We start from the raw sequence: 72089 nt of genomic DNA on the forward strand, positions 1-72089 counted from the left end.
GATGCTGTCTGCTTTTTAAGATGCTTTTAAAGATGTGTCAACATGTGTAATTTGGAGCCACACAAAGCAAGTCTGTTTGCAGGTAGGTAGCTGTGTTGGTCTGATGTAGTCAAAACAAAATAAAAAAATTCCTTCCAGTAGCACCTTAAGGTAAAGGGACCCCTGACCATTAGGTCCAGTCGTGACCAACTCTGGGGTTGCGACACTCATCTCACATTATTGGCCGAGGGAGCCGGCGTACAGCTTCCAGGTCATGTGGCCAGCATGACAAAGCCGCTTCTGGCGAACCAGAGCAGCACACGGGAATGCCGTTTACCTCCCCGCTGTAGCGGTTCCTATTTATCTACTTGCACTTTGACGTGCTTTCGAACTGCTAGGTCGGCAGGAGCTGGGACCAAGCAACGGGAGCTCACCCCATCGCAGGGATTCAAACCGCCGACCTTCTGATCAGCAAGCCCTAGGCTCTGTGGTTTAACCCACAGCACCACCTGCACCTTAGAGACCAGCTAAGTTTGTCATTGGTATGAGCTTTCGTGTGCATCTGAAGGAGTGTACATGCACAGAAATGTTCATACCAATGACAAACTATCTGATTACATCAGTGGGAAAAGAAAGAGTTGAAGAGCAGAGGCTGCCTCCAGAAAAGCAGCCAGTTCCCCCCCCCAACCAATATCCATTTCAGCATGATGTAATGCCAGGTTAAATATCAACTCAGCTATTCCCTGAGAAAATCTTTGACCCAAAACTAATAGGAATTTCTCTGAAACAGACAAAAGAAAAGGGGGAAATAAAATCTGCTATGAAGCTGTGTATCTGCTGCCTGTAGGACAAGACACAATTCTAACACCCACTGTTCATATTCCCCTTCATCTCCTGCCTCTAAGGATCTTCCAGAAATCACTTTATAACGGGCACCCAAAGCTCAGTTGGAGAAATGAAATGAAGGAATATACAATGCAGGAATTTGGACCTTCATTGGGGAGGCTGGAGAAGTGATCAAACGTGACCTGGCCAGCTTTTAAATTCAGAATCACGGCCGGCTCTACCATTAGACAGAGTGAGCCAACCCCCTCGGGCAGCAGGTGCATTAATGTCAGCCGCCATGACCACCAACTGGGATGGCTTTAAGAGTCCCCTCCAACAAATCCAACAAATTCATGGAGGATAAGGCTCTCTGTGGCTGCTAAACCTGATGGATATGTTCTACCTTCGCTGCCAGAGACATCATGCTTCTAGATACCAGTTGCAAGGAACTGCAAGAAGAGAAAGTGCTCTTGTGCTTAGCTCCTTCTTGGGTCCCCCCCCCCAAGGCATCTGGTTGGCTACTGTGAGAATGGGATGCTGGGCCAGATAGGCCACCGATTCAGGCAGCTCACCTTCTGTTCTTAGAAATGTTTCATGGTATCAGCAATTTCAAAGATAGTTATAAATGCTGTGAAAAGAGCAAAAGCACATATTTCTGCTAAGACTAAGCTGAGAGTGACAGTATGGTAATTGAAAACGCGTCCATCCATTTCTGTCCAGCTGCCACTTTATGATATCAGGGAGTGTTTTAGTGTCAGTCCTTTGTCCAAACTTACCTTCCTTATCTTGTCCTTTTGGGGACAATGTCTGTTTCTTCCTTCTTTGGAAAGGCTGCCCGTGAGATGCGTGAGTAAACGGGAGCTATCATGCTCTGCGGATCGTATTATCACATGCTCTGAGATATCCAATGCATCATCAAAGTTTTGCTAAACCGTAGATAGCTGACTGATTCCAGTGGGAATTTTCCACAAAGGTGAGATTCTGAATTATCGCAAGCCAGGGTGGGGCATCATTTTCAGCCGGGCGTGGGCATTCCCTTGTGGGAAATCTTCCAGAGGCTACATGCCAATGATGGGCAGGGCCACGGGCAAAGGTGGGCAAAACAATAGAGGTCATTCTTTCCTTTATTTCGTAGTCCGAATTCCTGCCATGCGGATCCAGAGGTTTCTGCACACACAAACACACCCACCCACCCCTGTCTCTCCACCCAGGTAAGCAAACCAAAAGGCAATGTCACGATTCAAGGACAAAATCCAGCCAGGCAAAAATTGTCAACAAGGTTGTGGAGGAGAGCCAGGGAAAGGCGTGGCTTATAGAAAGAGGCATGTCTTGGGAAGGAGTCCCAAGAGACTGATGTACAGGTCTGTTGGACTGCATTTGGGCCTGATGCACTCCCCATCCCACCCCTGAACTACAGGCTATACTACTCCTAGCTTTGGATGCTCTTCCCTCATACAATTACAGATTGTGTGGTGAAGAGAGTGAGGTCACACCAACCCTGTATGACTTTGAATTAGGTGTTCTAAATATTGCAGGGTATCTACATGTAGAGAGCAGGTTGCGATCCCAGCCACAACACCACCCTCCCTTGCGCAGTGGCTGTAGCCAATGCTTGTTGTTGTTGTTTAGTCATTTAGTCATGTCCGACTCTTCATGACCCCAGAGCATGGACCAGAGCATGGACCAGAGCATGCCAGGCACTCCTGTCTTCCACTGCCTCCCGCAGTTTGGTCAAACTCATGCTCGTAGCTTCGAGAACACTGTCCAACCATCTCGTCCTCTGTCGTCCCCTTCTCCTTGTGCCCTCCATCTTTCCCAACACCAGGGTCTTTACCAGGGAGTCTTCTCTTCTCATGAGGTGGCCAAAGTATTGGAGCCTCAGCTTCAGGATCTGTCCTTCCAGTGAGCACTCAGGGCTGATTTCCTTCAGAATGGATAGGTTTTTATCTTCTTGCAGTCCACGGGACTCTCAAGAGTCTCCTCCAGCACCATAATTCAAAAGCATCAATTCTTTGGCAATCAGCCTTCTTTATGGTCCAGCTCTCACTTCCATGCATCACTACTGGGGAAACCATGGCTTTAACTATACAGACCTTTGTCGGCAAGGTGATGTCTCTGCTTTTTAAGATGCTGCCTAGGTTTGTCATTACTTTTCTCCCAAGAGGCAGGATAGCCAATGCTATTCTTCTAGAAAAAAGAGGTGCCAGAACTCACTGGAAAACCTCCCTTATTCTCTTAGAATGGCAATGGCGCCCACCTGAGAGGTGCTGGAACTGAGTTCCACCTGGGGGGGGGGAGCCCTGGTTGTAGCAAAGGTGTGATCAAGCAACTGAAGCAGGCAAGAAATCCAGATTATAAATGGCCGCAACTTTATGAGTTACAGATGTAGGTGGAATTTTGGCTAAGCCACTGGGTATATATCTGTATCAGTCTCTTGTTTGGAGGGCTGAAACTTTGACAGGGTAGCGCCAAGGATTATGGCCTCCTGCAAACACTGATCTGCTGAGGTGGGCATCCTAAGGCTGCCGCTCAAAGCTCTGTGGCCCGTCTGCCCCCATGCTTGGCTTCTGGACAGAGACTTCCACAAAGACCCCCTTAACAGGGTACGCTGAATATGCCACTGGGTGACGCACCACTTCACCCAAAAGCTTGATGACTAGCATTGATTAGTCAGGAGCAGCTAGCTTTTATCACCACTGAACCAACGATTCGGCCACAGCCAATGTGCAGTCAACCGGCAAGGCTCTATTCATTAGCAGGCCCTGATTGGCCCATTTGAAATTAATAGTTTGGCTGGGCAATCCCGCCCCCTGCAACCCAGGGAGATTCCCAAGTGTCCTGGCTGCTGGGGATGGCTTCTGATTGTGAGGGGCCACAACCGCCGCCCACCCAGGAAAGGGATAAGTGGCCAATTTCTGCTTCAGACCTCTATCTCTCTCACACACAGCAGTATATGGATTGGGTGACTGGGAGTAGGAAGGGTACAGGCCTGGGCAGGAGGTCATTGTAGGCATAGGTCTTCCCTCATGTGATTATAAGCATGTGTTTTAATATATTTTGATTTGTGTTGTCAGATTTTACATTATTGTTTGTACATTGCTCCGTAATCTATATATATGAAGGGCAATTTAGAAATGAAATTAAGTAATGCAAACAAAAAGGGCTAGGGCAGTGGCTATCAACCAGTGTGCTGTGACACCCTGGGGTGCCGTGGATGATGGTCAGGGATGCTGCGGGCAACACTGACCTCTGTCCCTCTTTCCTTCCCTCCCTCCTCTGATACCCTCTTGTGTCTCTGCCTCCCAAAGGCTCGTGCGGCTGTTTGTTGCTGCAGTCCTGGCTACAAGCTCCCCAGGCGAATGGTACCTCTGGGGCTGGCCAGGGGGTGCTGGTTGCCAGGAGCTGAGGCAGCATCAGAGCAAGCAAGCAGGTGAGGGAGCCTAGTCAGCCAATCCACCAGTTCTTGCTGTTGGTAATGGATAGGCAAGTAGGAGGCCAGGCAGGCAGGCAGGCAGGCAGGCGCTGTGCTGGCCTTTCTTGTGCTTGCTGTGTGCAAGGCCTGCCTAGGAGCTGAGTGACTAGTGTTGAAGGCAAACCTTTACACCATGCAGGCCTGGCAGCACCCACTGCTGCCACCAGGGCCGTCTCTAGCCCCGGGCCAGATGGCGCAAGGCGCCAGGGTGCCTGGCCACCAGGGGCGCGGAAGGGGCGCTTAACGGCTGGTGTCTGGAAGCAGCTGCCGCCGGCGCCCCCCCCCCTCTTGAAGCAGAATCAGTGAGACTCCTGCCTAGAGTGGCACCAAGCGCCTGTTGCCACTCTAGGCAGGAGTCTCGCTGATTCTGCTTCAAGAGGAGGAGAGGAGAGGAAGCTCAAGGGCCGTGTGCCCTCGCCGGGTCACTCCAGGTGCTGATGCGGCAGCTGGGGCTGGGGCTGCTCCTCCTCCTGCTGGCCATGCTGTGGGGCGGGGAAGCTCTCCCAGCTCAGGGGGTCCCGAGGCCGCTGCCATCCTCTGCCTCAGCGGCACCCTTGGCCACGCCACCACGCCCGTCCTGGGCAGCAGTGGCAGCAGCGGTTCCCCCAGCGGCGAGGCGGCATGGAGCAGCAATGCCTGGAGGGTGCCTCCGCCATGCCGCGGCAGGCAAAGTGCCGCTCAGTAAAGGTCAGTAACTCTGGGAAACAGGGGGGGGGCGCCGGAGGGACCTTTGCACCATGGCGCCGGATGGGCTTAAGACAGCCCTGGCTGCCACTGCTGACTCATTTCTGGCCTCACTTGAACCTTTGGCCAATCTCCATTGTGCCGCTAAGGCTGGGGGTATTCTCTTCCCAGACCCCTGTGGAGCAGTGTGAGGAGGCACCTCTCTTTGGGGTGGGATGGGGAAGCTCAGAGACCAGGGGCGGCAGCAGCAGCTGCCCAGAAGACTCCCGAGGAGAGAGGAGAGGAGAGAAGGCTGAGGGAACACTCCACAAGGGAGGGTGTCTGAAAATTGGTAAGAGGCTGCCAGCTCTGTAGGCAAGGGGTGATGTAACTGGGCCCCACAGAGGTGCCACAGAAGGAATGTAGTTGGTCAAGGGAGCCATGGACTCAGAAAGGAGGTTCTGACCCTGGTTTTTTGCTTTTGTTTTAATTGCAAGCTGAGCAGCAACTTAAGAAGAGCAATATGCAAAGAGAAGCGCGTGTGTGTGTGTGTGTTTTGGGAGGGGGTGATATCTAGAGGAAAACAGGAAAGGAGCAAAAGGGGATCGGCAGGGAGTAGAAGTTTAATTCTTGCTTTTCTATATATACTGTATTCTTTAAAAATCAATACATATATAAAAGAGTGTGTGTGCATGCACACAGACAAGTTGATCTTACACTTTGGCTTCTATTTTTATTTTAAAAAAAGAAAAGGCAGAAAATTAGGATCAGGCTATGCACGCAACTGAGTGTCACATGTAGTTTGGCCCTAACCATTTACATGTGATATCACAGATTATTTTAACAATGGGCGTGTGCCTCAATTATGTAAAGAGATTAGCTGCCCTGTGATGTTTTGGATTACAGCATTTCATTCTCCACGGCAAAGGCAATATCATGTTCCATCTGTACACGGCGCAGAAGCCTCAAGAGGAAAAGAAAATCCCCGATCAGGTCAGTGGCTGTCCTTTTAAAGGGCAGCAGAAGACCGTGTGTGAGATAAAAGCAAATAAAAGCCAGGTAAAGCTGTTTAGCCTGTTCCCCCGAGTCTAGTAGTAATGTAGTAAGACCAAGGCATCTCTTGTTCCTCAGCCCGCAGTTTGGAGGCTGGGGGATAGACAGCAAGCAAATATGGCCTTAGCAAGCCCAGAATCCTGTTGCTATTCTGAAATAACGGCAACACTCTCTGTTAAAGATATTCAGTCGTGTAGCAATTCACTTGTCCTTCTTACGGGCCAGGATTCTTTCATTAACAGCAGTTCAGAAACTAAGAGTTTTGTGTGAGAAACTTCATAAAGATGCTACCTGTCAGTCATACCCAATTCTTGTGTTACAGTGGGAGCTGATTTGGTAACGTGTGCATAAAGTGGTATTTTCCGCATAGCCAATTACTGGAACAGTTCTCCCCCCAGATTAAAATTGGTGGCACTGAAAAAGTGGTATTTGTAGAGGGGGGGTGTATTCAGTTTGTTAGACACCTTTGGGCATTTTTACAAAAATAAAATAAAATAGGGTGCTACATATAAATAAATGGTGTGTGTGTGTGTGTGTGTGTGTGTGTGTGTGTGTACTGCATGCACAAATTTGCTCTGAACAGCTCTATAAAATCCTATTTATATTGCTGGGTATATGTCTATATGTATATATATATATATATATATATATATATATATATATATATATATATGGGGCTATCTGTGTACATGTCATAGAATAATAGAATCATAGAGTTGGAAGAGACCACAAGGACCATCCAGTCCAACCCCCTGCCAAGCAGGAAACATGTCGTTCCAGATGACCTGTTTATTGTGCATTCATCCTGATTTGCTCATGCAAAGTCTGCAGGGGGTGATACAATGCCCACTGTGTATTGAAAATTCATTGGGATTTTTCTGCAGGGAGGTTACATGACATCACATCAAGCAACTGCTCTCTCACACATTCCAGTGCCTTTCCCAATCACTTTCCTTCCTGCAAAGGGCACTTCCAGACTGTTGCTATTTTCCGGTGGGATTGAATCACATACTGGCAAATACAGTTTGAACACTTAAAATGGGAAGGGAAGCCTGTTCAACCAACCCACATACCCCAAAGATGTGGGTTTTTTTGTGGTTAAGGAAATGTGTTTTTTGTGGTTAAGGAAAGTGACAGGGAATGGCACTAGAGAGTGTGGGGTAACTCTTGTTTTGCTGTAACATCATCTAACCTCTCAGCAAATAAAGGTGAATGGATGCTCATTAAATAGTCAGCATTGTTTAATCTCCCTGCAAGCAAATCAGGATGAATGCTCAATAGGCCGGTCAACTAGAAGAACCCAAAATGCCAGATTATTTTTGGATTCATTGCCTAAATGTGCAAAATCTATTTTAATTGTGCAATGTGAAGTTGTCAATACACAATTGAACCCCTCCCACCAATTAGTCTGGAAGCACCCATACTGAATGCTTAGATCCCACATAGAATCATAGAATTGTAGAGCTGGAAGGGACCACCAGGATCATCTAGTCCAACCCCCTGCAATGCAGGATATTTTGGTCCAACATGGGGCTTTAACCCCCTGACCCTGAGATTAAGAGTCTCATTGTGTACCAACTGAGCTATCCTTATTAATAACAAACTTGTCTGCCTGTGAACCCTTATGAACCCAAAAGGGCACAAACCAAGCAGCAGAGGAGACCTCTTGGGGAATGCCAAGATTCCCAGAAGTGGGGAGGGAGGGGGACTAAACTACCCCAATGAGGACTGAACATGATCAGTGTCACCATTGATTTCTGAAACATAGCTGGAGGAATGAGAAGGAATTAAATGGTGAATCCTGTAAGAGTGCAGCTAGCTAGAACTAGAACCCTGAACAGGATTACTGCATCCTGCAATTTTTTTGTCATAAATTCCACTTGAATTACTTTATGACAAACCCCTGAACTAGAGAATGATAGAACAATCCTAACCAAGGCTATGCTGCCTTCAGACTGCAATGCTATTGGATCACGGCTAGATAGGAATAGTAAATTGTTGTTGTTATTGTTATTTATACCCTGCCCATCTGGCTGGCTTCCAACTCATAAAAAAATAAAATAAAACATCAAACATTAGAAACGTCCCTAAACAGGGCAGCCTTCAGATGTCTTCTAAAGGTCGGATAGTTGTTTATTTCCTTGACATCTGATGGGAGGGCGTTCCACAGGGTGGGCGCCACTACCGAGAAGGCCCTCTGCCTGGTTCCACTCCCTATGGGGGTGGAAACGCTTCTTCGGGTATAGAGGGCCATAAATTAACAAATGCTGGAAACGTTTAGGGAATATGAGGAGTCCCCTAAGTATTGCGTTAAAGGGCTGTCTTTCCTCTCGTACACCTGCCTTTCGGCAATACTCAAACGACTTGGATTGAACTGGCCGCACCGTATAGACGAGCCAGTAGGACCGGTTGCATCGGAGGAGGAAGCGGAGTCATTGCGTAATTGTTGCTGGGGGATATAGAGGGAGCTCTTGCAACACCCGCGCGCGCCGGGATCGCTCAGCAGCAGAGCTGAGCGTGCTTATTAATCCGGGAGGGCGCTCACTCCAGCTGATCACTCAAGTCTACCGGACTTGAGAAGGGATCGGAATCGGGTGGAGGAGGAGGGCAGCAACTCTCCAAGAAGTCCCTTCTCCCTCCTGATCTTCCAAGTAGCAGTAGCTGGCTTTTGCTTCCTTGCAACTTCATTGCGGGGGATCTGCACTCTGCAGCCGCCCGGCTCGCGGTTTTTTGTTTTGATTTTTCCGGCGCAGGCAGCTGGTGCAACAACCGCAAAGGCTGGAGTTTGCAAAATCCAAATAATGCAGCTGCCGAGAAGCGGCGACAGCGGCTTCTCCTGCTGCTGCTGCCTCCCGCGGCGGGTCGCCTGGCCGGCTTGTCGCTGCTCGGCTGCCGTGCGCCCCCGCCTCTGACTGCCGCGGGCTGCGCGCCTGGATTACCGAGCGCGGACTGGCATGGAGAGGTCGGCGAGCGCCGGGCGGCGCGGCTGAAAAGCTCGCCTCTCTGCGCCTTCCCTAGCCGCCGAGTACAGCTCGCTTAATCCGAAAAGCCTCCTTCTTCCGCTTGCCAAGCCATGGAAGATTGCTCCGTGCCAGATCTCCGAGACGTCGAGCTCAAGCTGGGGCGCAAAGTCCCCGAGAGCCTGGCGCGCTCCTTGCGCGGGGAGGAGCCCGCCGTCTCCCTCGCCAGGGAAAAAGAGCCCGAGCAGCCCGCCGGAGGGCCTGCCACCCCCGGCTTCTGCGCCTCCCTGGGCCCCAGAGCCGCCATACTCCGCAGCAGGAGCTCCAGCGCCTTGGAGAGACTGGAGACCAAACTGTACCTCCTCCGGCAAGAAATGGTGAGTAGAGTACGCAGCTCAAGCGCCCTGGCGCACCGCCGCGAAATAACAACAAAGGACAGGCAGGGCTCTAACCATTACTCCGCTCTCCTCCTTTGCGCGCCGCTTGCTGTCAGCAAGCCTTGGTTTTGCGCTTGCTGGGAGACATGCCGAACTGGTGCGATTCTCGTGCAATTCGAAGAGCCGCGCTCCTTCTTTTTGGAGCACTCTCCTCTCTTTTCTCCGCCAGAATAAATGATGTCAGAAACCCAAGAGTAAAGTTCTCAGCGACATCCGTTACAAAGTATTGGAGCGAGGGCTGCTTAAGATGCCGAACTCAAGCTAGGGCCAGTTTTTGAAGTTTTTTAAAAAAGCAGTAGAATAAAAAGGAGAGTGCCTCTGAGCAGGTGAAGAAAGCATTTCTCGCACTCCCTTTTTGGAGTCAGGAGCCTACAGATCTAGAGTTAAGCTTTGCTGCTCATAAGATAGGGGCTCCAATCAAGGCTGAGAGACTCACTCGGCATTTCTGTTTTTAGAACTGAATCCCGGAGGTGTTTTATTTTTGCCACTGTGCTGTGCTTGTGTGTGTGGTTGGCGTGGGCGGCGTGAGTGGGAGAGCGTGGCTGTGCTCCCAGTGTTCATTTGCAGCACTTAATCCTCATTATAAGGCACAGCTAGTCACCTGCCCACAAAACAGCTACAGGCAATTAATTGTCTGTAGGCCTGGCAACTGGATCTAAAATGTGAGAAGTGGGTGTGACAACTCCACAGGAAACTCCATGTTGCAGGGCTCCACCTGCGGTCTTGCTCTAAAAAGAATGGAATCAAGAGTAGAGGAGGAACAGATCTTGTGGCCAAGCCCTATAGGTTTATATGCAGAAAAAGAAAGGGGAGAGGGGGAATGCTCAAGTAGCATTTGTCAATAATTTGTGCCTGCTGTTGCTGGATCCCTCAATATCTATGTATTGACTCACAAAGGATTCAGTATTTTGTAATGAGTTTGGATGCTCTGAAATATAAGAAACAGTCCTTATGGGAAATAATATACCTTGAAAGTAAGGAATGGGGCCCAATTGTGGGTTTGGCACATTTCTTATCATGCTCAGAACGAAGTGGTAGGGACGGGATAAAAAACTATATAAAGAGGCAGCGCTTTCCATGAATCAGATTTTTCCCAGCGAACCAGCTTGCCAACAGACGTTTTTCCTCTTTGTTTGGCATTCACTTGATTCCATCCTTTTCCCCCTGGAAATGAACTCCACCCACCCACACCTCCCATTTTTTCCTTCTTTTTCTGCCCCTTGCCCTGCTCTCGAGGGCTTGGTCTTAATTCTGAATCTCTTCTCAGTACCATGGCTAGTTCCTGGAATATCATGATGTCATCATAAAGAAAATGTGTCACCGAGCACGTGCAGAGTATATTCCTCCCTCCAATGAATTCCTGCAGCCACATACTTAGCTCGGCACCTTGCTTTTGAAGAGGATAGATAACTGCGCTGCTGATAACTTGCAGAATCAGGGATTCGTATGTTACGTGTTGCGTGTTGCAGATATGTTACACACTTGTGCAGGGAAAAAATGACAGTGAAAATTTTGAAAGCCTAATGCAGGCATCCCCAAACTTCGGCCCTCCAGATGTTTTGGACTACAGTTCCCATCTTCCCCGACTACTGGTCCTGTTAGCTAGGGATCATGGGAGTTGTAGGCCAAAACATCTGGAGGGCTGCAGTTTGGGGATGCCTGGCCTAATGGGTTCTCAAAAATAAGGCCTCTCAAGGTGCTCACTAACACTGAATTTTACCCAACTCCCATTGATTTGAATTTGTCTGGGTTGGTTGTGTCCATTCAATTCACAGGGTCTGCTAATATTAATATTATTTATTTATTTATGCCACACATTAAAAAATTCCCTAAACAGGGCTGCCTTCAGATGTCTTCTAAAAATCTGGTAGTTGTTTTTCTCTTTGACATCTGATGGGAGGCCGTTCCGCAGGGCGGGTGCCACCACTGAGAAGGCCTTCTGCCTGGTTTCCTGCAACTTGGCTTCTCACAACGAGGGAACCGCCAGAAGGCCCTTGGCGCTGGACCTCAGTGTCCAGGCAGAACGATGGGGATGGAGATGTTCCTTCAGGTATACTGGGCCAACGTTGTTTAGGGCTTTAAAGGTCAGCACCAACACTTTGAATTGTGTTCAGAAATGTACTGGGAGCCAATGTAGGTCTTTCAAGACAGGTGTTATATGGTCTTGGCGGCCACTCCCAGTCACCAGTCTAGCTGCTGCATTCTGGATTAGTTGTAATTTCCGGGTCACCTTCAAAGGTAGCCCCATGTAGAACGCATTGCAGTAGTTTAAACGGGAAATAACTAGAGCATGCACCACTCTGACAAGACAGTCTGCAGGCAGGTAGGGTCTCAGCCTGCGTACCAGATGGAGCTGCGTACCAGATTGACCTGCGCCTCCATGGACAGCTGTTGAATCCAAAATGACTCCCAGGCTGCACACCTTGTCCTTCAGGGGCACAGTTGCCCCATTAAGGATCAGGGAGTCCCCCACACCAGCCCGCCCCCTGTCCCCCAAGAACAGAACTTGTCTTGTCAGGATTCAACCTCAATCCATTAGCCGCCATCCATCCTCCAGCCGCCTCCAGGCGCTCACACAGGGCCTTCACCGCCATCACTGGTTCCAATTTTAAAAAAGAGGTAGAGCTGGGTATCATCTGCATATTGATGGACACACAGCCAAAAAACCCTGATGATCTCTCCCAGAATGGGGGAGAGGATGGAATCCTGAGGCACCCCTCAAGTAAGGGCACAGGTCTGAACACTCATCCCCCACCATCACTTTCTGAACACGGCCCAGGAGGAAGGAGCGGAACCACTGTATGACAGTTCCCCCAGCTCCCAGCCCCTCAAGATGGTACAGAAGGATGTTATGATCGATTGTATCAAAAGCCACTGAGAGATCAAGCAGAACTAGGAAACAGCTTTCACCATTGTTCAACTAGCTCGACCAAGGCAGTTTCAGTCCCATGATGAGGCCTGAATCCTGACTGGAAGGGATCCAAATGGTCCGCATCCTCCAGGCATATTAAAAGTCACAATAATTTTAAAATAAACAACTTGTATCAAATGAGGCAATATTCAATAATCTATTGGAATCCAATAGTAAACAGTAAAATTACGCAAACATCATAATAAATAATAATTAAACAGTTTACACTTATCATTTACAATTACTAATCTATAATCAATAAAAAATAACAGCAAATCACAATGCATAAAATACTGCAAAACATACAAACCCATGTAAAAGGACCATATTGAGAAATAAGGATATACAACATATATTTTTTGGACTTTTCCCAGCTGCTTCTGCTGTTCTCAAAGCCATGGCCTGGGAAAGGCTCCCAGGGCTGGAGGGTGGGGCAAGCCATTGCCTAATGAGCAGAAAGTTGTTCCTCTGGAGCAGAGCAGCTCTCTTAGGAGCTCACTAAACTTTATTTACAACAGACCTATAGGTTTCACTCCTATTCAAGCAGCTGCAGAACTGTCTGAAAATGAACTCAGCAATGCACAGCCCATGAGCTCTCTCGACAGTAGAGGCGGGTCAAATGAAATGAAGTAGTTCTAGTCCAGCAGAAGCTGGATTCAAGAAGTTGGTTTGAGGGGGGACATCCCTCCCAAAAAACCTAGTGGCCCCATTTGTGCATGTAGTTCTGAACTTGAGGCATTGTTCTTAAATTGAAGTAGAAGGCTTCATTCAGGCAACAATGTTCCCGTCCCTCATACATTGGCATGTATGAATTCATTGTAGGAATCTCCTCCTTCCTCCTGTTCACTGACATAGCTGAGGAGAAGATTGTGGTCTGTAATATTATCCATTACAATCGTACCTCCGCTTACGTCAACTTCAGGATACGTAAGCGGCAAACCTGGAAGTATATTTCCTGGTTTTGCTGTGTGTGCATGCGCAGAAGTGCTCTACCGCTGCATGTGCACATGCAGAAGCAGTCCCTCCAGTTGCAGAAACCTCAGGATCCGATTGGAGCTCCAGAACGGATCCCGTCTGCAACCGGAGGTACCATTGTACAGCTAAAAAATTGAACTTCCACGTTCAATGAGAGTATATTCTTGAACAACAGATCCAGGTTGTGGCCATAGCATAGCCTCCAACATTTCTCTGATGAAAATTGGGGCGTCTATGTCTGTCCAGCTCATAGGCTTCTTAGGTATGTTTGGCTGGTTTCTGAAGAAGACAGAAAGCTGGTCTCTGTGGTCTGATCCAGCAAGGCATTTGCATATAGCCTCTGCTCTCAGATCTCAAGAACAGGCCATTGTTTTGCTTATCTACCTTGAGTTTGTTGATAGGACTCTAAAGTCATTGTGCTGAAACGGGGACTCCTCACCCGGAACAAGAGATCCAAGGTTGTTTCAGCTACACACCCTCGCCGACTATTTCAATCTTCCCTCTGAGATATCATTGTGTTTCTCTAAATATGAACATCTTTAGAGATAACAATCCTCCTACTGTTTATGTAATTACTTTCCTGGAACGAAAGGAGCCATTCCTTCTCTTCCAGCTCACGTCAGCTCAACACCTCTTTGAACTTAAGAAGACAGAGGTTGACGCGAGTTTACAGGTTGATATCCCAAACACAGCCATAGTCCTGAGCAGGCCTGGTCCCTCCAAGATTGCTTTAGGATCTTCCCTGAAATGCTCAGCTTTCACGTTTAGAAAAGTCTCTGGCTTTTTAACTAGGGAAGGTATGGGAAATGATTGGCAGCGGCACCCTTGGGCAGCAGCTGGGACCCAAGCACACGGACAGGGTTCACCAGACTGATTTTGGGCAGTCTCCTCCTCCTCCCAGCCCCCGGGTGCAGATGTATGGTGGCAGTGGCTGGGAATCCACCTGCCATTTTGATTTTCCCACAAAGCTATGGGACAGCAGATGTAGCCTTGCAGAAAAACTAAAATGGCAACTGACTTCCTTGGTTTCTGGGCATCTGGGAGAAGAAGCAAGTGGACAGGGGGCACTACTGACGGAGTCCGGGCACATTCCAGGGCACTTTGCTGGAGGACCCCTGCGGACCCTCCAGATGTCCCTATTTTCCAGGACAGTCCTGGATTTACAGAAGCCATCCTGGTTCCTGATTTGATACTGAAATGGCCCCCTTTTCCTTAGGAAATCCCAATTTTTATCAGAGAAATGCTGGAAGGTGTGGCATTATGCGACCCCTGAGCCAAGCCACCCAGAGTGACTGGGGCAAGCCTGTCAGATGGGTGGGGTATAAATAATAAATTTGCTGTTGTTGTTGTTGTTGTTGTTGCTCTTGTTGTTATTGAATAACAATATTTTCACCAGAGAGATGTTGGAGGGTATGTGGTGGAAGTGGTTGGTAGTCTGCCTGCCATTTTGATTTTCCCACAAAGCTGTGGGACAGCGGCTGTTGCCTTGCAAGAAAACTAAAATGACAGCTGATTTCCTAGGCTTGGCATCTGGGAGAAAAAACAAGTGGGCAGGGGGCTTCACTGATGGAGTCTGAGCCCACTCCAGGGCACTTTTGCTGAAGGACCTTTGTTGCCCCTGTGTCTTAGAACCAGCCCTGCTATAAGACAAAGCACACGGGCAGTAATCTGCCCAATTCCTCGGGACAAAGTACTGTGCCTTCTGCTGTCTGGCGAATGAGCGCAAACATACTGGAAATAATAAACACTATTATTATTATTATTATTATTAAAAAAGAAGTTATAGAATTAATTTGTATGTTATTAATATTCAATGTAATAATGTTTTTACGTTCTGGCTGTTCTGCAATGATCCCCCAACCCCTTAGGCTCATTCATAACAACATTTCCACCGACAGGTGTGTTCCCAGAAGACTTGGCAATGCAAATGGGCTGTGTTACTCAACTACTGTACCTTAATCCTTCCCAGTTTAATGTCAACAGTAGTAGTTTAGGGAAGCAAACAGGTTTGTGGCTGCTTCCCAATCCGTAATTGCTGCTGTGAGGAATTGCAAAACTTGTCCGAAGCCTTGCAGAACATTTCCTTTGCTACAGTGGTAATGCAAAGTCTTTATTAAAACCCTTAAGGATGTTTTAAGAATAAATGAATAAAGTAATTCCATGTCCAAACCATTCCCAAAACAGTAATAGCTCCTAAATATATTAGACCAAAATGTAAATATTAGTTTGCCTCAGTTGCATTCAGAATATGCGCCGTCTTATTCCAAGCCTGTTATCAGCCATCTCATGTTAGCATTTTAATATTGCATACCATGCTTGTAGTAATTAGTATTAGCTAATTTTTTTGCAAGGGCCTCTGGGTAGAACAATTTAATGCATGTAATGTCTAGCAAGAAAATGTACATTCACAAAGGACCTTAATAGAACAACCGAGTAAGCACAAATTTCAAGAGCAGAGGAGGGAGTAGGCTGCATTGTTCTTGGAGCTGTTTCTTACCATGATTTGAACATGTTTGTTTTCCATTGGCCCTTATGACAACAACAACAACAACAAAACCGTTTATTGTGAGGACCATGCCTGTACACAAATATCAAGACAACAATAATTAAAAATGTTAAAATTCATTACATACTATCCCAACAAAACCTTCATCCCGCAAAACAGAAAGAGAAGGAAAACAAGCAACGAGTTAAACAGATGATGAAGGGGTCTTTACTTTATCATCCATAAATCTTTCCCTGGCTTTCATGGCCTTCATCACAAAGACCGCTACCACATGGGTAATTTGTGGGTTAGCATCAACTAACAAAATTTTTACTCTATCTTCAGGATTGATTATAGAGTTGGGTATAGTTTGCAGCACCGCGTCTTTAAAGCCCGAGTAAATGGGGCAATAGAGGAGGTAATGTATAAGATCCTCTTTAATTTTCATGAAGCAAGGGCATAAAAGGTGTTCTGCTGGGATTTTTGTAAATCTACCGGTCAGGTATGCAGTTGGCAATGTTTGAAACCGGGCCATGGTGAAAGCTCTCCGAAGGGTGGGATCAGTGATATCCACCAGGTAGTTGGCACAGATTTTGACTGCCTTTACTCGGGGGAACCAGTAGGAAAACCCATAATTTTTTATCTTCGTGGTGTCTAAAAAGGCGTCTTTTTCAAAGATCCATTCCCGAACTTTATCAGGGCTCCACAGTTTAAGAGTATTAAACTCGGGTAGATTGTATCTGGATACAATATCTAATAGGTTTTGATGCCAAATAGTATTATGTTGTAAAGATACAAAGGCTTTTTTAGCCAATAAGGTGTTTGAGGCATCTGCGAGGTTGATGAAAAAACACAGAAATCTTAAATGGGCCCTGGCAGACACAGAAGGTAATCCTACTTCCACTCTTAAGAAGGCTGCCAGAGTACCCTGAGGGAGGCCTAGAATTCTTCTGAGATAAATTTTTTGGAAGATTTCAAGCCGTTCTAGCAGCTTCTGATTCCATCCCCAGAGTTCTACTCCATATAGCATCTGGGGAATCACTTTTCCAACAAAAGCTTTTAGTGCCGTTGGCCCTTATGAAAGATATAAGAGTGTTGGACTAGGAGACCAAGATTTGAATCTCCACTCACCCACGACGCTCACTCAGTAACCTTGAGCCAGTCACTGTCTCTCAGCCTAACCTACCTCACAGAATTGTTGTTAGGGTACAGTGAGGAGAAAGATAACCATGTACACCACCTTGGAGGAAAAAAATATGGCATATAAATATAATAAATAATAAATAATATAACGTAAGAAGGATGTGGTAAAGCTAGAAACAAGTGCACACAATAGATTTTTTTTTTGCTAGGAAGATTATGGTGCTTTATGTTACACATACAGTGGTATCTCGGTTTATGAACACAATTGGTTCTGGAAGTCTGTTCATAAACTGAAGCGTTCATAAACTGAAGTGAACTTTCCCATTGAAAGTAATGGAAAGTGAATTAATCCGTTCCAGATGGGTCCGCGGCGTTTGTAAACTGAAAATTCGTAAACCGAGGTGTTCATAAACCGAGGTTCCACTGTACGTGGTCTGTGGCCCACCAAGCCTCAGAGACTGTTACTAGCAGCAAAAGAACAGCAGTTGGGGCTTTAATATGCCTCCCCCAGTGCTCCCGGTGCAGCCAGGTTCACTGTCCCTTTGCTGCCAACAGCAATATGGGGACAATGAATCATAGAATCATAGAATTGTAGGGTTGGAAGGGACCACGAGGGTCATCTAGTTCATGGCAGGAATCTTTTGCCCAACATGGGGCTCGAACCCATGACCCTAAAGAGGCTTGTGCTCTATGGGCCGAGCTCCATTCAGGCTGCATCAGGTCTCAATGGAGAGCAGAGGCTTTGACCTTGCCCCCCCCCCCAACGAACTCCATTTTTGACCTCAGGCATGGTACTTCAGAATTGCTGAGAAAGGAGGTTAGAAATGGTTTGTGCGGGAGAGAAGAGGGCAGGGGAGAAAGAGGTTAGGGGAGGTTGTATCTGTGTGAAAGTTGTGTGTCTGTGTGATTGCGAGGGAGCACGACGTTTAGGATGTCTGTGTGAGGGAGGCTGGGTATTGGGGATGAGGGATGAGTAGGTTGCCTGAGTGAGATTCTGCAAGTGAATGTGTGTGTGTGTGTGAGAGAGTGCATTTGTGTAAGTGTGAGGGGAAGCAGACTTGGCCCTGTCCATTCCCAGATCCTGGCATATGGCCCCTGACTGACCACCCACTGCTTTATGCGGCCCACCTTGACTTTACATTGGATTAACTATTTCTACAGCCATTTCTAAAGGAAGTTAGATCAGCCTCCCTTAACCAGTAATGCTCCCATGGAGGAAAATCTTGCCAAGAAAATTATAGATCCAGTACCCTTAGGATTCAGAGAGTTGGAGGGCGGGGAGAACAACCCTGTTTCCTGGAGATCTTATTATTACTGACAAACAAAAGCTTTGTGTGAAATGGCCCCTGGTATCTCCAATTGGAGAGTGAAGTCAAATGGGCCTTAGAAAGCACTGCTAATAACAAGGCCAGTGGAAGTGATGATATTCCAGCTGAACTATTTAAAATTTTAAAAGATGATGCTGTTAAGGTGCTACACTCAATATGCCAGCAAGTTTGGAAAACTCAGCAATGGCCAGAGGATTGGAGAAGATCAGTCTACATCCCAATTCCAAAGAAGGGCAGTGCCAAAGAATGCTGCAACTACCGCACAATTGCGCTCATTTCACACGCTAGCAAGGTTATGCTTAAAATTCTACAAGGCAGGCTTAGGCAGTATGTGGACCGAGAACTCCCAGAAGTGCAAGCTGGATTTCGAAAGGGCAGAGGAACCAGAGACCAAATAGCAAACATGCGCTGGATTATGGAGAAAGCTAGAGAGTTCCAGAAAAACGTCTACTTCTGCTTCATTGACTATGCAAAAGCCTTTGACTGTGTCGACCACAGCAAACTATGGCAAGTTCTTAAAGAAATGGGAGTGCCTGATCACCTCATCTGTCTCCTGAGAAATCTCTATGTGGGACAAGAAGCTACAGTTAGAACTGGATATGGAACAACTGATTGGTTCAAAATTGGGAAAGGAGTACGACAAGGTTGTATATTGTCTCCCTGCTTATTTAACTTATATGCAGAATTCATCATGCGAAAGGCTGGACTAGATGAATCCCAAGCCGGAATTAAGATTGCCGGAAGAAATATCAACAACCTCAGATATGCAGATGACACAACCTTGATGGCAGAAAGCGAGGAGGAATTAAAGAACCTTTTAATGAGGGTGAAAGAGGAGAGCGCAAAATATGGTCTGAAGCTCAACATAAAAAAAAAACCAAGATCATGGCCACTGGTCCCATCACCTCCTGGCAAATAGAAGGGGAAGAAATGGAGGCAGTGAGAGATTTTACTTTCTTGGGCTCCTTGATCACTGCAGATGGTGACAGCAGTCACGAAATTAAAATACGCCTGCTTCTTGGGAGAAAAGCAATGACAAACCTAGACAGCATCTTAAAAAGCAGAGACATCACCTTGCCGACAAAGGTCCGTATAGTTAAAGCTATGGTTTTCCCAGTAGTGATGTATGGAAGTGAGAGCTGGACCATAAAGAAGGCTGATCGCCGAAGAATTGATGCTTTTGAATTATGGTGCTGAAGGAGACTCTTGAGAGTCCCATGGACTGCAAGAAGATCAAACCTATCCATTCTTAAGGAAATCAGCCCTGAGTGCTCCCTGGAAGGACAGATCCTGAAGCTGAGGCTCCAATACTTTGGCCACCTCATGAGAAGAGAAGAATCCTTGGAAAAGTCCCTGATGTTGGGAAAGATTGAGGGCACTAGGAGAAGGGGACGACAGAGGACGAGATGGTTGGACAGTGTTCTCGAAGCTACGAACATGAGTTTGACCAAATTGCGGGAGGCAGTGCAAGACAGGAGTGCCTGGCGTGCTATGGTCCATGGGGTCACGAAGAGTCGGACACAACTAAACGACTAAACAACAACAACAACATCTCCAATTAGAACAGTGTTGGTTTTTCCCCAACTTTGAGACCATGTTGCCATTTGGGCAAACATGCTGAGAATGGCTGGGGGAATTTAGTCAGGAGGGTGGGGTATAAATAATAAAATTCCTGTTGTGGTTGTTGAATAGGACATCCCTATTTTCATCAGAGAAATATTGGAGGGTATGAGCTTATTGGCCAGGTGTGTGTTCCTCGGGATATTCAGTTGGGAATATCCCTCCTACCACCACGCTGTGTTCTGTACGCTCCTGTTAACGTTTGTGCCTATAAGTACCTATTTTTACACCTCAATTTAGCAGTTTGTCATGACCCAAACCTCTCTGATCACAAGTCCACAGTGCAAGGCTCTAAACCAATTGGATTAAGAGGGATCAGCAGCTCAAAATCCTCATTCACCTGTCCAAATTCAGGCACACACAAAAGTTGTCCCACTCATACCACATATGGTATATATAGTATGTGCCGTGACTCCAAAGAATGAGCAATGTTACCGGGAGGGGGGGGGGAGAATTTCATGTCAAGGCAGGCATAGATAATGTGCAGATTTAAAGTCTATCCCCTGGATGTTTATATGACTCAGCCACAATTCAGCCTTCTTGCTTTGAGACAGATGTCTAGAGCACAGAATAACGAATTGATCGTGTGCCATCTGTTCCAAAATTTTCTGACACCACCAGCCGCTCCTTATCTCTGGGCACTGACCTAAATGTTTACACTTGTATTACTGTGTCTGACAACATCGGTAAGTTTGTACTAGGGATTTTCTAAGCACATTTCTTGCTCCCCTCGGAGGAGAAATGTGTGCCACATAAAATGTAGCCTTCCCCTGCCCTAGTCTTTTTTATTAAACAACTGCAATGTCAACGGCACTAATTCAGGATAGCTTTGAAGATCTCCAGTCCACCTGACTTCATTCATCCCTGTTTCCCAAGGACATGAAAGGGGGGGAAAGGAAACATTTGAGTTTCAATAGCTGTCTTTTCATGCTGCCGATCTTTCTGGTGCCATATGCTAGACATCTGTCTTTTATTACAATCAGTCCAGGCTCATTCAGGGATAGATGCGATGAATTAGCCCCCTGTTTATACTAGTTTTCATATGTAACTAACCTCTCCTACAGATCTAAATAACCTTCGGACACAACCTTGACGTTACACGTGGGCTCTTAAATCCGTGGATTTTGTTAGGCTATAAGGGCTGCTCAAGTCCACACTTCACACAGCTAGTGTTTCCAGTCCGATGCAAAGAATTGTGATTGCAAAGGCCTGGGATCTTTGCAACTGCAATAACGAAAAAGTGCAGGTTGTTTGTTTTTTAAGGGAGCAATTTTTCTGGGTCCAGAGTCCTTCCACCCTGCCCCCCCCCAGACATGAACAAACTAATAAAATTTCAAATGAGGGATACTACAGCTACAAGTTAACAGGACAAAGCTAATTATCCAACTAGTTAGCAGCTTCTCTGCTCCTTTAAGGGTCAGTGTCCTTGAAAGGTAGTCAGGCTACATCGGACAGGTTGGCACTGCGATTGTGTTTGAAGACAATTTTAAAATAGGGGATGGGCAAAACCAATGTAAAGATTACTCATGCTTTCGTGGGGTGTGTGGATGGGGGTACTGGTTCTAGATCTGGTTTTTAAGATTCAGGGCAGCAGTGTGACATGCAACAGCCTGTTTCTTAACTCTTGTGTTTGAAAGCATTCCTTTGCGTACTTTTCTAAGGTAAAGGTAAAGGACCGCTGGATGGTTAAGTCCAGTCAGAGACAACTATGGGGTTGTGGCGCTTGTCCACAGACAGCTTCCCAGGTCATGTGGCCAGCATAACTAAACCGCTTCTGGATTTTAGAGGTGTTTTATTTATATTTTTACTTAGCAGGTTTTATAATTAAGTGGTCTATGAATCTTTTCAAAGATAAATAAACATGTGGCAGCAAATGTAATTAATAGAAGAGGAAGGTGACAAGATGCACCCTTATAGCATCAGCCTGAAAAGCACTGTCATTGCTGCAAAACTGCTTCTTTCAGAGCTCTTATACAGTGGACCCTCCGGATACAAACTTAATTTGTTCCAGGGGTCCGTTTGCACCCCAAAAATTACATAAATAGAGGCACGCTTCTGCACACGCGCAATCGAGCGATTCTGCGCATGCGAAAGGTGCACAGAGTGCTTCTGTGCATGCACACATGGTGAAACCCGGAAGTATAAACTTCTGGATTTGCTGTGGCTGTAACCCGAAGATTCTGTATCCAGAGGGATACGTAAGTAGAGGTACAACTGTACTGGCAAAGTAGGGTTGCCAGCCATGCAGGGCAAATGCTGGCTCTCTTGGCCTGAAGTGACATGAGCTCTGCACCCCATAGTCAAATTTGACTGGACTGAACCATCAAGGCGTCCTAAGCTTTTTTTTCTTTTTTGAAAACTTCTTATAGTTGTACCTTGGTACTCAAATGTCTTGGTTCTCAAACACCGAAAACCCGGAAGTGAGTGCTCTAGTTTTCGAACATTTTTCAGAAGCCAAACGTCCAATGTGGCTGTCAGCTATTGTTTCTGGGGCACCTGCACCAATCAGAAGCTGCGCCTTCTGGAACGGATCAAGTATAGCGCTTTTGTTTTTGCTGTCCTCCTCCTCCTCCTCCTCCTAGTTTTAGTTACAGTCTTCTGGAACTGATTAATCCACTTTGAATTACTTTCTATGGGAAAGCACGCCTTGGTTTTGGAACAGACATCCGGAATGGATTAAGTTTGAGAACCATGTGTACATGATTGTGACTTAACGTTTGAGTAAGTTCCAGTTGGATAGCATTTTGCTGCACAGATCTTTAGGGTGGGGTGGAAAGGCTTGATTAATTGATAAAGATGATTGAAGCCAAACTTCATTAACCTTTTTTTATATATATAACCAAGGCTGACATGTATTTAATTAATATAATTTCATTGGCATCATGTATATGTATGCCACTGTGCCAGCAGAAATGCAAAACATTATTCATCTCTTTGCAAATGTAAATCATTAGCTAATCCAACAGTGAATTGCCTATAACTTTTAAGTTCTCCGTCCTTACCTTTAAAATAGGTGTTGAATATCTTGCAAGTGAATTTTCACCCTATGACAGCACTTATTCTGTATGCAAGACATAGGTTTGATTAGCCATCTATGCCATTATTATTATTATTATTATTATTATTATTATTATTATTATTATTTTATTATTAAAGTTGCCAGGTGTTTGGATGGGTGCCATCTTCAGGTGTTCCTTGCTGTAGGGAGTTAGGAATGGACAGATTACTTCTATTAGGAATCTGTTATCTGTTAGGAATGGACAGATAACTCTACTTCCATTTTATGTCACTTCTATCCTATAGGGGAAGCTATGACACCCATTAGCCCCTGCAGACACAGCCAATGACTAGGGATGGTGGGAGTTGGAGTTCAACAACATCTGGAGGGCCAAAGATTCCCAATATCTACACCAGGAAGGTCAAAGGCTGTGACAGAAACTGTAACAACTGCTCTTTTTAAAGAAGCAGTTGCTTCAACACTTAGTACTCTGAGGAAGATGGCAGGTTACTTGGTTTGGATTGGAAATCCATGAGTAGCATTGTCCCACCCATTCATTTTTGTGTGTGTGTAATTTGGAATTCCTTCAGCTGTAATTCCTCTTACTATATGGAAAAGGATTCAAAATGAGGCTCAGAAGCCATCATTACGAGTTTCTATGAAGTTTGCATCGTATAATTTAATTGGAATGTTTGGGCGACTAAATAAGATTGCAGTGATTCAGTTCCCAATCACACCTATCTGAGTTCAAGTCTATTAACGAAATGGCTCCAACACTGGTTCACAGCTGTGAAAACGTTGGGCTTATGTTTCAGCCCTCGCTGTGAATGGCGGCATTCAGTCTGTCCAGCTAGAAGCGAGTTCACGCTGCAATTAGATGTGCTGCTGACTGCACGACACCCTTGTATTTCAAAGGCCTTCAGGATGGGGTGGGCTGTAAATCTCGCTAATTAATATAAACAAAGACATAAAAAAAGGTTGTACTCAAACCTTCAAGCAGTGCTTAAATCAGGCCTCTCTCCTCTGAACTCTGGAGCTGGATTCCTTAATAAAGGAAGGGGGTTAAGTCCTTTCTCACCCAGTCTCTGTATGAAGCACTGCTGTCTTTCAGTCTTGTCCAGAGTGACCTTGTCTTGGTGTCCACACTGCAGCTTCCACCTTCTTCTGTCAGCGCGTTTCAGAATTCTAGTCTGATCGCTGCTCCATACTTTTCAAAGATGGGAAGTAGTGGTAGTAGTACAACAGCAATAACTCCAGGCATCTGCCTCATTCCTTTAAAAAGTTTGTACCCTTCCTCTCAATGGAAAGATCCTCATGGTAGCTTAGAACCAGGCAGTTGTTAGTCTCCTGGTTGATGGTTGGGGTCAGAATGGCCTTCCCCTTGTCCTGGTGTCCTTTCAGAGAGGCTGGGGGTGCTGATGGCGTGAGCCAAGGAGAACTGTATTCCAGGTGTGCAGTCCAAATGTAACTCATTACAGTGGTGCCTCGACTTACGAATTTAATCCATTCCGAAGGCACCTTCGTAAATCGAAAAATTCGTAAGTCGAAAAACGCCATTGGAAACACGATTTCCCATAGGAATGCATTGGAAATGGAAAACTTCATAAGTCTTCATAACCCTATCTAAAACCACCGCAGTTTTCTTTGTAAGTCGGAAAATTCGGTTGTCGAGTCATTCGTAAGTCGAGGTACCACTGTATATGGCAAACCAAGGAACATTGCAAGTAAAAGAAGATTAAGGCTGCATTGCTGCCACCCACTTACCTGGGGGTAAGTCCCATTGACACCAGTGGATCTTCTGAGAATATGTCTGTGGGATTGTGCTGTACATAGAGAAATACATGGTATCATAAAGGTAAAGGGACCCCTGACCATTAGGTCCAGTTGTGACCGACTGGGGTTGCGGGGCTCATCTTGCTCTATTGGTCGAGGGAGCCAGCGTACATCTTCCAGGTCATGTGGCCAGCATGACAAAGCCGCTTCTGGTGAACCAGAGCAGCGCATGGAAACGGCGTTTACCTTCCCGCTGTAGCGGTCCCTATTTATCTACTTGCACTTTGAGGTGCTTTCGAACTGCTAGGTTGGCAGGAGCAGGAACTGCGCAACGGGAGCTCACCCCGTCGTGGGGATTCGAACCGCCGACCTTCTGATCAGCAAGCCCTAAGCTCAGTGGTTTAACCCACAGCGCCACCCACAACCCATACATGGCATCATAGATGGAGGCAAATGTACAAGAGGCTTTGGGAATCATACTGTGACTTTCAAAGACAGAGAGCAGGAATTGGTGGGGGGAAATACTAGCCCTTCTTGAAGCTGAGATCATAGGAATGAGGAAGACCAAATGGAGTCTTAGACCCTAGCATGCCCATCTGGTGATGAAATCATCTGTGGCATGATGCAGGCATATAGTAGAGTCTTCAGCACACCTGCCTTCCTTAGTCATCTTTTGTACGAACTGCAGATACCCACATACATGACTGCATGTGGCTGCCCGTATTGAATAGGGTTAAAAAAAATGTAGTCTATCCATCGAGGCAGCTGATTATGCTTCTGTTTCACACATTGGTTTGAAAGTGAAGGGAAAGAAGCTATAATCAACTGGGCCTAAGTCTCAGTGTTGAGCTTTGACTTTCATTGGTTCCATAAGCTAGGATGCTCAGCCCCAATCCGTGATAAATTAGCACCATTGCAGATGCGAAGGAGCTCCACAGACCTCTTTCAATAAGCAAAAAGAAATGCTAGTGATGCAGCACATGAAACCATCCCTTAAAAAAACACAGTTTGCTCCTCAAATGGGTGTTTTGCATGTGCAGAACCTTCTCATTCATTTTTGAAGCGGCTGTACCAATAATTGCCATGCCGTGCCAAGATCTAAGTATACCAGAGGAATAGTCTTATGGTTCTGTGTATGATCTTCCACTCCACTTTTATGCAGCTCCACTGATTCGAATTGAAGCATCCTGATACAGATCTAATTCAGCGAAGCCATAACAGATATGTAGCAATTGGTAATAGTGGTATTTTAGGGTTGAGTTGCATGCCCTTGTTTCCACCACTGGTTAAACCTTTGCAGTCACCTATGTTGAAGCCAATATCCTGGTTGGTCTCAGCACTCATTTGGCTTCCCTTTCAATTAGCCGTCCTATGTCATTACAGGTTATAGTTGCATGGTAAGTTCCCAAACCCTCCCGGGATATTGTGCACCATCGCCATTGAACTCATCACATGCTCCGCAAGCCTTATTGGGAACGGAACAAGAGGAAATACATGTGTGATGAACCCTTTCATGGGACGGGGTTCTGTATGGCTTTCCTACAAATCTTAGATGCTGCACCCCAGAATGCACCATTCTCCAGAATACATAGAGCTGCCACTGAAAATGATACTCAGCATCTCAATGCACTTGTAGTTAATCCAGATTTCACAAGGTTGCTGCTTCATTGTTTAGATTGTCATAGTCAGTTCCTATAGTCCCTTGCAATATGAGAAGAAGAAAAGGGGATGGTCCACACTGCAGAAAATCAGCCAGTAATGAGAGAAGTGTTTATACAATGAAAAGCAAGTATTATTATTATTATTATTATTTTTAAAAAAAACACCAGTCACATGCTACATGTGTGTATGTGAGGGTGTTTTAAGGTGTGGAAAATTTAATCTATATTCCACACAAAACAGGTCCAACCTAGCTATAAAAATAAAATTGGAACTCTGAATGTGTGCTGTCAGAAATATTTTCCATATAGATAAGAGAAGAAATTAAAAACATAATGAAACATAATAATAGGAAAATAAAGCACTGATGGACAAACAGTATGAATGGAAAATAGTAATAAAACAGGGCATGAGCCAGCCAAAATTAAAAACATTTCAGCTTCTTTGAGTTTATTGAAGCATGTGCCTAAATCTCTCCAAGTGAAATCCTCGGGACTTAATAGTCCTGAATGGTTTGTGCCTATCGTTCAAATGCAGTCTTTGAACGGAACATCGCCTCTGTTTTGCGGGGTTCTGTAGACTTGGGAAGTGGAGAGGGAACTTGTAGGGTGACAAGGAAGTAGCCTCCTGATTGTGGATTGTAATTCAAGCTTGCCTTTTGGTTTCCACCACTGCTTGGATGTGCTGGTTTGAGGCATCCTATATTTCATGGCATTTTGTGAAATCGGCCCTGGCAGCTCCATATTAGGAAGCCAAGCCATCTTAGGCATGTTGGCACCAATAGGTAAAACCTGTGCTATTTTTCTAGAAAAAGAGATGACGGAGCTCACCAGGAACTTCTCCCTTGTTCTCTTAGAATGGCAACGGTGCCCACCTGAGAGTTACTGGAGCTGAGCTCCTGTGAGCTTCTGGTTGAAGGGGAGGAAAAACAACCTGGGAAAAATATTAAAATGATACCTCTGCTGCAGCAGAAATGGTGTGTGTGTGTGTGTGTGTGTGTGTGTGTCTGTGTGTGTGTCTGTGTGTGTGTCAGACTCAGGACTAAGGACAGCCTTCTTCAACCCTTCTACTTCCGCAGAAACATTTCCCTGCTGAAATCTTGAGCTCCAGTCTTTTCTCCACACCTGTAAACAAGACCGATTCACTGGTGCTTAGCCGCTCAGCAGAAGGCTGCTAGGAAATGCTCCCTGCCAGGGGTACCAACTTGAAGAAAATATTGAATATCTTGTTTTGTTAGTGTTAAAGATATAGAAAGGCATTTGACTATATATCAAATTTATAGAATCACAGTCAAGAATCACATAGTTCCATCCTTATTTCAGACATTGTTATATATTCATATATCACAATGTTTCGCTGGTGATATCACCCAGCCCTACTCCAGACCATGTATGAGGATTTCCCTCAGTGCTGCTAATTACACAAAGTTGGTGTGGGGAGGACTGAGAACAGGATGCTGAATGAGATGGGCCATTGGCTTGAAATGTAGCCTTATTAGCTGATAAGGGTCCTTAAGTTGCGCCCAGGCAGGGACAGAGACAGTCAACAACGACACCAAGGGTTGAATCCAGAGAAAGAATTTAATTCTTAAATTTAAGAGACTCTTGGTGATCAGCTCACGACAAGAGTAAAGAAACACAAATTTGCAAAGATTATTACAGTGGAACCTCGGTTTATGAACACCTCGGTTTATGAATTTTCGGTTTATGAACCCGTGGACCCATCTGGAATGGATTAATTCATTTTCCATTACTTTCAATGGGAAAGTTCGCTTCAGTTTATGAACAGACTTCCGGAACCAATTGTGTTCATAAACCGAGGTACCACTGTATACACTTCTTGGGCTCCTTTCTCCCTCCTCTGTAAATGTGCGCACGCAAGGGGGTTGCAGGTTACAAGTCCATATAAGGAAAATCCGTATCCTGTCCTTCTCATAAACACAAGGGGGGTCACAAGTACATATAAGGATCTTCCTGTGTCCGGTTCTTCTTGTAAACACATGCTGACTCATGCTACCCCGGTAGCATCCTCAAGCAGCCTTGAGTGGGGGGGCTTGAGTCCCTGACTATCTTGCCTCTTGTGCCTGATATATGCATCATCTCCTGGTGTAGACCTTGAGCATCTCCTGATGCTCCTTGTGCTTTCTGGCAAGCCCATCCTGTCTAGCTATTGAATGTTTTCATTACACTTTAACACAGAGACACAGAGGCACTAAAAGCATTTTAAGGAGAAAAGCATCCCAGGAATATGGGGGCTAAGCCACACAATCAGAATTATACAATACAGGCAATACAAACTATAGGATCAGATCTAGCTCAATAACACAATTGGCAAACCTCTCTCCACAGATCCAGTAAGGTCTTCTTGTGTTTTTATAATATTGAAAAGCTACATCAGTTCCTAACCATGGCTGCTGTTATTGTAGTAGTTACCCTTTAAGAAACTAGGCTCCATTCCCATGCCTGGTTACTTGGAAGTAAGCCCTGTTGACCTCAGTAGTATTGCCTTTTGAATAAGCAAGTATTGGAATGCACTGTACTCATGTTGCTCCCAAGCTATTATTACAAATGGGAGGAAATTTGCTAATGTGATAATGATCACCCTTTAGGCTTGGGTGCCTCTCTCTCTCTTTTTACATCTATTGCACATGGAAGACTGTTCAGGCAAGATGGGTAGAGATAGGCGAGTCTTTAATCACAATAGCATTGCATTTCTAACATAATGATAGGTTGGAAGTACAATTAGAACTACAGCTGACACACTCCGGAATCCACCATCCAGCTAAGTGCTTGTGATGCTGCCTTGCTGGCAGTTTAAAATTCATTTTCCATAGGGGAGGATTTGAAGGCAATTAAAAATGACACTTAAAGAAATTCAAATAACATCTGTGATATGCTTGAAAGATCTGTGTTCCTGCATTCCAAGATCTCCAGGAAACAGGTGAGAAGGCAGCTGGAAGCACAACTGTAGCTCCTCTTTCTGCCGCCGTCTCCCAAACAAGACTTCAGGATTCAGTCGCCCAGTTTAAGGAAAAAATGGTATCAAGTAAGGTAGAAGAAGGAAATTATGTAGGTTTCTCCTTCAAAAGCATTTCCACCAGTGTCCCACCTCCCAATTCCTTGCTTTCTCTCTCATCCTACTGCACCAGTCACCACTGCTGGTCTAAACCATTGAGCCTCTTTGGCTTGCGGATCAGAAGGTCGGCGGTTCGAATCCCTGCAATCGAGTTCCCATTGCTCTGTCCCAGCTCCTGCCAAGCTAGCAGTTTGAAAGCACACCAGTGCAAGTAGATAAATATGTACCGCTGTGGCAGGAAGGTAAACGGCGTTGCCATGCGCTCTGGTTTCCATCATGGTGTTCCATTGCGCCAGAAGTGGTTTAGTCATGCTGGCCACATGACCTGGAAAGCTGTCTGTGGACAAATTCTGGCTCCCTTGGCCTGAAAGCGGGATGACAGCCACAACCCCATAGTCACCTTTGACTGGACTTAACCGTCCAGGGGTCCTTTACCTTTACCTTGGCAGTCACAGTACCTACAGAGATGGGGAACGTTTTCCAGCCTGAGGGCTGCATTCCCATCTGTGCAATTTTTTTGTGGGCCACGTACCAACAGTGGCTAGGCCCAGAGGCAAACGTGGGCAAAACTGAATAGAAATGTCACCTTTCTGTAGGCTGGTTTCTGTACACCCCTCCCTGACTTCCCACTAGGTGAGCACATTCCATCCATGCAAGGCCATTTTGGGGTGTGGCCTGCGGAAGGTGTGGTTGCAGAAGGTGTTTGGCCAACCAAGTGTCCAGAGGTCAGATGGCGAGACCTGGAAGGGACCACAATGGGTCCCCAAGCATGAGGTTCAAACTTCACCCCTGCTTTTTTGACTGGCTAGATCCAGGAGGGACTTGCAGGGCAAATGAAGGAACTTGTATGGTGGAACTAGGTTCCTTAGAAAGGCGGGTGGGTGATACAGAGGACAAAGGAGGGGCATGGAAAATTAGGGAGGAACAGTCATGGAAGGTTCATGAAATGTGAGAGGAATAGAAGGGGAGGAAGGAGCGCAACAGATGTGGGAATTGTGGAGGAAGAGCAATAATGCACCAGTTCTTTGGCCAGTAGTCAGGAACCATTGATCCAAACCACCAGAGCAATAATTTTTAAAAGAAGGCAGTGTGTAATTCAGGATATTTTGACAGACTTGAGATTTTAAAAGAATCTATGGAAAGAATTATATGGGGGGAGAGGAGGCTTGCCAAAACAAGATAAAGAGCTCACTTCCTCAGAGTCTAGAATGTTTTTTTTTCTTCCTCCAGTTCATTGTGAGTGAACAATGCAGATGTTATATTCATATATAGAAAAACAGAAGGCTTAAGTGAATAGTATAAAAGACTACATTACACAATAATTTGTATTCATTTTTTTATATAAAAGAAACCTTGTTGACTATCAACATGTATTGTGTACCACAAAATACCGGTATTGTTTGTGTGTGTTTATGCATGTATCTGAATCACAGCATATCTAGTGCTTATCTTTATTCTTAAATACTCATTTTAAGATTAGTGTTCTTACTCAAAATGAGTCAGCAGTGTGATGCAGCAGCAGCAAAAAGTCTAATGCTGTTCTAGGCTGCATCAACAGAAGTCTCAAGTCCTGCTCACAGGAAGTTATATTTAGGCTTGCCATGCATCAGGAAAATTCCTGACATGTCCTGGTTTTCAGGTGTACAAATGGCATCAGGGGAGAATGTTGCCAAATTGGCCAAATGTCAGGGAAAACTTGGATGTATGGCAACGAGATGTGGGGTGGGGAAGCTCCAAAAGCTTAAAACCACTTTTTGGGGGGGGGGAGGTTTCCTCTAAAAAGCTCAACAACCCTAGTTATATTCCCACTATATTCTGACTTGGTCAGATCCCACTTGGAATACTGTGTCTAGTTCTGGGTGCCACAACTTAAGAAGGATATTGACAAGCTGGAATGTTCAAGGGTCTTGAAACTAAGTCTTATGAGGAATGGATGAGGGAGTTGGGGATGTTTAGCCTGGTAAAGAGGAGACTCAGAGGAGATAGCCATATCTCAAGGGCTGCCACATGTAAAATGGAGCAAGCCTGTTTTCTCCTGCTCTAGAAGGGAGGACTCAAACCAATGGGTTGAACGTTAATGCATTCCTAAGCAGGCCTGTGTTGGGTCACATAAAACAGGATGAAACTGAATTATTACAATTGTGTGTCAGTTTGAGTCCATGGATGAGTTGATCGATCTGAATCCAGTGTACTGATGAATTGTTGTTCTTCTGCACGCAGGTTGATCTCCGAGCCACAGATGTCAAACTAATGCGGCAGCTACTGATCATTAATGAAAGCATCGAATCGATCAAGTGGTTGATTGAAGAAAAAGGGACGATCACCAGCAGGGGCAGCAGTTTGAGCGGCAGCCTCTGCAGCTTGCTAGAGAGTCAGGAGACCTCGCTGAGAGGCAGCTACAACAGTTTGCAAGACGGCAGTGATGGGCTGGATGGAATCTCCGTGGGGAGCTACCTGGACACTTTGGCGGACGATGTCCCCGGCCAACGTACTCCTTCAGACATGGACCAGTTCAGTGACTCTTCTCTTATAGATGACTCACAGTCCCTCCATAAACATCCCAAGATTGAGTCCGACGAGTACTACTGTTTTGGTTGATGAAAGGAGAACTTTAGGAGGGACACATGTGCACTTGTATTTATGATTCTTCTATGCTGCTATTTGTTTTAAGCATTTTGAAAGCACCTTTTAAAACACAATCTATTTTAAACCTGCTTTAGTCTCTCTGCGGTTGCTCCTAGATTTTTTTCCCCCTCCTGGGTGGTTTTCCTCCTCCTCCTCCAATCTCTCTCTCTCTCTCTCTCTCTCTCTCTCTCTCTCTCTCTCTCTCTCTCTCTCTCATCTTAATTTATTGCTGTGATTTCTTTCTTCTCTTTTATAATATAACTTTTGACCATTTTTTACAAAAATATATCTATATATAAAGGTGAAGGAAATTAATTTTAACTTCAACGCAAAGTGTGGAGATGAACTTTTGCTGAATTCTACATCTGATTGACAATAAAACGCTTTCTATTATCCGTTGATTGGAGGTAAAGAATTTTTTTATCATCTAATGGTATAAGTACATACTTTTTCATAATTCAGCTGGGAGTTGTCAAGGAAAACAGCCAAGCAGTGTGGTGGCTGGTGGAGTTTGCTTATTATGGGCCAGAAGGAAACGCCACAAAACTCTCCTCATAAAGCCAACGCACACATTTGAGAGAGAAAATATGTGATAACGCCCTCCTGGGCCTTATCGACTTCAGAATGGAAATCACACATTTCAGGAGTGGGGAATCTGTTTCTTTAGAAAAGAAAAACCTATACATAAATATTTAGAATACGAACGAGAAGGCCAAGCCACAAACCCTTTCCCCTGGCTTACTAGCTTTCCACATACCAGGAAATTATGACATAGAAGATCATTCAAGAATTCAGCCTGTAGTCCTAAACACATTTACTAGGGAGTAAGCCTCATTAAATGCAGTGGGAAACGTCTGCTAACACGATGAAATTTCTCCTCTCCCCCACCCCCCCCAACTCCCATAACTGGCTCCAAATTCTCTGTGGCAAATTTGGGGGTTACGCAGGGAATCCCTTGAGCCAATGGTATCTATTTTGTGGGCAGATGAATGCCATTGGATTCCACCCTGTGGGAGTTCACATTTATTATACATGTGGCAATCTTTGCCACAGAAGTCATAGAATTGTAGAGTTGGGAGGGACCATGGAAATAATCTAGCCCAACCCCCTGCAATGCAGGAATCTCTTGCCCAAAGTGGGACTCGAACCCACAACTCTGAGATTAAGGGTTTCATGCTCTGCCATCTGAGCTATCCTCTACTTTAGCCAGCACAATACACTTCCTTTTCTCTTCTCAACTCATGCTTTATGGGTCAAGTTGTGATTCTAACTTACATGAACCATTGTACCTGAAAAACAGGAAGATTCTCCTCCACCACCTGGCAAGAATATTCAGGCCAACTGTGTGAGTACAATCAGAGGAAAATCACATTTATTCTGGGAGAAAACTGCAAACTATTAGTACTAGGAAATACTAATAGCCTGAGATGTAGGGTATGAAGCCTGGAACACACATACCTGCTTATTTGGAACCTTGTAAAAGACCTGTCGATATCTACTGTACTGGCTTTTGGGTCGCTGACTTTAACTGGAAAAAGTGGGAGGCTTTTAATAAAACCTTCAAGGGAAAGAATTTGTTCCTGATTTTGTGTGTGTGTGTGCGTTGCTTGACCAAAACACCTTTGAGATGAGCAGGTCTGAAGCTTACATTTTTATTTTATTTCAGTTTTTTTAAAGCACTATGTATTGAAAGTTTATCTCCTGCTAAAACATAATAGCCCTCAACTAAGCTAAAAGATTCTCAGGTTGTAAAGGATTATCAGAAACCTGTCTGGCTGCATGCAGGAGAATCATCTTAAAACAAGCAACTGCTGAGACTTCTGCTAATCCTAGTGATTGCGCATAGATAAGAACAGTTAAGGGACATCCTATCTTTATTTAAACATTTTAATGATGAGGCGCCTGAGGTTCTGGGTGGGGTTTGTTGGTTTTTCAATACGGCTAGTCTAAGTATGCCTCATGTCTAAGCATGGGGTCTGCCTTTGTCTACCTGGATTATATGATTTCAGATTAGATGTTCTCAGGCCACAGAGACCTTGGAATACACCTATCCAGCCCTATGAATGGAGTAATGTACACAATTTCTACTGGGAGCCGAACAAATTTTCCACTGCCTTGGGTAACCCTAGGCTCAGCTGTACAGCTGCAAATAAAACGTTGTGTGTTTTAGGCACAATATACAATGTGGCACTAGATGGCGATGGTGAGCCTTATGGAAAATTCAATGTTTTGGGTTTTTTTAAAAGCATTTTCAGAACATTTTTAATACGTGTGTGAATTCCACCCCTGTGTGTAAGGAATGGAAACTATCACAAACCATCAGCAGTTTCTTTGGTGGCCAGAAAACAGTTGGATTGTACCTGTAGTAACAGAAGGAAGAGGAAGAATATAGCATGAAAGATATACATTCAGCTCAGGAATGCTACCATATCTTATTTTTTATAGAGCCAGTTTTTTTTACCCACCCATTAGACAGCTCAAGGTTTCAGTACATGGGATTTATCCCACTTTGTTAGGTTGATAGAAAGTGATTTGGGGCCAATCATATTGCTTTAAACAATCATGGCTTCTCCCAAAGAATTCTGGGAAGTGTGGTTTGTTAAGGGTGCTGAGAGTTCTTGATACCTCCCCATTCCCCTCACAGACCTAGAATTCCCAGGGTTCCCTGGGAATTGCGGTTGACTTGGAACTGCAGTGCCGTAGATGGTGGGTTTCAACCAATTCTTGATGGAGTTGCACACCCCTTGAAGGTTTGCAGTTTGGGAAGGACATCAATCAATAGGAATCCTCGGTAACTTGAAATGTTGCTGTGTGTAACATTTTAGCTGGTTATACTGTTACTTGGGGCACAGGGAGTTCTGGCTACCTTCAAAAGCCAAGGCTGCTGAAGAGGCCAGAGACCATATTGGTTGTGAGTCTTGGAAGACCTGTTCCCTGCCTTGCAGGCCTTTTTACCTGGTTTGGGAGGGCGACACCTGGACTGACTCCAGCTACAAAAGCTGAGGCTGCTGAACAGAATCTCTGGTGGGTTGTTGTTGTTGCTGCTGTTGTTGGGAGTTGCTGTTGTCATTGATGCAACTTTTTTGGATCTTAATTTTGGATCTTATGATTTATGTGGAAATCACTGTGTTAGGTTGTGTACTTACCGATGTTTTTAAAAAATTGTTTATGACTACTTTTGTTATGTTTACAGTTATGTAATTTTTATATGTTGTAAGCCAAAGTTTTAACTTTGGAAAGGCAGCATACAAATATAATGATTGATTGATTCATTCTTAGATCTGCACACATTTTTACAAAACAAATTGACAGTGTATGTTCTCCATTTTGCACAAAGTACCAAATGAAATATATTACTTTTTGGAATTAATATTTTATTGAAAAGTTTTCAATTATAAAGCAATAAAGTGATACAAAGAAAAGAAGAAGAAGAAAATAAAAAGGCACTGAAGTGGATAGAAAAAATATGAATATATACGTAAAATATTCTAACCCACACATTATTTTATAAAGTTGATATTATTATCCTAATACATATGTAAATATTAATAGCCTACTACATTTTGTATAAACTCATTACAAATATTGTCATATATATCCAAGCAAAATCTACATCTGTAAGCAGCTTGTTCATAAGTTGCGAGTGTTGTCATATTGTTGATCCATTTATTAGAGAGTAAGGTAAAGGTAAAGGGACCCCTGACCATTAGGTCCAGTCGTGACCGACTCTGGGGTTTATCATATGTTTATTCTTCCAGTTAATCAATATCAGTCTCTAATGGCTACCATTAAAGCAAGCAGAATCCATTTTTGTTTCCCCCTTGTTAACTTCTATACAATAGGTAATACAGTAGGTATATAGTTCAGAAGAATGTTCTCCACTAAAAAAATAATTTTTTTAAAGAAGCTAGGCCTTTGCTAGGGTCTTATCCCCCACCCATCAGTTCATAACCATCAGTGTGAGAAGCATAAGAAAATATTTCTTTAAAAATACATCTATTTGGCAAAGTCAGTGTGTGCTTTTCAACTTCTGGCGGACAATCAAGACAAAAGAAAAGTCTGTTGCATTTATTATATTTTTAGAAAACAATTCAGCTTCTAGAAGTTCCGCAGTTTTACAAAATAATTTATTCAGACACAGATCTACCAACTAATAACTAACCATGCCTTTAAAATTAGGTATCTTTGTAGAATCCACCCAACAGAGTCCAAAATGTGCTGTTGAATGTTGAAATAGGCAAGAAAAAGAAAACTGCAGTATAAAAAGTTATGGGTTTTAATTGCTAAGATAAGTCAAGATCTGATCTGAAAATGAGAGTCTCTTCGGAACACAAATACCTTGGAAGGGTGTGGATTTGGCTTGCTTCAAATAGAAAACTTTCAAACTCAAGCTTGTTGTTTTTGGCCTTTCATGCAGCTGAGTTCCAAGGTTTGAAAATTATTTAACTCTGCAAGTGGAGAATACGAAGGCATTGTTCATAAGTCATATGCAGAAGACCTATTCACACATCAGGAGTCACAGTTCATCCTCACCTCCCTCAACAAACACCCAAATTATGAACTGCTTTTTGATATAGAAAAGTTTTCAGAAGCTTCATTTCACCAAAGCAGTTTTGTGCATGTTGCTATCCCCCCACACTGGGGTGAATAAGAACTGGTTCACAATGTCAAAGGTGTGACCGGAAAGTTCGGTGAATGGTCACAGAAATCGGACAGCGAGAAATATTTGAACATACAATCGGCATCAGAAACCCATGGAACGCTCACAATTGTGTACGGAGATGAAGCTGTAACCTGAAAGACAGTGTATGAGTGGTTTAAGCGTTTTCGTAGAGGGCAGCAAACCATTGAAGATGACCCTTGATCTGTCAGACCGCCAACGAGCAGAATGGCGGCAAATGTTGATGGAGTTTGTGAGTTATTGATGCAGGATCGGCGTTTGTCCATCTAAATGAAGAATTGCATATTCCGCGTGAAATCGGTACCGAGGTTACTGAGTTGTCCCACCCTCCATATTTTCCTGATCTGGCCCCACCGGATTTCGGTCACACTTTGTATGCTGTGGCACTATGGACTCACCCACATTTGTTGTGGTAAACAAGGCATAGTGGAGACATGACTTGCATCTCCATCCTAGGCAGCCACAGGAATCAGAGCTCCCTATTTTCACACACGTCTGCGGTGTATCCCATTGCAGGGGCAGCTCCAAGTTTGTAGGGACCCTCAGCAAAGATACCTGTGATGGCCTTTCTCCTACATCATCAGCAGAAGAGTTTGAAGAAGAGTTTGGATTTGATATCCTGCTTTATCACTACCCGAAGGAGTCTCAAAGCAGCTAACATTCTCCTTTCCCTTCCTCCCCCACAACAAACACTCTGTGAGGTGAGTGGGGCTGAGAGACTTCAGAGAAGTGTGATTAGCCCAAGGTCACCCAGCAGTTGCATGTGGAGGAGCCAGAGACGCGAACCCGGTTCCCCAGATTACGAGTCTACCAAACTGGCTCTGAGTGCTGTGAAACCAGAAGCCATCATTAAATTCCCCACACTGTTCTGCTGAGGCATTCCAGAGGTTGCTCCTAGGCCCAACCAGTTGGGGAAAATGAGCAGGTCACATACCCTCCAACACTGTGACAACCAATCAATCAAAATTTTATTGCATTAGCCGGTTGGCCATCACACTTAAAAGGATCCAGGTAACCTACCGCTATAATACAGAGAATGTATCAAATACACTTGCAAAACAGCGAATATAAAATCATGCTATATAAAACAGAGTTTGATAAAAACTATGACAAATCATGTGAGTTTTGTCCGTTGCAATACCATGTTTCTCACATTTTAGGACACCGTCTTATATTTATTTTACTCAAGAAAATAAGCCTATGGCTTATTTCCGGAGGTGTCTTATTTTTTAAAAAATTACCTCCTCTTCCTGCTGTGGCTTGGCGCCCGGAACTGGCTGCTGCTGCTGCAGCGCTGCTGGGCACTTTGTTGGCGCTTCAGCAGGGCACGCTACTGGGTCCCGCCGTGTCGGGGCTCCAAGCGGTGCACGTTGCGGCTCTTGCCGGGTCCCACCGCCGGGTCGGGGCTCGGTGCGACGCGTGCTGCAGCTCTTGCCGCGTCCCGCCGCAGGGTTGGTGCTCGGCAAAGCGTACGCTGCTGTCTTTGCTGGCTCCTGCTCCGTCGGGGCTCGGCAAAGCGCGTGCTGCTGCCTTTGCCGGCTCCTGCTCCATCGGCTCCCGACCCAGCAAGACCCGGCAAGGGCAGCAGCGCACGCTTTGTCGGCTCCCGCTCAGTTGGGGCTCGGCAAAGCGTGAGCTGCTGCCCTTGCTGGGTCCCGCTGGGTCGGGACTTGGCGCGGTGCGAGCTGCGGGTCGTGCAGGGTCCTGCTGGGTCGGGGCTCGGCGCGGGGCATGCTGCATCTTCTGCCGGCTCCTGCTCCATCTGAGCGCCACACGGCACACGTTGCGCATCCGTTTCCGGAAAGGACAGGCATCTTCCTTTTCCTGTTCCTTACGGAAGCACCATCCGGACCTGCTCCCAGCACGGTATAGTGCCGGTACCCCAGCATGTCTTATTTGGGGGGGATGCCTTATATTTTATTGCCTTGAGAAAATCATGCCATGGCTTATTTTATAGGCACGTCTTAAAATGTGAGAAACACAGTATATTTAGAGAGATCCGAGGCTAGAGAAAATTAGCCTGTCAAAAGGGCCCTGAGTTTCAGGGCCTGCAAGATATAAATGACCACTCTGCGGGTAACCCTGGGGTTAGTGTCCGCCGATAGAAATTTCATGCGGTCATCTTCCAAGGCAATGAGTGGGGGAATTAGTAGAAGGTGCCTCCATCTTATTGCGTCGTATAGGGGGCAGTGAAAGAAAAAGTGGATAAATTCCTCTATCTTTCCCTTGTTTACATGGGCAGAGTCGAAGGTCGAGGGGAGTGTTGGAGAATATACCCTGTATGAATGCTGTGGGAATGGAGTGGAAGCGGGCAAGTGTGAAGGCTCTTCTTTGCGTAGGGTTCGTCAAGTCACTCAGATAGTGAGCCATAGATCTTACTGCCTTCACACAAGGAAACCACATGGATAGTTTGGCCGAATTGGATAGAGCCAGATCCAGCACTTCATCCCTGTCTAGAATCCATTTACTGATTTTATCTTTTATCTTCCCGGACACCATATTCCCATTTTCTTCTCACAAGAGCACAGCAACCATTTTGGGTCAGCTGTGGGGAGAGAGAAATGTCCCTATTTTCAGTGCTTTTTTTCCCCAAAGGGTACTCAAGGGTAATAGGGTTGACATCTTTCAAGAGGTAAAAATCTGGACAGAAAAAGTTTGTGAGCTTTTTAGGGCAATCGGCCTGATAGCCCCTCTGCAGCAGCCAGACCCAGAGCCTGAACCAGAGCCACTTTCTTTCTTTTTAACTCAAAATCCAGGACATTTGCTTTAAAATGTAAAAATTTCCCCAGGTGGGCATGTAGGACCCCCAAAAGAGAGGACATGTCTGGGAATTCCTGAATGTATGGCAATCCTACCTGCGCCATTTTTTCTAGAAGAAAAGCACTGCCGATTTTCATTTGAGGAATGTTGGATTGTGTTTTGCCCCTTCATACGTTATGTAAATTGGCTGCATATCTTTAACATCCGGTTTCTTAGGAGAACAGGAAGCAAGCTGGAGTTAGGTGAGGGTTTCCATATTTCAAACCAGGACACCCCAAAAGTTGTTGAGCTTTTATTAGGAATTTCCCTCCCGCCTCCGGACGTCACTTCCACCTTTGAAGTCCCAGTAATGTCCAGCAAATCCTGGACATATGGCAGCCCTAGTTACGTTTTTTTATCTTAGAAAACAGAGAAAAACAGGCATTTCTGTCCATTAAAATAGAGATGTTTTCTCCCCATTAAGAAGAAACGTAATAGAATGCTGGTAAAGGTAAAGGGACCCTTGACCATTAGCTCCAGTCGTGACCGACTCTGGGGTTGCGCGCTCATCTCACATTATTGGCCGAGGGAGCCAGCGTATAGCTTCCACGTCATGTGGCCAGCATGACAAAGCCGCTTCTGGCAAACCAGAGCAGCACACGGAAATGCCGTTTACCTTCCCACCGAAGCGGTACCTATTTATCTACTTGCACTGGTGTGCTTTCGAACTGCTAGGTTGGCAGGAGCTGGGACCGAACAACGGGAGCTCACCCCGTTGCAGGGATTCGAACCACCGACCTTCTGATCAGCAAGCCCTAGGCTCAGTGGTTTAACCCACAGAGCCACCTGGGTCCCTAATAGAATGCTGTTAGTATACCCAAATAGTTGTTTGCTAAAGCGACAGAGAGCAGAAGAACATTCTGCCCAGCACAAAGCACTTTTTTAAAAAAACAATTTTTTGATGCTAATAAAATCTCAAAAGAAATATGCACAGCACTTAACCTTTGCTTTAGACATGGTTTAGAATCCAGCTTGCAACAACATGGGAAGGGGGAACCTCTCCCATTATAAACGAGGGAAAATAACTGGAGCCAGTAGATTTTTTTCCCCTCCCTACAATTATAAATAAACAGAGGTTGGGGCTGGTCTCTCCATTGTGTTTTGTTTTGAAAGGAATATATACACCAAAAAAAGCTTCCCCCAACACCACCCTGCTTTCTTTTATTCCTACAGAAGCATGAATATTTGAACTGTGAACCTTTGCAAAATCACTTATCAAGGAATAAAATCAAATTCTCCAAGTCTGGCTAAGTGTAACTTCATGTTTTTAATTTTATTTTAATTTTTGCTTCCAGTACATTAAGTCAGTTGAGCAGGAGACATGCACACAAAACCCTCGCTTTTACTAACAGTTTACATCTCAAGGCAGCCCTGTTTAGGGAAGCTTTTAATGTTTGATGGATTTCTGTATTTTAGTGTTTTGTTGGAAGCCGCCCAGAGTGGCTGGGGGAACCCGGCCAGATGGGCGGGGTATAAATAATAAATTATTATTATTATTATTATTATTATTATTATTATTATTATTATTATTATTATTACAATAAGGGTAAAATATGCCCTGAAGAATAACCTGTAAAATGCCCACCTTTTCAAATGAGTGACTGGGAGGCAATCTATCAATGTAGATTCAGTAGTTTAACTGGAGGTGGGGGTGTTTTTTGTTATGGCAAGCAGGAAATGCCCAACAACAGCAGAAAGCAGGGAAGGTTGGCCAAGTCTGGATCCAGCCAGCCCGGAGGCTCCCCAACCCAAAGGGGCTCCCCAAACCTAATTTACCTGTGAATCCTTTTCTTAAAAGTTCAGCAGGCACCCCAGTTATGGCATGAGACAACAGTGTGATGCAACAGCAAAAAAGAAAAAAGAAAAAAAGCTTATGCTATTCCAGGCTGCATCAACAGAAGCGTATTGTCCAGATCAAGGGAAGTAATAGTACCACTCTCTTCTGCGTTGATCAGAAGACACTTTTAGTACTTGTTTTTTTTTAAACATACTTTTTATTAATTTTACAAACTGCAAAAAAGAAAACGGTACATACATAAACACCTTTTCCACCTCCTTCCCACCCACCCACATGGATCCTCCCCTGCCACAGAAGTATCTCATGTAGGTGAACAGTCAGAGATGGTCCATTTTATGCTTGGATTTCTGTCCTCCTCCCCCTCCCCTGACCCCAAAGCCCCCCCCCTGCCACCAGGGAGCTCCAGCAAACCAGGGCAGTACGCAGGAGGACATCCATCCAACCATCTATTGTCATACCAAAAAAAGAAAAAAATTGAAATAGGAAAAAAGAGAAAAAAGAAAGAGCAAAAAAAGAGAAAAAGAACAGTACAAAACAGAATTTTTTTTTCTTACATTCATAATTGTAAAACCATATTTTGTGGGCTTCCCCTCCCCCCCCTTCCCCGGTTTTCATCCCTTTTTTATCATCTTTAACAGTTTCTTACTTTATAAAAATACACCTTTATATCTTATACAACTTATAAATCAATTATTATCATTTTCACCTAATGTTCAAATCACTGAAAAATCAAACTCCCATTTTATCTTCCCGTGCCTAATTTTTACTCCGTCTATAAGCCTCCATATTTTCACATTTTTCCAAAATCCATTCACTTTTAAAACTATAACTATTCTCAATTTAACCTTACATCCCCGATTACCGGCTCCACCCCCCCAATCCAGCAAATTCCATAATCAGCAGACCAGTTATAAACCTGTTAATCCATCCTTATAATCACAACATCACTTTCCCTTCACCCCACCCCCTGTTTACAGTCTTTTGCCATCCAGGCCACCATACAAGACCCCTGAATTTCTTCTCTTCTCTGCATATTTTTTCCTTCTTCCCTGTGGGTGTTCTGGAGTTCCAGTAATACCAATCGTGCCCCCCTCAAATGCAGGGCACTCCATCCAACTTTTTGTAGAGTAAAGTCATCATTTTTTTCGTGGTGTGCTTCATTTTGTGTTGAATCATCACAGTCCTCATCTTCATCTTTTTCTTCCAAATCACAGTCACCATCATTGTCATTCTCACATTCATCTTTTTCAGTTTCAAAAGCTTCATCTTCTAGAAAATCATATTCTGCCATCACCATCTGAAATTGTTTCTGTAACTCTTGCCGTTTTGTCTCCTCTTGACATAGTTCTATTCTTGTTTCCCACATTAAGGTCAAAACAGACCGCTGGAACTCAGGGGAACACTTTTTTGTTGACATAGTTCAATCCTGCCAAGGTCAAAACTTGTCACGTGGGGTGGAATATGATCACAGTTTATTTTCTCGACTCCATTTTAACAAGCTGGCTGCATTCTTCAAGTCTTATTGACAATAAAGTTCGAACTCACATTTCACAAACATTTAAACCAAAAAAGAATTTCCACAAAGTTCAGAAATACAGTGAAATAAAAATTGACTTATAAATCCTGATCAACTCACTGGGTTGTCTGGGCTGCCGGCTCCCGAGGAAAAGAAAGGTTTTTCTTAGTCTTTACCTCTTGCTGCAGGGCACTCACAACCACAGTCTCTCTCCCCTTTCACCCTGCATTTAGGGGAGATTCTCTTTGATGCCTTTGAGGGATCCTTTTAAGTTAAGATCTTCTGTTTACGGCTTCGGGTTTCTGTTTACTGTCTCTTATGTTACCGTGGGGGGGTGGCTTCCTCTTTTCCCCCTCTCTCCCAAATCCAAATTGCCTTAATTTAAATTCCAAACAATCCAAATTACTCACAGTCTATTCATTTGCTAATTATTCTTGGAAGAATTGGCCGCCTCCACTTCCCAGACTCGCAGCTTCGCGCTCTCAGAGCAGCAGTGTCAGCCTGTCCGCCGCGGTTCACCTCCTCGCTCTCGGGGGCTTAAACAAAGCCGATCCGGGGAGGAGAGAGCCCGCTTTTGGCGCCGCCAGGCAAAATCCGTCCCCAAAAAGCTCGATTTGGGGCTTTTAAGGAGGTTTTGCTTCGCTGGAGCAATTCCCTCCACCTCTGAAGCGCCGAGGTCCGCTCCGCTGATCGGACCCCCGTCTGAGCAAAGATGGCGCGGTCAACCGGAAGCCCGACACTTTTAGTACTTGTGTCCAGTTTAGGGCACCACAATTTAAGAAGGATATAGACAAGCTGGAATGTGTGCAGAGGAGGGCAACCAAGATGATGAAGAGTCTGGAAACCAAGCCTTACGTGAAGGAGCTGGGTTATGTTTAGCCTGGAAAAGAGAAGAGCGAGAGACATATTCAAATATGTGTAGGGCTGTCACATGGAAGATGGAGCAAAAAAAAAAAAGAGCTTGTTTTCTCCTGCTCTGAAGGGTAGGACTCAAACCAATGGCTTCAAGTTACAAGAAGGGAGATTCCGACTAAATATACAGAAGAACTTTCTGACAGCAAGAGCTGCTTGACAGTGGAACAGACTCCCACAAGAGGGGGTGGCCTCTCCTTCCTTGGAGGTTTTTAAACAGAGGTTGGAGGTTTTTAAACAGAGTCATGGATGCTTTGGCTGTGATTCCTGCATTACAGGGGGTTGGACCAATTTGAATAAACCAGGGTGCCAACTTAGATAAAATATTGGGGGAGCGGGTAAGCCCCACTGTCACAGTGGCCGGAGCGGGCTACTTCAGAGTAACGACTCTACACAGCTCTGCATTTTATTCTTTTATTGGTGCTGCGTATTTACAGTGCTGAAGTCATTGCTATATACACGGAGCTAGGTGTTCAGTCGGGTTCAGAACCTCCGAATGGCTTTTGGCGCGTCTTTCTCCAACACAAAAGCTTTGGCAGACCCATCCTCTTTCCCCTCCTCTTTCTGCGTAATTCCGGAGTTGGGGGGATGGGTCTCCCCCCCTTATTTGCCCCTTCCTGTCCCACCTGGTACCCTGGCTCCTCTACCTTGCCTGAGCCTCGGACACGACTTCCTGCTTCCCCACTGGAATCGGAACTCTCTCTGCTTTCCCCTGTGCTCGGGGATGGGCTTGAACTCAGGAGGGGAGGGACTTCGCGATATCCCCTGTCCCTCACACCCACCCTCCACAATCAATCACATGATGTGGTGCACACATACCATTTGAGTGGCAATGCCCATCAACTTTGGGGGCCCCGGTCCCCACAAATATTTTATGGGGGGGGGGTTGAAAGAACCTCGGCCCTCAGGAGTTGGCTCCTATGCTTCCAACTCTACAATTCTATGATCCTATGACTTGTTTCGGCCTGGTTTCATTTTATTTTTCAGACTGGTTGAACTTGTGTTGAACCACAGCTGGCATGCGTGCTGAACCATTCGCAAGCCCAGAACCTCCAGGAGGCTGCAAAACTTTAACTTAACAAAATGATCTGTGCATATTCAGTTTTAATGACACAGGTAGCTTATCCACAATTCCTTTTGTGCCACTGCTTTCTACCGGGGGAGGGGGACCGCTCTTTAGTGCTCAGTCAGAGCAAATGGCAATTCGGGTTTTCCCTTGATCGCCATTTGTTCCGATCTTTTGCTAAAGAGCAGGTTTTTCCTTGGAAAGGTGTGGTGCAAGGGGAAAACTGCCTTCTAGGCACAGCACAACGTGTCAATGGAGAGAGGCTCAATAGACTTCTTCCCAGGCATCTGTTCATTCAGCACCCTTGGGGTTTTCATCAGCCTGTGCTGAGCTTGAGCCAATCAAGTATAGGCTAGTGACCGTCACATGACCGATTCAGCTCATGGCAATGCATCTGAGAGACTAGGCAATATTGGCTGACAAAAGGCATGCCTTTGCCGGGGTTAAACTTTAAGCCTCCAAGGGTCATGTGAGAAGGTCCCAAAATATGTGCTGAAGAGCCTTCAGTCTATCATGTACAAAATGATTCATATCTGAATGCGAAGCGCCCAAATCATCCCATTTACCCAGATAACAGCACAGAAATGAAATATGTCGGTGCTGAAAAGCTCACAAAACATTCCAGATAAATTTCAGAGGAATGTGAAGAACATCGTGTACTGTGATGCCTCTTCTATTTATTTAGAAAGATGGGCTGGCTACTCTGTAGAGCCAGAGTAGGGACCAGTTTGCAATCCCAGCCTTGTTCCAGAGAATGTTTTCAGATCAATGCAGTTTCTCAACACTTTAGTGGGTGCAATAATTGGTGTGAGTGAACCCAAGGCCTGGTTAATAGTTAAATGCCCTCCTGTTCATATGCACTGCAGAGTTCTCATTACAAAAGCCAGTGAGTTTCTTTCTTTCTTTCTTTCTTTCTTTCTTTCTTTCTTTCTTTCTTTCTTTCTTTCTCTCTCTCTCTCTCTCTCTCTCTCTCTCTCTCTCTCTCTCTCTCTCTCAAATATGCTAGGAAGGTCTAATTGCAAAGCACCTTGGAGATCAGCAAGTGCTTTTAAACAATAACCGGCCCCACAAAGTAAAGACTATGCAAAATTCTTTCATGATGTCACACCATGATATCTTTATGATAAAGACATGGAGAAAGAATGTGATAAAAATTGCCCAAAACACAGAAATTCCAGAATGATGACTTATTGATGACCTGCGTACAACTTCAGAAATGATTCCTCAATATCCGTATTGTAAGATTTTATCATGCTGGGCTTTTATATTGGGCTTTTTTTTATTTTGAAAGGAACGTGTTGAAGTAGGCGTTTTTGTTTAATTTCAGATACTTTAAATTTATGAGGGTGAAGGAAAAATTGTTTGGCAAGAGGCCAATTTAGCCCCCATCCATCCCCCAAGCATATACAGTACACACCATCCTACTCATAAATGAATGACTGAACAAGACATAGAGCTTTTTTCAATGTATGCGTTCCCCATCGTCATAGTATCAGACTCTTCATCCCGGTTATGATTGGGATATCCTGCTTTTCCTTAAGACATCCCTATTTTCATCAGAGAAATGTTGGAGGACATGGAGTTATGCGACCCCCTGAGCCAAGGAGATATCTCAACTATACAACCTTTAGAAGACATCTGAAGGTACCCCTGTTTTTATATACCGGTAAGTTGGAAGCCATCCAGAGTGGCTGGGGCAACCCAGTCATATGGGTGAGGAATAATAATAATAATAATAATGACATTACTATTATGGAATAAGACATCCCTATTTTCATTGAAGAAATGGTGTATGGTATGTGGTATTTCTTTAAAAAAGAGTTGTCCCAAGCTGTTCTTATTTGAAGAGTTATATACTTCCGAAGTGTGCTGATTTCATTCCTCCAAAATCTTACAAAGGGGTGAGGTTGGGGGTCACAAAGTGAACCCTGTAATTTCTGCTGTTTTCATTAGGTTTCTGATTACACAATGAGAGAGGCCTCAGAACGCAATATACTTCCCCTGACAACATGGTGTCCTGTAATTGAATCCCGAAAATGTTTTATGGAGGAAGTGGGAATATGTGTAGAATGTTTTGAGCATTGACAAAGCCCATGCCAGAACAAAGATGACTTTCATTGGGCCACCCACCACCCTCCTGCCTTGCAAAGGGTAAATATTTGCTTCGCATGCTGAAAGCATTCAAAGTTAGTTCTTGTTCGAGCCTCCTCAGAAGTATTCAGCATGCTGGAATGGGCATAGAGCTTCCTAGAACAAATTATCTAAATTTGTGCTAAATTGTGGTGTGGTACACCCATTTCAGGGCTTTGTTTTTGGGGGTTACTCAAGGGTACACCATACCCTCCCCAAAATTTTTAAGTTAAAATATGGCACTGATTGTAACAACTTCGTGGCGAGTAAAGGTAAAGGTACCCCTGACCTATCGGTCCAGTCGCGGACGACTCTGGGGTTGCGGCGCGCATCTCGCTTTATAGGCCGAGGGAGCCGGTGTTTGTCCACAGACAGCTTCCGGGTCATGTGGCCAGCATGACTAAGCCGCTTCTGGCGAACCAGAGCAGTGCATGGAAACGCCGTTTACCTTCCCGCCGGAGCGGTACCTATTTATCTACTTGCACTTTGACGTGCTTTTGAACTGCTAGGTGGGCAGGAGCAGGGACCGAACAACGGGAGCTCACCCCGTCACAGGGATTTGAACCGCCGACCTTCTGATCGGCAAGCCCAAGGCTCAGTAGTTTAGACCACAGCACCACCTTTAAAAAAAAACCCTCCCCAAATCACAGGCAATTATTATTGCCTAAATCCAACCCCAGGTGAGACTTGTTTAAGCATACCCTCCAACATTTCTCCACCAGCCACCATTCCTTCTATGCTCCTCACAGGTAGCAGATTGAGGGGGGGGGCAGAGTTGTTCACCTGCATTCCCAATGTGAGTGTTGATGCCAGTTGTGAGTGGGTAAGAGTGGGTTTCAGCAGATGCTAATAATCTGGAGAGGCATGACTGCTTTGGCTGTATTCAAGCTAGCAATTCCGACTTGCGGATTTGCCATTATTCATTTCCCGTGCGATATCTCAGGAAGTCTCCGCTTCCTTGTGCCTGGTCCCAGGTTTACTCTAGTGATCTAATAACCTCATTATCGACCAGGTAATGAAGTTGGAATGGGAGTTGGAAGGGACAAGGCACAGGAGGACAGCCTGAAACGCAGCCCTCTAAGAACAAAGAGCACTTCATCCCTTTCATTAATGATCCATTTCCCTTCCGGGCAAATCATTTCAGCAGCATATGATAATCAAGGGCTTCAGTCAGACACACTTGACAAATCTGACACATTGTTGGACGGGCGCCATGTTCTCAGAAACAAACGCAGGCCTCTTTTCATTCTTCTCTCTCTCTCTTTGTCGCAGGGTTTTCTCACAACAGGTCTGGAACAGAAATGCATACGCGTCTCCCTCAGTGCCACTTGATCTGATGCAGAACTTCAAGGGACCTCGGCGCATGCACTGAGGCGGTCACTTGGAGAAAAGGCAACAGACCGCCATTCAGGCAGTGCTGAATCTGTTTCACCTGATACTTCAGAACCAAGGTCTTCTTCTTTGCTCCTTCTTCTTCTTTGGTGATCACTCATAGCCGAGTAAGATTGTCTTCCACAAAGATGGTCTTCACAGTGTGTCTGTAATGACTGTGGAGGCCAATTGTGGATCTGCACATCCTTCCACAGTGGGGACATAGGTTTCCAGACGAGAGTTGATCATGGTGAGGATTTGCCAAATGTACCTTCCTTTTAGCTCGTCTTGATTTTGTGCTTCCTCAGAGTCCATCACACCTTGGGTAGAGGCTATTCTCCAACTGAAGGCCATTTGGAGGCTTGGAGGCCAGTGTTTCCCAGTTGTTGGTGTGTTTTTTTAGAGTTGCCTTAGAGTACATGTTTTTTAGAGTTGCTTTGAGAACATCTTTAAACCTCTGTTGTTGTCCACTGGCATTACTCTTTCCATTCTTAAGTTGGGAACAGAGTAGTTGCTTTGAATCCATGTTACAGAGCAGAGATGGGGAGTTTGTGACCCTCCTGAGTTCTGTTGGACTTCAACTCCCATCAGCCTCGGTCACCGTGGCTGATGGACAGAGGTGATGGGGCTTATAGTTTAGCAACACTTGAAGGGCCATAGGTTCCTCTCCCTATTTTAGAATGTTCAGAGCAGAGCAATCCTATAGCATACATGCCTACCCAGAAATAGAAGCCCCTATATAGCATACATGCTTAGAAGTAGATCTCATCAGACTTCCTCCCAGCCAAGATGTCATGCAGTGTCCTTCGGCGTTTGGTCCCTATGTTGTTGGACTATAATCCCTATCCATAGGAGCCAACTCCTAGGGGCCAAAGGGTCTTTGTGCATGCCCCAATAAAATAATTTAGGGAGCTGCCCCCCAAAGGTTATTGGGTGTTGCCATTCAAATTGTGTGCATGTACAATGTCATGTGATCAATGATGCAGGGTGGGGCTTATCTCACCCCCCTGCCAATATTTAATTCAAGTTGGCACCCATCATCCTCAGCCAACTTAGCCCGTGGTCAGGGACAATGGGGACACGGGTGGCACTGTGGTCTAAACCACTGAGCCTAGGGCTTGCCAATCAGAAGGTCAGCAGTTCAAATCCCCTTGACGGGGTGAGCTCCCATTGTTCAGTCCCTGCTCCTGCCCGCCTAGCAGTTCGAAAGCACATCAAAGTGCAAGTAGATAAATAGGATAAATAGCTCTGGCAGGAAGGTAAATGGCGCTTCTGTGTGCTGCTCTGGTTCGCCAGAAGCAGCTTAGTCATGCTGGCCACATAACCCAGAAGCTGTCTGCGGACAAATGCAGGCTCCCTCGGCCTATAGAGCCAGATGAGTGCCGCAACCCCAGAGTTGTCCACAACTGGACTTAACGGTCAGGGGTACCTTTACCTTTACCTTTACCTGGATGAAGGGAGTCGTAGGCTAACAACATATAGTACCCCAAGGTTGAAGGGCATGGCTCTAATGGATGGGATGCAGCTGAGAAACCCGAGTTCAACTCTACAGCAATTGACCCATCGGCTTGGGGGCAGTCATTATTCACTAGCTTCTCTACATTCTTTGCAAAATGGGAATAATGATGCTGATCTAGCTAACCCGGTGGGCGTGTTGCAATCATGAAGAAGATAATAAGCTTCACTTTTGTCACTGCCTGAAGCATAATTGTTAATTACTTGGGAGAGGGGATTGCTACACAATTTATTCCACATGGCCTCCATCCTAAATAATCTAAATATTATGAACTGAAAAGTAGAAGGGGCAGGAACTCGAGGCTAGCTAGTTCAATCCCCAGCAATGAAAGACGATCTTGGGGGGGGGGGGGAGAAGGGGATAGACATCGTTTGTTTGTTGATAGAAAGTGGTTTTGTTGGGTGTCATATTGGAGTGGATTAAGTGATTATTCTTTATATATAGTGGACAGATGAGAAGGAGAGCAAGGGTGGGAGGGAGAATCTGAGAGCCCACTTGGAGCATGCAGGGAACTTGTGGACGGGGTTAGTGCAGGTGGGACATGGACTAGAGAATTGGACTAGAAAGTGGGAGTAGGGGGAGGACCAGAAAGAAATGAAGGTTGCTTTGGAAGGCAGGAATCTGGGCAATAAATTCAGTGGAGAGGCACAGAAGACTGTGTACTGTAAATAAAACTTCCTCCTGAAACTGTTCCCTGATGAATTGGGTCATGAACTCCTTCAGGAAGTCGTGATCCACCAAGTGAACCTTGCAGGAAGAGAATGCACCAGCATTCTGAAGGCTTCCTTTCTTGAACCTATAACACCTACCCTTAACTACTTGGGTCCAAAATTATTTTCTTGAATTGTTTTGGGGTGGGGATGGGGGGGGGGAGAGAGAGAGAGAGAATGTGCTCATATTAATTTCTTCTTATGCAGCCTTGCCCAACCTGGTGGCCTACAGATGTTTTGAGTTACAATTCCCATCACTCCTAGCTAGCACAACAATTTGATCAACACATGATTGGCGTGTCTGAACGGGTCATCAGAGATACTGCCACAGACAGCAACCTTTGTGTTACCTTACTTCCCCTCAGTGGTAATGCTTTTTGATGGAATCACATCACACATTCAGGTACCACTGTACCTTGGAAGTCCATTTGACCTTCAAAACATTCGGAAACCAAAGCACAGCTTCTGATTGGCTGCAGGAAGCTTTTGCAGCAAATCGGAAGCCGCAGAAGCCCCGTCAGAAGTTCGGCTTCCAAAAATAGTTCGCAAACCGGAACAGTCATTTCCGGGTTTGTGGCGTTCAGGATCCAAAACGTTCGAGAATTAAGCTGTTCAAAACCCAAGGTATGACTGTATAGGTAACAAAGTGTAAAAAAGAAATATATGTGTAAACCAATCACAGCTTGCACAGACATTTGTATAAAATGATCCGTATAATGTTCAATTTTATACATGGAGGTGGTGTATGCACTGAATTCGAAAATATAGTGTGTATGTGTCTCCCTTAATTAGTCAGCAATCATCTGGATGTGCCGGATTTTTTAATCAAAGAAACGTTATATTCCGAAACCAAACAGTTATTTGAGCCAAACAGTGCCTTACTCAGACAGTAGAAATAATCAGCCACATTATAAGAAGTTCCTTTCCAATTAGTGTAATGAATTGTTAACAAATAGAAAAGAGCTTGGCTTTAATTTTTGGTTTAGTAATATGGCCTTCTTCCTTCCTGGCAGGCCATCATTTCCCTGTGCCCTGATTAAAATTAAAACCATACTGTTCTTTGATAAGCAGATGGGCTAGTTTTCTTAATCAAAGGGTATGAGAAACTTCTTAAAGCAATGCTTTCATTTCAAGAAGTCTCCACATCCCTATCAATGATTTGAATACTATTTGTCATTAAATAAAGATAGCTCTCATGCTGCCGGGGGAGCACAGCTCAAGGACTCACTTAGCTGTCCTCTGCACCCAGCAGGCGCCATTAATATTAAAATACTTCATGGCACCTGTTAAACATGTTTGTCTTTCTAAGTTTCTGGTTTCTTTGTAAGTGTGCCAAATGTCTTCAGCCATAGCCCCCTGGGAAAATGACCTACTAGTGTTTGGGGTGGGGTTTTTTTTAAAGGGGGGGGATCTTCTCATGCATTTTCTCAGGATGAGATAAGGGGGAGTTCTTTGATCATACTCTCCAACGGTTGGGTTTTCTGACTTTCCAATTCTAGCCCAGTCCTGTTTGACTTATCACTCCTTTGTGTCCATTTACTTCTCCATACATGACACTAAAATATGCTTTGATGATATCCACACACAAAAAAGAGGGGAACTATTTGAAGTAAAATTAAAATGGAACACTAATTTTTTTTTTGTACTGGACAAAGATTGTTGATGTTTCCCGGTTGATTTCTATCCGTTGCCTCCTCTCTTTAAATCTCTAATCTGCTAGCGACTCCAGTTGCATGCCAGATAAGGGCATTTTTTGGCTATAGCTCCACCCTGAGAGTGTTTCACAGATGTCATGCAGGAAGCTCATGGAACAATTGCTCCCCTCTCTCTCTCTCCCCCCCCCAAATCTAAGGTTCTATCCTGAGCAGCGATACAAATTGCAGAGGAGACAGAGAGATCAAAGGGAGAGTTAAATAGGCTTCTGAAGCTGAATACAATGCAAAAACTATGGTGAAGCTCCTGTTAACATTGAAGAGGTTTCAGATCCACATTTCCACTTCCTTTTTGTGGATGGACTTGGATTGCCAAAGGAAAACCTCTTGGTTAAAATTGATACAAATGGATACAACCTCTTGGATACAAATGACCATTTATTTGTTACATTTATTACTGTATTTTCCCCCTCTTTTGACCTGCCCTTTGTTATGTATCATGGTCTGTGACTATTAAATATGAATTGATCAATTAGAACATTCAAATCCATACTGGCTTCCATCTCAAGCTACTTTCTGTCCATCCCAGATTTCACTAATAAGTAGACTAACTGGGCAAAGCTGAACTGTATTCGAAAGCGAGTCCTTCTACCGTATATGTAATGGAGTCAATGTTTTCAGGAATACAAATTAAACATTGCAGTCCTTGTTCTCAGATGGAACATAACTGTATTTAATATTACAGTGTTCACATCTTGCTAAGGGGCAAACAATGAATTAGCTGTCTCCAATAATTGGTAATAGATAAGCATTGTGTCTCCTTCATGGATCACTGCCTTGTCGAGAAGCCTCCCTGGAAAAGCCCCTGGTGTTGGGAAAGATTGAGGGCACAAGGAGAAGGGGACAACAGAGGACGAGATGGTTGGACAGTGTTCACGAAGCTACGAACATGAGTTTGACCAAACTGCGGGAGGCAGTGGAAGACAGGAGTGCCTGGCGTGCTCTGGTCCATGGGGTCACGAAGAGTCGGACACGACTAAACAACAGCAAGCATTGTGTCTGCAGAGAAACAGGCAGTTCTTTTACAGTACATTAATATTGCTATTTCATAGCCCTTTAAAAAGGGAGGGGAGGGGGAGATGGCTATATGTATGATAGTCAGGGTTATGCCATTTTTTCCTCAAAATTACAGCCAGATAGCATGTTATAGAAGCCATCATCTATTCTAGATCATTGATCTTTTCAATGTGACCCTTTTGCACATGGATGGTTGAGTCACTCTGTGACCATAAGTAACAGATATTGAATTAATGTTCTTTTCACTTCTATGAGTTGAAACACAATTAAACTTTCCCTTGAGTGCAATGGGTGTTTTGTCTTTAACTTCAAAGTGCAGCTTCTCTTTCCTTTTTAGGCCATTCCCATTGTCAGATATCTCCACATTTACCATTAGGCAATTAAATTCATACTTTGAAACTGAAATATGTGTCCCAAATAATTTCTATCGGGGGGGAAAAACCCTCCCCCCAAAAAACCCAACTGATTCTCAGCAGCTGGAAAAAATTGTCTGAAATAAACCACCATAAGTTCTATAGATAAAGCACAGTCAGGATGAAAATATAGACCTTGTTTTGTTTTTGTTTTTGGTTAAAAAGTGCCTTCATTAAGACCAATACAAGGCTTGTGAAGCAGCTATTCCACAGTATTCAGCAACGTAACATTCACCAAGTTACCCTAAAACAGTTATGATAAGTAGGGTTGCCAGGGGTAAAATTTGAGACAAATTGGATTTATTTGCTTTGAATGGCCATCACAGCATCCTCTTTTTTGCTCTTCAAAATATGGCAACCCTAAAAGGCACTGAATTAATTCAGGGCAATCCATTTACTTGATGCTTTGCAGAGTTCCATAAACGTATGATAGACTCTGCCCCAAAGAGCACACAGTTTAAATTTAAACATGGCACAGCAATGGAGATGGTAGACGACAAAGGAAAATGAGAAAGAAGCAAGGTTCAAACAGAATGCAGCTACACATACTCGGGTGTTGTTTCAGTTTCAGATAGTGATGGTTAATGTTTATGAGCTTTTATGTGAAACCCATAGTCTGCAAAGCTGGTTGCCAGTTCATTCCTTGGTCCAATTTAAGACACTTGTGTTTAAAGCCATAAATGAGTTATGCCCCAATTATCTGAGGGACCATCTCCTTCCCCAAAGGAGATCCTTTTGGTAGTTCCATCATCCTCAGCAGCTTGGGGGGGGGGGGTTGGCATGGGAGATGCCATTCTCTGTGGCATCCCCTTAAGTTGTGGCATTCCCTTTCCACAGAGGTGCACCTGGCTCCTTCCCCATACAGTGGTACCTTGGTTCTCAAATGCCTTAGTTCTCAAACAACTTGGAACCCAAACACTGCAAACCCAGAAGCAAGTGTTCCCATTTGCGAACTTTATTCGGAAGTCAAACGTGCTCCGTTTTGAGTGTTACGCTTCCAATTTGAGTGCCACACTTCCATTTGGAGTGTTACGCTGAGGTCTGTCTGTTTTTGCTATTTATTTTTCATTTCTGTGGCTCTTCTTTGTGTGCCTGTGACTTTTGGGGGGAGTGTTAAGCTCTGCCCCACATAATTGATCAGAAGACACAGTGCATGTGCACCATTTGAATGGCAATGCCTGCCCACTTTGGGGCCTGGGTCCCTCAAATATTTTTTTGGGGGGGAGGCGAAGAGACCTCGGCCCCATGGAGTTGGTTCCTACGATGTTCTACCTTTTTTCTGATGCATTCTTTGCTGCATCTCTCATGCCACAAATTAGCTGGAAAACCCAGCAGTGCAAATCGTGCTCTCTCTTCCCTGTGCCAATTAAGCTTGTAACCATCATAACTTTCCAAGAATTTGGCAATAAATCATAGCTTTGCTTTACTTAGCTGCATGAAATAATGATAAGCATTCTCTGAACCAGCCGGAGCAAATATTAGAACCATATAATAACTGCACTTCTTCAAGGTTTGAGAAGAGTAACGAAGAATAAGAGGAATGAAGTAGCTTGTTGTTTTTTAAGGAATGAAAGCTGTCTGGCATGACTTCACTTAGAACATGAAAAAGATTTGGCATCACTTGTTAAAAGGGCAGCATTTCACTCCTGGATGTCTTCGGAGAACTTGATCAAGCAGGCAATAAAAATGAACGGGTGACATTGGTATTTTGTCAAAGCTACCGTATCATGCAGAACACAATGTGCCTCACATTGAGGTCGTACATTAAGCTTCTGCTAGGAATGATTTTTTTCAAGAAATGTATGAAGCTTTAAGACATGACTGGCATCGTGGTAGCTTGTAAACTTAATCTGGAGCCAAGACATGCAGAAAATATATACTTTCAGACTCCAGTTAAATGGGTCATTGTGCCATATGGACATATATGCAGAGGTGAAAGGAATGTGTCACCAGAATAAAATATCTGTAGCAAAACCAAACATATAAGAATTGCAAAATCTGCTAAGTAGGATCATGTAATGTAACGATTTAGACTAATAAAGTATGTTATTTTTAAGAAGTCCGCACATACACTCCAAACACACACACTACTAGCAGTCTTGTACCCAGAGTATGTTGTGAATTCTAAGATACCAAAGCATCAGTAACCAGTTCGAAATCTGGTTAAAGCTGGTGCAGTTTCGAAAGGTTCACTCCACCATCTTTATTCAAGATGGCTTCCAATTATATGCAAACACAGATGAAAGCCTGCTCCTTGATCTCAAGGAACCTTCATGCAAAATGGGCTTTCGGTATCTTCAAAGGTGTGGAAATGCACAGCAAACAGAAAAGCAAACCCCTTTCCAAAATATATACAGTTAAGCTTCTATGGGGGTTGAAATATACTCGGAGTCGAGAGTGAATTTTATGCTATGCTCTTTATTCAGCTCATAGTCATCAAGAAGAGAAGAAGAATGCCCTTTCCCCAAAACCATCTGCTTATATACATTATTTACACAATGGGCTTTGCGTGATTGGCTACTTCAGGGCTACACCTGTGGGCCAATCGGTTTGTGGATTGACTTCTGCCAGCAGCCTGATTGGCTGCTGCAGACCAATCAGGTTGCAGATTCACTTCTGCCAGCCGCCTGATTGGCTGCTCCTGCAGGCCAATCAGGTTGCGGATTCACTTCCACCTGGAGTTGGATTGGGTGGCTCCTGCGGACCAATCAGACTGCTGATTCTGGATCCTATTGCACCTGAAGCCAAAATTACATATAGACAAAACATACTGGGTGCAATGGTGGGTAGGCTTGCAAAGGTCTTTTTTCCTGGCTGCCCACGCCCTTTCTGCATTATTATTATTATTATTATTATTATTATTATTATTATTATTTCCAAATCTGTAAACCTAAATGCAGACAAGTTAAACATGTGCATGTCGTGGGCATACAGTAGTAGATTTATTAATGATATGAAACTAAATTGTGCTGTGGAAATTAAAAATAAAGTACGGCCAGGAGAAGGAAATGCTTGTTCTTTCTTATGCACACACTTTCTGCTAAAAGTAAATACAAGGGGGAGCAAGGGGCAGGCTGAACTCTGTTTGACTTAAAGCAAACTGTTCTGGGACTACCTTATGCTATGTTCTCTATTTCATATTAATGTATTTGTTTTGTGTTTTGTTTCCTATATGAAAAATGCCACAAAAAGAGGTTTGAATGATGATAGACTTTTTTTTCTTTTTCTTTCTTTCTTTCTTTTTTTAAAAAACCACAATTTTAAAGCCCGGTGTACTGTTACAGACACACAATCCTTGTATTTTATGTATATGGAGGAGTGGTGTCATGTGAATTGAAATGTGGCTGTTTACTTTACCAGGTCAAGTGTGTGACCTCCACAAAGGCATTGAGGCTGTGCCTTGACCTCATGTTGCTACCCTCATTTTTTTCTAGTTCTGTGGGCCTCTTTTGCATTCACTCCCTGCCTCTCTCTGCCAGAAGAGGAAGTAAAACAGGAATAAGACGTGTCCTATCTCTCAGAAGCAAGGGACAGTAATGCCAAGGGGCAACAGACAAGTCTTCTGTGCTCTAGACTGTAGGACTTTTTTTTTCTTTTTACGGGTTTCATCTGGTTGGGGTGAAACAATGTCCACCTTCACTGAATGACTGAAAGTATGATCATAAATGTGATTGATGATTACATTTCTTCCTTTCCTTTCCTTTTTTCTTTAAAAACCAACTCCTGGTTGGATGGAGTTATTCTCACCCTTTGCAATTCCGGCTACACATGTGAGGCTAAACATGTGGATGGGAAGTGAGACCATGCCTCCAGAACCCATTCCTCGCATTCATGTACTGAATGTCTCCTCCTCCTCCTCCTCCACCTCCTCCTCCTCCTCCTCCTCCTCCTCCTCCTCCTCCTCCTCCTCCTCTTCTTCTTCTTCTTCCTTCTTCTTCTTCTTCTTCTTCTTCTTCTTCTTCTTCTTCTTCTGCGATCCCTTGCAGCCGAGTAAGATTGTCTTCCATGAACACGGTCTTAACAGTGAGTCTGGAGGTGACTGTGGAGGCCAATTTTGGATCCACACGTCTTTCCATAGTGGGGACATAGGTTTCTGGGCGGGAGTTGATTACGGTGAGGATTTGCCAAGCGTGCCTTCCTCTTAGCACGTTTCTCCCTTTTGTCCTGAGTTTGAGCATCTTCAAAGCCCATGACACCTTTGGTAAAGGCCTTTCTCCAATTGGAGCGTTCACAGGCCATTGTTTCCCAGTTGTTGGTGTTATTATTATTTGCCTTGAGAGAGTCTTTAAACCTTTTTTGTTGACCACCAGCATTACGCTTTCCATTTTTAAGTTCGGAATAGAGTAGCGCTGGACCCCATTACTGGCATCCATGCACTGAATGTAGACACCTGCTAAGACCATTCAGATGCCTCAAACTTGATGTCACATATGAGATCAGATGTTGCAGCCTCACTCCTCACCACCATCCAAAGCTCATCCAAAGCTCTGGCCCAACCAGAGTTGGAGCTCCAAGAAACAGAACAGACCAAAAAAGAAACAGAACAGACCAAATTGTTTACAAGGCGAAATGCTTTTAAAACTTGAAAAAGCCCTGCCCGGTAATGAATGGAAGAAAACAAAGTGCTCCTTCACCCTCAATTGCCCCCTGACAGCTTGAGCTCAGCAGAGCACAGGATAAGGCAATACAGTGGTACCTCGGGTCAAGTATTTAATTGGTCCCGGAAGTCCGTACTTAAACTGAAGCGTACTTAAACTGAAGCGAACTTTCCCATTGAAAGTAATGGAAGGTGGATTAATCCATTCCAGACGGGTCCGCGGAGTGCTTAACTTGAAGCGTACTTAACCTGAAGCGAACATTCCCTTTAAAGCATTGGAAAGTGGATTAATCCATTCCAGACGGGTCTGCGGAGTACTCAACCTGAAGCGTACTTAACCCAAAGTATGACTGTAATTGGTTCCAGAAGTCCGTACTTAACCTGGAGCATACTTAACCTGAAACGAACTTTCCCATTGAAAGTAATGGAAAGTGGATTATTCCGTTCCAGATGGGTCCGTGGAGTACTTAAACTGATAGTACTCAAACCAAAGCGTACTTAAACCGAGGTGTTATGTATTAAGTTAACTGCAGTACTCTTTCTGGCCAACGTGGCTGCAGTTCTTACCCTGCCCACTGTGGCTGCAGTTCTCACTCAGGTCCACTACATGCAAATGAAGGATTGAGAGTGCTGTTCACAGATTGGGTAGCTAGGGGAAGTTTGTTACTGTTGCAAGTTACTGAGTACTATATAAGCCAGTCGGCTAAGCTGCTGTTGAGTCTTGACTGAGAGCTAGAATAAAGAGCTGGTTGTTTTAAGAGCTGTGTCTTCATCCTTCTTACCCACTATTCTACATTGAAAGTAATGGAAAGTGGATTAATCCGTTCCAGACGGGTCCGTGGAGTACTTAAACTGAAAGTACTCAAACCAAAGCGTACTTAAACCGAGGTATGACTATAGAACCCTTTAGGTTTTCAAAGGATTGCCACTTTAGTGATTTAGACACATTGTTTGTGAGGCCTAACTTGAACAACGATCATTCCAGTCTGAAATTTGTTACAGAACCATTAGATATTTGAGATATTCAGCGCAGTCATTAGGGACTCAGCTACATTAGTCAAGAAAAAGTGTATAACAGTGTTATAATGAATATAAAATACTGTGACACCAGATGTCCCGTCTTTTGCCAGCGTGATTCCCCCCTTTGAGGTTTACAACGCGTTTTCCTGAAATGCTTTTTTAAAAATATGTCTAGATCCAGCCCTGGAAGGCCTAAAGAATGATACCCTTTAAATAAAGAACTATTAAGATAGACATCTTTTTGTACAGTACTCCTGCAACTTATGCACATTTAACTTGCTCAATTTCAACTATACGTGGGCAAGGTGGGGATGCTTTTGGGAGATGTCACAGGAAGTCAGACATCCTGTGAGATCATCCCAACCGTTGCCTGAGCCAGAGAGCCAAGCAGGCCTTGCACAGGGAGCAAGACTGAGAGCTTAAAAGCTCTTTTCGTGCCAGGTAACCCCAAGCAGACCTGGCATGAAAAGAGCTTTTAAGTTCTCAGCCTTGCTTCCTAGGAAAGCTATGCTCTCTCTCCACCCTTATCAGCTGTCTGTTAGGGACCGTGCTGAGGAGGGCTGCACTGAGGAGGAATGGTGGGAGCCTCCCCCTCCCCCTGCTCCTGAATATTCCCAGGAGCAGGAGGACAGTATAGCTTTGGAACAGCGGTTTGCAGAGGGACATAGTTCAGAAGGCAGAAGCTGGGAAATACTGGATGGGGAACAGCTAGGAGAAGAAACACTGGATGAGAGAGGGTTAACAGATTCACAGTCTCTAGACAGCATTCCTCCGCTCAGCCCAAGGTCAAGAAGAGCTCAGAAAGCGTTGAAACAGAAAGCACAGAGGTTACAGGCTCAGATTACAAGACGTAGGAGTGATGTAGTTTAATAGGGATGGAAAGGGGTGTGATCCTTAATTGGGAGCACCGTCATTTCTAGGAGGTGTGTTCTTTGTCCTCTCGCTGTGATTATTAAAGTTTCTACTGGTAAGACATTCCTTTATTTGATCTTCTCATCTACTGCCATGTGGGTAGGAAGCTGATTCTCTAAAGTCTGGCATTGTCTTATGAAAGGCAGGCTGGTTAGCCATGGGCAGCTCAAAGGGTATGAACATTTTCACATCTACAGTGGTACCTTGGTTCTCAACCTTAATCCATTCCGGAAGTCCGTTCCAAAACCAAAGTGTTCCAAAACCAAGGTGTACTTTTCCATAGAAAGTAATGCAAAATGGATTAATCTGTTCCGGACTTCTAAAAACAACCCCTAAAACAGCAATTTAACATGGATTTTACTATCTAATGAGACCATTGATCCATAAAATGAAAGCAATAAACAATGAACTGCACATAGCTGCCAAGTCTCCCATATTCCCCGGGAAACCCCCGTTTTTCCAGCCGTTTCCCGCTGGCAGCCCAGATTTTTTTTTTTTTAAAAAACCATAAATTCACCGGATTCTTACCGGCCTGGGGAGGCTCCTTCTGCGCATGTCTGGAGTCTCTGGACATGTGCAGAAGTGATTTCTGACGCTGCAGCCATTTTGGAAATGGGCAGAGCATGCGTAGAAGCGACTTCCGGTGCTGCTCTGCCCAGTTCCAAAATGGCCGCAGTGTGACTTCCGGCGCTGTGGCCATTTTAGAAATAGGCAGAGCATGCGTAGAAGCAACTTCTGGTGCTGCTCTGCCCAGTTCCAAAATGGCCGCAGCACGACTTCCAGTGCCGCGCTGCTGACGATCCTGGATTTTTCAATCTGGGAGTTGGCACCTATGGTACTGCAGTCGCACAATCAATCAATCAGTAGCTGAACTGGGTTCCACACAGCCACGAAAACAAAACAAAAAAGGCACAAAAACGCAAAATAAATAGCAAAAACAGACAGACCTCAGCATAACACTCAAAACAGAAACATGGCACTCAAAACAGAACACGTTTGGCTTCTGAAAAATGTTCATAAACCGGAACACTTACTTCTGGGTTTGCAGTGTTTGGGTTCCAAGTTGTTTGAGTACCAAGGCTTTTGAGAGCCAAGGTACCACTGTACATGTTAACCTTGGAACCAAACCCCCAAGTAACATGTGGACCAACTGTACTTCTAAAATACTCCTGGCTGGAGTTAACCTTTAACAGCTTAATACACTATAAATATTACTACTTGGCAGTTATTTCATATCAGGAGGGGGCCATATATTGGAAACCAACCTATCCACTCATCCTCAAATATCCCAGACTGACATGTGATAAACTAAAGTCCTAAGTTTTTGTCTCAAGGGTAATAACATTCCCCCCCCCTTCCGCTCTCTGTCTTTTTCCTTTCCCCCCTCTTTTGTTTGGCAACTAAAATTCTCAGGGATTAGTCTAAGCTTTGGATAGCAATGAGTTTTAATTAAAACTAGATTGACTAGATCAGTGGACTGTAACACAAAGTCCTTGTGTACTAAGAGAGATACTGAACTGATTTTAAACATTTCCACTAACACTCAGAAGTTTTGTTCTGAGATTCCCCCCTCCCTCTAACACAGGAAATGCATTATCTTTCGTGACAAGTTTAAGCTATAATCATAATACCCAGAGTATTTTAATCAGACTCTCGGGGCATAATAGTCTGAAGCCTGATTATGTACAAACTTAGCCTCCCTCCTTTTCGGAGCTCTCCCCTGCTCCTCTACAACAGAAGCATCATTTATATGAAAATAGCTTTCGAGACTTAAGCTTCCCTGAAGTAGTGAGATAGACAAATTCTGTGGGAACACAGGGCTACTGGGCAAGGATGGAAGCAACAAACAAACAAATAACGTCAATGCAGAAAGGCTAGTTCATAATATAGTAGGCCTAAAACATAAAATCTTTGGGCTGAAGCACTCAATGGGTCCAAGGATGACCCATGTTCAGGGTGCCGAGAACAATATCTAACAATATGTGGGGCCTCTAAATGAATGAATGAATGAATGGTGATTCTTGTCTGAGATCAGGAGCAAATTCTGTCCCACATAAACACACACTGCTCACAACTGTGGCCCAAATTCTACATGGTCCAATTTATATGGTCCCCTGGGGCACAGTGTGAGCCACTGAAAAATGATGTATCTCTTATTTACTTAGTCCTGCCCTGAGCGAGTTCCATTTCTCATGTCACACTAAAGTGTGACAAAGAGGCAGGATCCAGGAACTGGCTTTTAAACATACAATTATATATATGCATGGCTATTAATCATTCCTACAGTCCTGGAGCCACGCCTTTGCAGCTGTTTCCACAGCTCTCATGGGAAATATTCATGTGAACTAGCGCCAGTGCATCTATAGATACAAGGAACACCTGGTTGCTTATAGGATGAACTCCCCCCCCCTCCATTTGTAAATTTCATGTGGAGTGTCACCTTGGTTGGACACCACAGTAGCATGGAATCTGGGGAAAGTACATAGCATCACTCCAATGTTCTAGTAAATCACGTATACATTATATATATATATATATATATATATATATATATATATATATATTCTGAGCACAAATGTTGAAATATTGGAAATACCACTGGGAATAAATGAATTCCACCAGAGTTCCATAGAATGAATGATTTGTCAATTTGATTTGCAGAAAGAAAGAAAACAGACCTGTGTGGTTGGAATGTCTTTAGAAGACGTGGAGACGTGTGCAAAACAGCTTAGTGAATGGAAATATATTCTCTCAGCCGTTTTCTCTGTTTCCTTTCCTTTCTTTTCTCTTTGGATACACAGGTCAGACATCTCTCTGACTACTAGCTGCTCCTGAGTGGGATAGTGCTGATCTGCCTAATGAATCCTAAAGCTATGACTTCTATCCTCCAATTTTCATATGGGGAATTATTTGATTTTTCCTCCACACGAGGAATTGCTTTTGCAGAACTCTTGACGAGGTGTTCATGCCAAAGCTGGTTTCTCCACCACCATTGCTTTAAGAGGAGCTTGGGTCTTGTTGGGATCTCCTGGCTCTTAAGTTTTCCTAACTGCGCAAAGACCACTTCTGAAAGTCGTCATTTGAAGGACAACGAGCATAATATTCTGCCAATAAATTAATCACACAAATTGCCATACCAGTGTGTGTGTGTGTGTGTGTGCGCGCACACACACTTGTGCATTTGTTTATTTTATCATAAAGGTAAAGGGACCCCTGACCATTAGGTCCAGTCATGACCGACTCTGGGGTTGCGCGCTCATCTCGCATTATTGGCCGAGGGAGCCGGCGTATAGCTTCCAGGTCATGTGGCCAGCATGACAAAGCCGCTTCTGGCAAACCTGAGCAGCACATGGAAACGCCGTTTACCTTCCCGCTGGAGCAGTCCCTATTTATCTACTTGCATTTTGATGTGCTTTCGAACTGCTAGGTTGGCAGGAGCTGGGGCCAAGCAACGGGAGCTCACCCTGTCACAGGGATTTGAACCGCCGACCTTCTGATCAGCAAGCCCTAGGCTCAGTGGTTTAACCACAGCGCCACCTGGGTCCCATTATTTTATCATACTTATTTGTAAAACGCATTATCTTTATCTTGGTCACCAATCAATCCCTGTGCAATCCATACTCATAAAACACACGATAATTACTCCATAAAATCAATCAAAAGCACTGGGTACAGCAACTACTTCCACAGGCGCATGATGTCCACAGCTGGTGCAGAGAGGACTGAAAGTCTGCACACAGGAGACTGGTATTGGGTTGAATTAGGTCACAACTTTATTGATTACAGGAAAGAGTAGGCTTTGCTAAGGCCTTGGGCATGTATCCAGCACCAGGATGTCTGCCTGTAACCTGACATGAACCCAGTGGTGTTGATCCTGTGCTGGGAAGTTGCTCCTGACATGGTATGGATGCCATGGGGGGACACAGCCCGTTTTTAGGAGATGTGTATTGGCCCATCAGTCCCCCCCGTGGACTCCTGGACAGAGTCACCCCCTCGTGGTCCCCTCTATGGATCTGCAACTAAGGATCCAGTCCAATGCCTTAACCACCAAAGTTGTGGGAATTGCTATGAGGTAGTGTCAGGGATTGGAATCAAGAGGGAGAGGCGGATGAGGAGTGGTAGAGATCACACACACCCCTTCTCCTGACGCGGCAGGAGAAGAAGATCGCAGCCTTGATTTACAGCAGGGTTTGAGGGGCCTGAGGAAGGACACAGCTCAGAGAGAGAGGGGAACAAAATAGTTGGGAAGTGTTAAAAGAAGGGGAGGGGAATTGTGGCACTGTAGGGACCCAGGTGGCGCTGTGTTTAAACCACTGAGCCTAGGGCTTGCTGATCAGAAGGTCGGCGGTTCGAATCCCTGTGACGGGGTGAGCTCCTGTTGCTTGGTCCCAGCTCCTGCCAACCTAGCAGTTCGAAAGCACGTCAAAATGCAAGTAGATAAATAGGAACCGCTATAGCGGGAAGGTAAACGGCGTTTCCATGTGCTGCTCTGGTTTGCCAGAAGTGGCTTTGTCATGCTGGCCACATGACCTGGAAGCTATACGCTGGCTCCCTCGGCCAATAATGCGAGATGAGCGCGCAACCCCAGAGTCGGTCACGACTGGACCTAATGGTCAGGGGTCCCTTTACCTTTACCTTTAGCCAGCTGACACGTTGTCACTGGAGAGTATTTCTGATCCCCTTTTCCCCAGAACTCGGTGTTCATTAAGGGTGCAGGAACAACAGAATCAGAGACATTTGGCCACAAGCAGCCACCGTAAAGGGAGATGCTGTTGCTAGGAAGGAGGGAGCAGGAGGCCAGTTTGGAGCAACGCCATGTTAAGGCTTGTTGCGTTCTTTTGTCTCTCGCTATTAGGATTGAATAAAACTCATTAAAAAAGGACTCTCCTTGTTTCCTCTGCTCTTGCCGCAACCGGGGGAGGAATAGCTTTCCCAAAGTCTTGGCAGAACCTTGACCTGCAAGCCAGCCACTCTGCCAGCAGGAGAAAATTCCTCCCTGGCCCCGAATATGGCAATCAAGTAAACCATGGCAAGGTCCATGCACAACTCCCCCACAGTGGCGTAGCTAGCCGCCTGGCTGCCCAGGGCGGCAAACCTGAAGGCACCCCACCGGGAAGCAGGGTGTTCGACGCGTGCATGCGTCACATGCGTCACAACGCATGACACATGTGGCGCAACGCGCGACACATGCACGCGCAGGAGGCATACAATGCGGCGACGCAGCAAACCCCACCCCATGGAGTGAGGCAGTCTCGCTTGCATCGGGGCTTCTCCTCGATGGTGGAAGCAGCTGTTGGAGGTGGTCAGCCCCGTCCAGCCTGCTGCCCCCCATTACTATGCCACTGCTCCCCCAAGCTCCCCACTGGACAGGCCCCTAGCAGATTGGGTGGGTGGGTGGGAAATCCTGTGGCAGTCAGAAAAGAGGGCTGCATGCCATCTCCTTAAATATGCCAGGGTGGGCTGTGTGCAGCCCCCATGCCCCTGGCACTGGTTGGCTTTGGGGGGTGAGGCCTGCCCCAGCTGCAAGGTCCAGTGTGGCTGGAGGTGGGTGGCACCAAGTGGTCATCCTCTTCCCTGGCCATGCAAGAGGATGACAGCCTCCTAGGACCAGCTGTGGCCACATCGTGTGGCAAATGCCATCTTCCAAAGCCCCCAGGTGAGCAGATGTTGCATAAAACAGGAGGGTTGGCACTTCTGAATCTGTTTACAAATGCGCATTCCAAACCTTTAATTGGGCACTTGGATTTGAACCCAAGTCCACCTGCAGTTTGACCAAGCTAACCATCCAGTCAGCTGGTCAATTCTTTTTCGGCTTCTCACTACTTCCAAGTTGATTCCCGACTTCCAGTCCTTGATCTAGAACAGAGTTGGCCGACATGCTGTCCTCTAGATGTTGTTGCACTACTGTTTCAACATACCCTGCTGCAAGCCAGTAACATTTGGAGAGCACCAAGCTGGCAAATCCCGGTGTAGAGAAAGTGACAGGCGGAATATTTGTCTCATTTTCCGCTCCATCATTCACCACTGCTCTGTCATTTGGCAGAACTGGATGGTGTCAGATGTTAACATTTGCTTAGGACGGTCTTCTGTAGCCTTTCCTACTCTCATTATGGTGTTGTCCTTAACAATAAGTTGGCAGGTTCTGGTGGTTTCCATTGATGCATCTGACCTTTTCACTATGCCGAATTTTGCATGTTAAATCCTTGCCAGCTTCCCACTGTGCTAAGACCCTAAACAGAGACAAGCAAATGGCAGAGTGGGATGCAAATTAAAGCAAGAAGACAGTTTAAAGTCCCAAACCAAGTGAAAGATGTCCTCTAGTTGCAAGCTAGTGTTGTAGATTTGGGGAGACCCCACTAAACCCTAGAAATTGATAAATCGTAGGATTTTGATTATTTGGGATGTGAAAGGAGAAATACAAACTGCAGAGGAATTCCAACCATAGGCTAGCCGCTAGCCTATGCAAAATGTCTTGGGCCATTAAGAAACAATACAGGGCCATTGAGGGCCATTGGTAATGCAAAAGAACTGTCATTCCCCCTGAGGTGTGAACAGAGAATGGGGATTTGGAAGGTTGCCAGAGTAACTGGATGTGAGGTGACAAGAAAATAGAGTTGTGCTGGGAAGAAGAAGGGGAGAAAAGTGATGACAAACCTAGACACCATCTTAAAAAGCAGAGACATCACCGTGCTGACAAAGGTCCGCATAGTTAAAGCTATGGTTTTCCCAGTAGTGATGCATGGAAGTGAGAGCTGGACCATAAAGAAGGCTGATTGCCAAAGAATTGATGCTTTTGAATCATAGTGCTGGAGGAGACTCTTAAGAGTCCGATGGACTGCAAGAAGATCAAACCTATCCATTCTGAAGGAAACCAGCCCTGAGTGCTCACTGGAAGGACAGATCCTTCATCTGAGGCTCCAATACTTTGGTCGCCTCATGAGAAGAGAAGACTGCCTGGAAAAGACCCTGATGTTGGGAAAGATTGAGGGCACTAGGAGAAGGGGATGACAGAGGACGAGATGGTTGGACAGTGTTCTCAAAGCTACTAACATGAGTTTGACCAAACTGCGGGAGGCAGTGGAAGACAGGCGTGCCTGGCGTGCTCTGGTCCATGGGGTCACGAAGAGTCGGACACAACTAAACAACAAGAAGAAGATGGGCAAAAGTTACAATACATAGAATCATAGGGCCATCCAGTCCAACCCCCTGCCAAGCAGGAAACACCATCAAAGCATTCTTGACATATGTCTGTCAACCCTCTGCTTAAAGACCTCCAAAGAAGGAGACTCCACCACACTCCTTGGTAGCAAATTCCACTGCCGAACAGCTCTTACTGTCAGGAAGTTCTCCCTAATGTTTAGGTGGAATCTTCTTGAACAAGATATTATAAGCTGACTGCATTGCAGGGGGTTGAACTAAATGAACCCTTGTGTCCCTTCCAACTCTACAATTCTATGACTTGGTATGGAAAGGGCATGCCATTCCTTGCATAGCTTTGTGTTGCTGCATAGTCTGTACTGCCTTAGACAAAGGAGATTTGCAGAATGAAGTTATATGCGAGTTGTACTTTAAGAATTGTTTTGTCTCCTGCAGCTATTTTCTTCCAGAACAGAGAGTGCTGTTTCAGTAATCAAGCCCCCAAATGTGTGCTCTCTCCTCTCTCTCTCTCTCTCTCTCTCTCTCTCTCTCTCTCTCTCTCTCTCTCTCTCTCTCTCTCTCTCTCCTGCTAGTGCTTGTCCTCAAAGCCAGACTATGCAGCCCTAGAGCTACGAGGCTCAAAATCTCCTTGCAAGCCCATCGAGACCCCAGCAGGCCAGTGAAACGGAGCAGCAGCTTGTCATCTCCTTGGCCGACTTCCAGTGGTCTCCAGTGTGGGAATAGTTCCTTCTGAAACGGAGGTCAAGACAGCTGTTATCACGAGCTTTCCATTTCAGTATTTGCTAATATGATGGATGCCACACATGGGCCCACAGTCAAGTAGCCTGAGAAGAGGGCAGCATAATGACATGGAGGAAGAAAGTGGGATGCTGAATTTCCGGCGCATTCCAACTAGTTATTCCTAGCAAGGGGAAATTCTGAATAGAATCAAGCCTTTCAGTGTTGGGGTGGTGGTAGGGAACAGTTTTCAACACAAACAAAAGCCACCGGCATTTTATCGGGGATGATAACCGGCTCTGCAAGGCATGCCCTTTCCATTTCTTTCTTGAGAATACGTTACCTTTTTATTTACTTTGGAGCAGGGAGGATAAATGAGTACACACAGAGGGGTACATTCATCCTATGTTTTTTTCTCACACACAAGTTCCACCACTTGGCTTCAAGGGTCAGGAAACCAAGCCTGATGAGGAACAGTTGAAGGGGCTGGGTATGTTTAGCCTGAAAAAGAGGAGAGGGAGAGGAGGTAAGAAAGCCATCTTCAAATATCTCAAGGGCTGTCACATGGACGATGGAGCATGCTTGTTTTTTCTCCTGCTCTGGAGGGTAGGACTCGAACCAATGGATTCATGTTACAAGAAAGGAGATTCTGAATAATGTAGTGCTCCATGATTTGCAATGTAAATAAGAACTTGAATGAAAAAATGACGAGCACTGGTGGAGGGAAGTCACAAAGGTGTATTATCATCCACCTTTTTTATGTACTTCTTACCTCAACTTTTTTTCTTTCGTTTTTCTTCTTATCCTTTTTTCTTTTCTTTTCTGCTGTTATTTGTTGTTGTTGTTATGGTCATAAGTGTAATAATAATAATAATAATAATAATAATAATAATAATTTATTATTTATACCCCGCCCATCTGGCCGGGTTCCCCCAGCCACTCTGGGCGGCTTCCAACAAAACACTAAAATACAGAAATGTATTAATGTTTGCATGAATGTCTAATAAAATAAAATAAAATAAAAATTAAAAATAAATTTTAAAAAAGGAGATACTGATTCAACATCAGGAAGAACTTTCTGACAGTAATAATTGTTCAACCATGAATGGTCTCCCTTGGGAGACTGTGGACTCTCCTTCTTTGGAGGTTTTTAAGCAGAGGTTGGGCATCCATCCGTCATGGATGCTTTAGATGAGATTATTACATTGCAGGGGGTTGGTCTTGGTGACCCTTGGGGTCATGGGCATAGCCAGAAGGGGACAGGGGAATGCAGCTGCCCCCCATCTAGTAAATAAATAAAACTACTTGACTAACTGGCCAATCATGTCACAGATAGCTTGGCTCTGTTCCCACCCTAGCAAAAGTCCTGCCCCCCACCCAAAAAAACTTTGGGTATGCCCATGCTTGGGGTCCCTTTCTACTCTATAATTCTATGAGTCTATGAAATGTTAATAGGACAAGCTCCCTATAACTCATGCAGTTGGATGGTCTCGTTTGCCATGCTCTGTGATTCATCACCAGACCGTCTTTCCAGATAAATGCTTATACTCCTTACTCACAAGTTTACGATCATCCTTCTCCTTTGGCCCCAAAGTGGCCTTTCTCACAAGACAGATTCTGGCGCTATCTCTGAAATAACTTTGAAGCTAAATACAAAGTGGTCAAAGATAGGGGTTTTAAAGAAAGCAATATATGGCATCTTTCTTTAATATTATATGGTATTTAATGTGACATCTTTGTGTTATCAGTCTGAGTAGTCATGCCTAAACATCCATTTTATGTAATCCCAGGCAGGGTGGGAGGCAAATGCTTACTTCCCCTCTCCCCCCCCCCCAAAGTTGGACTCCTGATTGCAAGAAAGTCACTTTTCACATACAAATTATAATTCCATAATTAAAATTAAAACTGCACTCCTAAGCATGCTTATTTGAAAGTTAGCTCCATCAAAATCAATGGGACTCACTTCATAGAAAATATATTTAAGGTGGAAGCAATCACTTGAAATATATTATTATTTCGGTTTCAGAGATACTGCGTGCGGCAAAGCCCACCTGAATCCCAGAATGTCACTCGTGCACTCTGCGTGACCTGCTCACAGCAAACTCACAAGCCATGTGGCATGCGTGCAGCGCATTAACACACCACAGGGCATGCACATATGACTAGGGCATGTCACAGGGTGCCAGCCTACTCACTCGCAGGGCAACCCAGTGTGCCTGATGGAACCCGAGGTGGTGGATTCAGACAAGCTACCAAGAACACTTGTATGCTCAAAGTCTCATAGCCCAGGGGACCAGGGTGTTCTTCTATTGGCAGCTATTGCTTTTAGGGGAGGGAAAACCTACCTTATAGCAAACCACTCTGTGATGAAAGCTTGAGACCGTTAGGCTGTCCCGTGATCACTCAAAACATCATGTGTGTAACATGGTCACCTGAATCCACTTTGAACTTCTAGTGGGAATGCAAATTCTCATAGCATGCAGCTTCCCACGCACTTCTTTTGATTCTAACATACATCTCGGGTAATCTAGGAGGGATTAAGCATCATTCTTTGGACAGAATTCTTTTCAAAATGACTTCTTTTCAAAATGAGTCATTCTGCTCTGCCGAGGGGATGATAAAAAATATTTTTACCATGAGGTTATCTCTTTCTTCTTTAAATAGCCCAGTGTGGAAATCAAAACCATCCTTCTGGCTTTAATTTCCACACCTTCCACGGTCTATTCCTCCCATGTCCCATCTGAAGCATACATTTAAGGTAGCATCATGCCACTTCAAACAGGCATGGCTTCCCGCAAAGAAATATAAGAATCCTGTATACCTGAAGGAGCATCTCCACCCCCACCATTCAGCCCGGACACTGAGATCCAGCACCAAGGGCCTTCTGGCAGTTCCCTCATTGCGAGAAGTGAGGTTACAGGGAACCAGACAGAGGGCCTTCTCGGTAGTGGCACCCACCCTGTGGAACGCCCTCCCAGCAGAAGTCAAAGCAATAAGTAACTATTCTACTTTCAGAAGATAACTGAAGGCGGCCCTGTTTAGGGAAGTTTTTAATGTTTGATGCTGTAAATATTCGGTTGGAAGCTGCCCAGAGTGGGCGGCTGGGCGGCTTCCAACAGAAAAATAGAACACAGTAATCTATTAAACATTAAAAGCCTCCCTGAACAGGGCTGCTAAAAGTCTGGTAGTTGTTTTCCTTTTTGACATCTGTTGGGAGGGCATTCCACAGGGCAGGCGCCACCACCGAGAAGGCCCTCTGCCTAGTTCCCTGCAACTTGGCTTCTCGCAACGAGGGAACCAAGTATCCAAATAATTACTTGGGATTCTTACAGAGTAGAGGGTGAAACCAGTAAAAACAGATAACAGACATGCAGGTCTGTGTATTCTAGCTATCTTTAGAACATAATCCCTTTCATTATGCACATAATTATATCTGTATAGAGTTTAGTACAGTTTTGGAATGGAATAGACAAGTGCCAAAAATGAGAAATTGGTCCTGAATGTGGTTCCTATAAGAACACAGTTCTTCACAGCCCATAGCTACTTAGCTAGCATTTACTTAGCTAGCAGTCTGATGGCTGGGGTATACATAATAAAATTGTTGTTGTTGTTGTTGTTGTTGTTGTTGTTGTTGTTGTTGTTGAATAGGACATCCCTATTTCCATCGGTGAAATGTTGGAGGGTATGCTAACAGCATGCTATAACTTCACAAAGAACAAGAATACAAGTTGCTTCACGTAACTGTTGTCCAACTTACATGTACCCACAACTGAATAGGGCGAGATAGGTCCCATGTGAAAGGAAAAGTATGCATTATGATTTACCTCTGCATGAGATTGCTATGATACCCAAAATCTCAGCAGCTGCAGGAGTGCAGGCATAGTAATTAATGTCAAGAGAAATCTACTGTTTATGTCTGGCTACTAGGTCCCTTAGAATGAGTGCTTAAACTTGCCTTGGTGAGGTGGGGAGGGAGATCAAAGTCCTGCTTCTCTTTCTGACCTGTATTTAATTGTAGTTTGTAAAATCAGGTTGTTGTGGGGACAACCGCTCATCACTTGCT

The 72089-nt window shown here is 44.8% G+C and overlaps 1 protein-coding gene and 1 long non-coding RNA gene across 2 annotated transcripts; both read left to right on the forward strand.

Moving 5' to 3' along the window:
- Positions 1–8392: 8392 nt before the first annotated feature.
- On the forward strand, positions 8393–32380 carry LURAP1L (leucine rich adaptor protein 1 like). The gene is made up of 2 exons (XM_035097016.2): positions 8393–9329; positions 31577–32380. Exons 1-2 carry the CDS (start codon positions 9066–9068, stop codon positions 31952–31954), a joined length of 642 nt encoding a protein of 213 aa, XP_034952907.1. The 5' UTR covers positions 8393–9065; the 3' UTR covers positions 31955–32380.
- Positions 32381–46280: 13900 nt separating this feature from the next.
- On the forward strand, positions 46281–51567 carry LOC132591262 (uncharacterized). Its single transcript, XR_009556880.1, has 3 exons — positions 46281–46419; positions 48156–48504; positions 50688–51567. It is a non-coding gene; the product is annotated as an uncharacterized LOC132591262 (long non-coding RNA).
- Positions 51568–72089: the final 20522 nt, after the last annotated feature.

Source organism: Zootoca vivipara, chromosome 16 (assembly GCF_963506605.1).
Source record: "Zootoca vivipara chromosome 16, rZooViv1.1, whole genome shotgun sequence".
Classification (NCBI taxonomy): Eukaryota; Metazoa; Chordata; class Lepidosauria; order Squamata; family Lacertidae; genus Zootoca; species Zootoca vivipara.

Excerpts from the sequence above, each read along its gene's own strand:
- LURAP1L (XM_035097016.2), top strand. The coding sequence starts at position 9,066 with ATGGAAGATTGCTCCGTGCCAGATCTCCGAGACGTCGAGCTCAAGCTG. Across the intron at positions 9,330-31,576 it reads ACCTCCTCCGGCAAGAAATG|GTTGATCTCCGAGCCACAGA; the intron begins GTGAGTAGAGTA and ends TTCTGCACGCAG.